Here is a 71170-nt window from a genome sequence, read left to right on the forward strand (position 1 = left end):
CCCTCAACATCAGAAAACACCCACCTATAGTCACAGTTCTTTCTGCTGCCCTCTGGTAAGGGGATTTACAGCATCTGGAAATATTTGATTGCAAATTTCAATTCTACCACAAGCTTTTTCATAGCATTTTTATTTATTTTTTTCATGCTTATTTGATACAGTAGTGAAGTCTAAGTAGTGAAGTCTAAGTCTGAAACTACATAGAAAAATGTTAAGAAAAAACTTTACCAGCCTTCGCCCACTGTTTCACGTCCTCTACCCAATGTTGCACCATGTCCTCAGGGCAGTCAAGGTCACTGCACAAATCACTTAATTTCTGAGACGCAGCCTCAGCCTTTTGCAGTGTCTAAAGTCAAAGAAAGACGACAAAAAAAAATTCACATTGACTTTTTCGACAACACCCTCACTGTCAACTTTGAAATATCATAAAATGTTACGTGTGATTAAGAGCCCATTCTGGAAATTTGTTGTTTGTTAATATGGTCAGCAAACCAGATCTTGTTCATGTACCGTAATTTTCGGACTATAAGCCGCGCCTTTTTTCCCATTTTGCGATTCTGCGGCTTATATAACGGTGCGGCTAATCTTTGAATTTTATAGCTAACGGCCACTAGGGGACCTCCTAACTAATGGATTTTTAAGCGCCGGGCTCCAGTGCGGCTTATATATGTAAACATCATTCAATTTAGCTGCTGCGGCTTATACTCCGGTGAGCCTTATAGTGCGGAAAATATGGCAATTTGGTACATACCTTGACATATCTGCAAGACAAAGCAAGATGTAGACCATCTTGCTCCCGCTTGATCCACCCAATGGCATGTATGGTCAGCATGTCATTCCTGGCTTTTTAGCAAAACAAAGCATGCCATGTCACTTGTCTGTGCTTAGCTTGACATAACTCCTATTAATGATGAATGTTATGGGCTGTGGCTCAGGTGAAAAATAAATGGTTTGATATTAAAGTCAAAGCAAGAGAAAAATGTAAACTGGTGGATTACAGGAGTTTATGTCAGCACAAGATTAAAGACTGTTTTATTAGAAAAACCTCTAACAGTGTCCATTATGAAATTTGAAGATTCTTTTTATCATTGCCTTGTTTTTGTAAAAATAATTAATGACTACAATGAAATTAGCACTTACAATTTTTTAAAAAACTTTTTCAAACACAATATATATGTAAAAATACAAGCAAAGCTTACCAGATTTGGTCATGTACTTGGTTGTGAGGCCACAACGAGAAAGGTAGCTGTTCACCATTTCAACCTCTTCTCCTGCAGTTGTGCCAGCACCCTCTTGATTTCTGCCACTCCAGATTATCTGTCCAGTTTTAAACACAAACACACGCATTGTCAAAGGCGCTAAAATATAATACATATCGATACAGAATATTTAAAATGGTTTAAACTCTATCTTTCGTTTTTTTTCAGTATCAATACACCAGTATTGGCTGCGTTTTTTTCGCCCTCCTCTTAAACAAAGGTTGTCAAATTGCACCACTGTAAAGCCTACTTAGTACCACCTCCAACATTAAATTAACTTACATACTATTGTTCTTCACACAATAAACAAGCCTTGTTCCATACTTACAATTCCTGATAATTACAATTCCAGTATCATGACAACAATACCTCACACTTTTTTGAGTGGGCTTTGGCATGCATGACTGAGAGGAATGGTCTCATCTGCAATAAAGGGGTCAGTTCCAGCATGGAGACTGCCAATCTCTCAAGGTAGGGCCAGTACTTGCAGGCAATATCCGTGATCTGACATACTCTAAAATTAGTACAATAAATCAGAACCATTGAGTCAAGGCCTAACTGGCATTTTTTGCATCAATTGGAGACAGAAAAGTTCTACTTTCTTACTACTCAAACTACTAGTACTGAGGAGGAAGCAGCTTCAGAAAAATGATTCTTCTTCTTTTCCTAATCCAGGTAAACTGAAAATAATAAAGGCAGGGCAACAAGCTGCATTAATTCCAACCATCTATTACAATAATTATAAAATGTAGCTAATAAACTGGATGCCAACATATTACATTTCATCAGCACATATTGCTTTGAAGAGATGCTCCATGCTGCTCCAATGGCTTCTTGAAAGGGAAGATAATAGTTTGTTATACTTAAATAGGGACATAATAATTTATATGGTGACACTCACAAAAATTTGACCAACACTTTTCTGTTTGCTCATGATGTCCTCAACAAAACTGTGCACGTCGGCATCTTTCGCAATGAAGGCACCATCAAAATGCGGTTGTTCAGACCTTAATAAAACAAGAAAGAATATTATTTTAAGTAAAGTTAATTTCACATAACAAAAAACAACTCACCCTTTAGACTGCCGAAATCGGTAAACCTTTCTGTTGCCATCTGCACACAGCGCCAGCATGTTTGGGGTACATGCTGCGCAGGTAAATTGCTCCACACTTGACATCTTCTCACACTGGTAGTTACAGAATGTGTACTCCAAAAAGCTCCTTTGGAGGATTGTCTCCATGTATTTTTCCAGTCTGTACATTTTACAATTGATAACGAAAGAAGGAAGGATAGAAGGAAAGAACAGCAAGAAGTGGTAAATTAAAACAACTATAGTTATATCATTGTCACTACTTTAGGCAACTTTGGTCAAAACCAATCTTACTCTTCCAAAGTGAGAAGTCCTCCCGTCCAACATCCGCAAAAAAACCTTTCTTGATAGATGGGTGCTGTGGTTTTCATTCCTTCAAATGTTGTAAGCAGATCAGCTGCAAACAATGTGTCGCTCTTGACAGACGCTGGCCAATACCCACTTCTTATTAAATCCTTTCGGTCAGGTGTCACCTGGGCTGGAAATGACTTGCATGCCAACTTCGGCAAGTGTAGATCATACCGACCTAAAAACATTGTTAAAAAAATGTAGAACAGTAGATGCATTGTTATTTATAACACAATTAAACATGAAAATATTTAAAAATCATTACATGAACATAAATGAAAAGCAATAGATTATACCATTCATGGTAGCCAAAATGATTGATCTGCCAGCTGACTCCACGAAGTTTGATGGATCACAGGAGCACAACTCCGGTCTGACAGTAGGCAACAGACGTACTGAAAAAAATATGCTCAATTATCAGTGAGATGGCTGAAAAGGAACCAATTAAGGTTGTGATCAAAGGAAATAATGACACAAAAGACAAAACAAAATGTATAAACTTTTAAATATTACAGAAGTGCTACCTTGACAAGTTCATATTTGCCATCTTCATGCACAAGGCAAAGCCCTGGCTCAATGGGCATGAACATTCCATTGACGCAGGACTCACGATTGTGGAGTGCAAGGGACTGATGTTTAGTCACATCACAATCCATGCAGAGCCACACGAATGTATGAGGGGCCGTCTGGGACAGAATTCATACTTGGTCTTACACACACTATTATACTCTCTCACATACACTATTATACTCTCTTACATACACTACTATACTCTCTTACATACACTACTATTCTCTCTCACATACACGACTATACACTCTCATACTTACATGTAAAAGGTGTTTAATAGTTTGAATGAAACGGAAGTGAGTTTGAATGAAACGGAAATGAGTTTGAATGAAACGGAAGTGAGTTTGAAATGTTCATAAGAGTCCGCAGAAATCGAATATCAATATTATTTTAATGTAATTACATTGTGTATATGCACAAGCCATCTTATACAAAGCAGCCGAAAAATAGAAAACCGAAATGATACTATGTTTTTTTTTAGAAAACTGCCATTCAGGGTTTGAATTCTGCTATTGTCGTCTGATTCATTGAATCCGCTGTGTTTGCCAGGGTCACAGGGTCTTCCGACTCTGGGGAAGAACCTGCTAGTTTACGCACACCCCTTGCGCATTTGTTTTCTCAACCACACGTGAGACGTTGTTTGACATGCTGGATATCGTCAGAAAGGTATTTTCATTGGCTATTAGGATATCTAAGGCCCGTCCCCGACCCTTGCTGTCTGCTGGTGTAGCTGTCAATCAAATATACACGCACCGTTTTGATAGTGATCGCCTCATTGGCTTGTAAGGCTTGTAAACAAGGAAGTATTGGTCTTACAGACATGTGGGAGGGCTCTATGTCACCGTGAGACCCTGGCAAACACAGCGGATTCAATGAATCAGACGGCAATAGCAGAATTCAAACCCTGAATCGCAGTTTTCTAAAAAAAAACATAGTAGCATTTCGGTTTTCTATTTTTCGGCTGCTTTGTATAAGATGGCTTGTGCATATACACAATGTAATTACACTAAAATAATATTGATATTCGATTTCTGCGGACTCTTATGAACATTTCAAACTCACTTCCGTTTCATTCAAACTCACTTCCGTTTCATTCAAACTCACTTCCGTTTCATTCAAACTCTCTTACACATACTACTATACTCTCTTACATACACTACTATACTCTCTTACATACACTACTATTCTCTCTCACATACACTACTATACTCTCTCACATACACGACTATACACTCTCATACTTACATGTAAAAGGAGTTTAATAGTTTGAATGAAACGGAAGTGAGTTTGAATGTATGTAAGAGAGTATAGTAGTGTATGTAAGAGAGTATAATAGTGTATGTGAGAGAGTATAATAGTGTGTGTAAGACCAAGTATGAATTCTGTCCCAGACGGCCCCTCATACATTCGTGTGGCTCTGCATGGATTGTGATGTGACTAAACATCAGTCCCTTGCACTCCACAATCGTGAGTCCTGCGTCAATGGAATGTTCATGCCCATTGAGCCAGGGCTTTGCCTTGTGCATGAAGATGGCAAATATGAACTTGTCAGTCAAGGTAGCACTTCTGTAATATTTAAAAGTTTATACATTTTGTTTTGTCTTTTGTGTCATTATTTCCTTTGATCACAACCTTAATTGGTTCCTTTTCAGCCATCTCACTGATAATTGAGCATATTTTTTTCAGTACGTCTGTTGCCTACTGTCAGACCGGAGTTCTGCTGCTGTGATCCATCAAACTTCGTGGAGTCAGCTGGCAGATCAATCATTTTGGCTACCATGAATGGTATAATCTATTGCTTTTCATTTATGTTCATGTAATGATTTTTAAATATTTTCATGTTTAATTGTGTTATAAATAACAATGCATCTACTGTTCTACATTTTTTTAACAATGTTTTTAGGTCGGTATGATCTACACTTGCCGAAGTTGGCATGCAAGTCATTTCCAGCCCAGGTGACACCTGACCGAAAGGATTTAATAAGAAGTGGGTATTGGCCAGCGTCTGTCAAGAGCGACACATTGTTTGCAGCTGATCTGCTTACAACATTTGAAGGAATGAAAACCACAGCACCCATCTATCAAGAAAGGGTTTTTTGCGGATGTTGGACGGGAGGACTTCTCACTTTGGAAGAGTTCACTTCCGTTTCATTCAAACTCACTTCCGTTTCATTCAAACTCTCTTACACATACTACTATACTCTCTTACATACACTACTATACTCTCTTACATACAGTACTATACTCTCTTACACATACTACTATACTCTCTTACATACACTACTATACTCTCTTACATACACTACTACACTCTCTTACATACACTACTATACTCTCTTACATACACTACTATACTCTCTTACATACACTACTATACTCTCTTATATACACTACCATACCCTCTTACACATACTACTATACCCTCTTACATACACTACTATACTCTCTCACATACATGACTATACACTATCATACTTACATGTAAAAGGAGTTTAATAGTGTGTGTGTATGAGTATAGTGGTGTATATGCGAGATTATAATAGTGTGTGTAAGACCAAGTATGAATTCTGTCCCAGGCGGCCCCTCATACGAATGACTGCTTGAGATGAGCAGTTGCAGCATGTTTTTTTGGGAACCTCATTGCATGACAGCAAACTGTTCAATTGATACGGCCTTGCTTTACGCCACTCATCGTGGGCTGCAGATTGACGCAATGACCATGATTCTGACGTCGACGGATGGTCCTTTGTCCTAATGTCTGTTGTTAGAATTTCCAGAAGTTTCTGCATCTCATTTTCTGTTTTTATTTTTCTTTATACATAAAATCCTTTTTTTGCTAACTTGCTTAATTAGAGTAAGTTGTCATCCTACCAAGTAACTGTTGAGGACACTCTGACACTGCATGATCCTCCCCAGCTGACTCAAAAGGGGCAGAGTCCTCGCGAACATCCTGAGAAACAACTGAAAGAATGTACAGACAGAAAAGTAGAGATGAGTTTAATTTGTTAAAAATTAAATGTTATTATAGCGACTAAAAAACAGTCACATTAAATTGCAAAGAAAACAAGTTCTCACAATGAATAATCAACCTATTAACCACCATATTAATCTTGAAAGACATAAAATACCTGTAGCTGAGGCTCGCATCCGTGTTTCTCCACTTCTGCTCCTTTTGGGAATTGGACGACCATCCGAATCCCTCTCCACCCATTTCAACTTCTCCTTTACTAGATGCTTCTTTGCCCTTTGCGTCATTTTTCTGCTTGAGAGTAAGTGATCATTGTATGATGACAATTGGTAATTTAGCCATTTATCAAAAGCAGTATAAAGAAAAATATTATACAAAAACATTGGCATAAACAATATTAATGCAAGATAACTATCTCAATAAACACTGACACTCACTTTTTCTCGAGCAAGAAGCATATCAGCAAGGAATATAGCCTGCTCTGCCCTGCCTCTGTCTTGCTGATTAGCCATTTCAACAGCACTAAATAACAAAAGCATAAACAGCTTGATTAGAAAAATAAGAACACAGTGTGGGAGGATTAGGCACAATCCAGTAAAAGTAAAAGGGCATGCATGTTTTGTCAGTGAGTTGGCTTAAGGATAGAATATATATAAGTTTGAGAACAAAGTACCAATACTTACTTGGAGACAGTGGCTTCTGGAGTTAGAGACACAGACAGACAGACAGACAATGATTGGGGGTGAGTGAGTGAGTGAGTGAGTGAGTGAGTGAGTGAGTGAGTGAGTGAGTGAGTGAGTGAGTGAGTGAGTGAGTGAGTGAGTGAGTGAGTGAGTGAGTGAGTGAGTGAGTGAGTGAGTGAGTGAGTGAGTGAGTGAGTGAGTGAGTGAGTGAGTGATATGCCTGTGTGTTTATGTAGTACAGAAAATAGTTTTTTTGCTTTAAATAAAAAGCAAGGCAGGGCAGGAAAAGACTGGATCTGTAAGACAGAGGAAAATAAAAACACTATAATTTATCTTGCAACAGGACTTAAAGGATTTATTATGTTAGAAATGCAGAACAGTTAGAAGAGACAAAATAATGTAAAAGGATGCTTGATGGACATTGTCTTCAACCATCAATGTTTAGTCACATTCATAATGACATCTACTACTCTACTAGTTGATATCTACTACTAAACCTAGCTGAATTATTGACATAAAATCAATACATTGTTAACCTTTGTGTCGTGTTCGTTTCTCCCCTCTTACTTTGGTGTTCCCGGTCAAATTTGACCGGCCTGTTTTAACTGCCCTTACATTAAAGGCCCACTATGCAACTTTTTTAGCCAAGTGAATGTATGCAGGATGAGAGTTATGCTGATGGTTCTGCATCCATTTCTGGGTCGATTGGTGGGTGTGTCATTTACCCATGTCGCCTCTCCAGTGAAAAAGCGCATATACAACTTGCTCTGTTCGGACCGACACAATCCGGATGTGACGCAGCGGAAGTATCCTCGAAAATTTAGTCAGATTGTAGTTTCGAAAATGCTTTACGGCACAGACACACACCCAAACATGGCACCGGCTAGATATAAACAGCCAGTTGCGAGGCAATTGTTGCAATCATCATGAATCAATCGACTGATTAGGGACCCAAGAGGCGACCGTCGGTGGAACAAAAGAAGAATGGACCAGAAAAGAGTTCCGACACGAGTGAAAGGGGAACTATACAACTTTTTTGGCTTGATTTACCTTAATATAACAGGCTAAGAGTCATTGCGATGGTTCTATTATGTACATTTTTGTCCGATTGTTCGTTGTTTCGACTCACCCTTGCGCATCTTGGCGGAGAAAAGGAATATGTTTCTGCCGGTGACCCGCCGCCCACTCTCGCGGGAGTCTCGGGTCTCGCGAAGTAACGAATTGCTTTGCGGCACAGACCCCCAAACACGGAACCGGCTCGATATAAACACAAGTCACTAAGGGATTGTTATATTCATCATAGATCAGCCGACTAAAAAGAGACAGAGAAACCCAATGTCGGAGGAACAGAAGAAGAGAAAAGGGAGACTGACCGGCAGAGAGGCCAGACACGAGTAAACGTTGGGCAAGCTTTTCAGGAATAGCGTGAACTGAAAGAAAAAGAAGACTGCAAATCAGACGCCGACTCGGCCGTGTTGCTTTTGAAATTGAAAGTACCCTTGGGTGGCCTTTGTCTTCGTGGTATTCTTGATGTTGATAGTCTCTGTAGAAATGTGTTTGCTCAACCATTTTGTTGTGAGCCCTGTAAAAATTGTTTTCTCGACCGTTTTGTTGTGAGCCCTGTATGTTTCTAGCTTGCTTGGTTGCAACCATATAAACACCTTTGTTTCCATGGGTGTTTTGCTGTTCGTCTGTCTCGTCCCCCAGATACAGACTGAATCCCTGAATCCAGGTTCTTGTTTATTTAGATTATTACGTTGGCCAAACCTCTTACACTGATTGTTCTGTTCAACCTAAAATAAACAATTATAATCTAGGATATAAATTCTCCCCGTCAACTATAAAAAAGGATGGATTTATGTTTATTGCAATACAAATACACCCTTTTAAAAATGTATAACCTTGCCTACACTTTATGAACATCTACATCTACGGACATGGCTCCACGCATTCGCCGGCTTCTTTGAAAACAAATGCACATGGCTTGCGTAGAAGTGCATGGGGAAGGGTCGTCAACGAGTTGTTACGACAGTGTGGTGAAATATCTACTACGAAGCTGTAGGGGGCGCTGTGTAGAGAAATGTGCGTGCCAAAACCAAGAAAACAGCGAAGAAATGCCCGAAGTTGCATAGTGGGCCTTTAACACAAAAACCATTGATCATCACCAACTTTTATTTAACTCCCTTTTAAACAATGTCTCAAGACTACTTGTTTACATTAATAACTGCAGTGAATAGACACAGAAATTCAAAATTCTATTCCAAAATGAACATTTATATTTAAAAAAAAGACAGAAAAATCCAAACAGAGACCAAATTCACAGAAGGTCAGAACATCAACATGAACACATCGTGTGTGTGTGTGTGTGTGTGTGTGTGTGTGTGTGTGTGTGTGTGTGTGTGTGTGTGTGTGTGTGTGTGTGTGTGTGTGTGTGTGTGTGTGTGTGTGTGTGTGTGTGTGTGTGTGTGTGCGAGCAGGAGTGGCATTTTGCAATCAGGTCGAAGTGTGCCTTGCAAACGTAGGTATCACATTTGAAACATGTAAGGCGTGTCTTATTGTCTCTAGGGGCACAGAGCTTGCATCGCTTCCGTTTCTGCCCCTGTTTTGGGGGGAGATCGGCCAGGGCAGTGGCGAGGGCTTGCAGACTCCTCACCAGACTGCCAGAGGCTGGTGTGCGGGGAAGGTGCTGGCGTTGTTGAATTAGAGGAGTCACTAAAGCTTTCCCAAGCTCTGCCAGGAAGAGCCTCCTCCTGAAACATTTCCCCTGATTCCAGGCTGGGTCGATCACTGTCCACACCACATATACATTACATGCAGGCGCTCGTCCACTGTCATCTCAGAGCCTGGATTGTACATCAGTTGTAGGCGCTCCACCCACCTGTCCCAAACGTTCCTGATGGCAGCCAGTTTGTCGTCTTGCCAGCGGAAAGGTTGTGTAGCTCTTTCATCAAATCTGAAAACTCTTGAGAGGACATGAAACTGCTGCAGGGACATAGTTGACAGGAAAATAGGACTCCCGGACTCTCCATCCCACAGACTTTTTGTAGCCTCATGGTTGGACAGATTTTCTCCTGCTAGAATCAACAGACCCATGTAGGCTTGGAGGTCTACCTGGTCCAATGCCTTCCATGTGTCTGCAAACACACGCCCCCCTTCCAGGTTTGTCATCGCCAGTATGATTTCCACAATGGACTCTGGTAAAAAAGAGTTGGAAGCTGGACTTGATGTCATCCACACGAGATGTTGCATACCGTGTTGGCCCTGGCGTCGTGCTAATGATATTTTCCACTCTTGTTCTGCCTCCTCTGTCCTGGGGGGGATGAATACCAGAGGAAGTTGCTATCCTTGGACTTGAATGTCACCTCAGGTGTGTCTTCCCCAGGTGCCTCTTCCTCCGGTGCCTCTTCCTCAGGGGCCTCTTCCTCAGGGGCCTCTTCCTCGCCATCTGTTGACTGTTCGGTCTCATGATGGTCTGGATCGAAATCAGGATCATTGTCTTCTATTTCTGAGACATCCTCCTCTATTTCCGGTTCAACTTCAATCTCCTCTTCGTCAGTTTGAAAAAAAAGATCAAGAGCCTCAAATCATCTGATCGGCCGCCGACTCATTGTGTTCAGAGTAAAATAAAAGCAATGCACAAGCAAGATATATATAGGGGATCTTTGAGAAGATATCATACATTTTGTATCGAAAGTGTGTCGTTCACGTGGGGGGATGGGCACATAAGCCCGGGGTAGAGCCGGGTTCCCATATCAAAAACCTAATTGGCAACTTTGAAATGTGGATGTTATACGTTTAGTCTGGAAGGTGTGGTTCACGTAGGGGAATCGGCACATGGGACGGGAAGGAGAGGACACCTAATTGTTCAGTCTGAAAGGGGTTCACGTTGGTTGGAGTGTGCGTGCGTGCGTGCATGTGTGTATGTGTGTGCGTGTCTCACAGCATTCAACAGGGCGCCATCTGGTGGCGGAGATCCGGCAGCACATTCTCGAACGTCAATACAGCACAGCACAATGACTTAAGGCCGATTTATGCTCAGTTACGTAAGCGTAAGCGCAAGCGCAAGAGGCCCTTGCGCGCCCTTGCGCACCCCTTGCGCGACTTCTCACGTCTTGCGTGCGTCGGGCGATTTTTCTAGACTTGCGTAATTTTTTACGTAAGCTTTTACGCGAGCCGCCCAGCCTGCAAGGCTGTGATTGGTCTGCTGGTCTGGTTACTACTTCCAGTCTGGAGTATCACCCGGCAGGCTCATATACAAAAGCATTAACGTGAAGTGAAGTTAACTTTGCTGCCAACACATTATGTTGTTTTAAAATGTAGAGAGATATGCACATTTATACAACCCCAATGATCAACAACTTCATCACCCCTGTTCCTCTGTCTGTTGCCATCATTCACTGTGTATGGATGACTCGCGAAAGGAGATCAAACTTTGGATGTGGTGGCAATCGAAAGGCAACATCCCGCTCCTTTGAGCAAAGTCAGCATTCAAACGACACTGGTCGACCTCACAGATGATCTTCTGTGCTGGCCCCCACATATTTTTGATTACATGTATGGGTGTTGAAGGACCACTAAAAGATTTTTCAACTGCAAACACACCATGTGTACCATCGATACACTGACAAAAATATGTCCTTCGTTATCGTCTCAAGGAGGTTCGTGTGTTTCTCCTGCAGTGTGTTTTGAAGTTTCTTTTGTTTAAAATGAACTTGCAATGAGGACAACAGAATTTATTTTGCTCACTTGATGCTTTAGTGGCCGTGGAACATTCTGCAGGAGCCAATGGGAGCTGAGTGGGGGCCAAAGGGAGCTGAGAGGGGGCCACAGGGAGCTGAGTGGGGCCCACAGGGAGCTGAGCGGAGGCCACAAAGTGCTATGAAGGGGCTGCAGCTTGCACCTCCTCCTGGTGTATTTGTAGGTGCCTTACCAATTGCAATCGATTTCTAAGTGTCGCTGCACAATAGCAACAATGGAAATGTGTAGCCGTCCGACAACTTAATCCACACTTGATTATTGTGAACTCTTTAAGGGAGGAATAAAGGAAGTAAGATTCATACTTATAGTAAAATACAAATTAATTCATTTGTGTAATATTTTAGATAAGCACCTTTGTGTTTCACTGACGAATGGCCTTTTACATGGTTGTCAACCTTATATTTTGCACCCACGTATTTACAGAAGGGACAGTGGAACAGTTCACTGTTGGTGATGTTATTAATGTTTGGTGTATCACCATCCAAAATAATACTAATGTGTCTATATATCAGAGGGGAAAAGAATAAACATTAAAAGGCACAGCATCACTTAAAACCCTGCTAAAACATAACTTTTACCATCTGAAATTGACACTGCCATTTTGATATTTTTTACCACATTGACGTCTTCAGGGATAGCCTCAGGAAGAGGAAGTATATCAGCCTGAGCTTGGAGAGCATGAGAGGCCTACAGCCCAGGATGTGGGGCTCCATGTAGCGGGGGGTACCGCAGTGGGACACCTGTCACGCACATACACACACACACGCGCACATGTACGAAGGCAACACAAGGTCAATCAAAGTAGCTGTGGGTAACAAACGGACACAAAGAATGAATAAATGAATGTATTTCTTTACATTTATTTTGATCATTGTCAACGCAGAATTCCAATATCAAAATGTAATGCACTATGCAAAGAGTAAGGCCATGCATTAAATGTTGATATCCTGTTATTATGCCTTATCATACTCTAATTCAAGTGAATGATTCATTGATTACCTTCTTTATTTCTCTCAGACATACTCGAGGGTAGAAACACACACAAATATAGCTCATTAGTTACTGTTTTTATAAACCTGGATATGAAATATGATTTTATTTTAAGCATTGCAGTGAACCTACCTGACCAGAGAAAATCAGGACACAGACAGACAGACAGACAGACAGACAGACAGACAGACAGACAGACAGACAGACAGACAGACAGACAGGAGTTCTTAAAAGAACTGTTGGTTTTGTAATGTGTGTGTTACGTGGTGCAATGTCGTGGTGCAGTGTGCGTGTGCGAGCTGTGATAGGATGTAGATAAAATAAACAGCCAAATCTGGAGGGGAAAAGCAAAATTTAAATCTGAAACATCACGAAACATATTTTACCAATGTGGTTTAGAGAACATTACCATAAGCCCAAAATATTGGAGTTTATTTAATCGTCTTCATATGTTGACGCCATGCACGAAAGGGTTAAAACAGCTGAAAAACACTGCCTAAATGCTATTATTCAAACGACCTCATGACATAAACATGAGGCCTATGCATGTTACTTGCAAGAATATTTTAATGATCAACTTGTTGGTCTGTCCATACATTAGTTTATAATGTACACGAACAGAGAGCGGCAACTTACCTCTAGGCAGAAAAGCGCGCAGTATTATGGACTCAGTATTATGGACTCAGACGCAAATACGTTCTCCCGCTTCCTGCTTAAACGTTTAAGCAAACCCACATTTAGGGAAAATGTAAGCCCCTCCTCGATCTGCGAGCTGCAGTCAGGGATTACTGTCTATGGCAGGCCTATTCAACTAGCGGCCCGTGGGCCAAATGCGGCCCCTCTTCATTTTTTTCTGGCCCACAAGAGGTTGCATGCAAAAAATAAATAAAATAAAGGAGAAACATACTTGCATGCAAATCAGGTTTCTGTGTGTAGCCGGTGATACTAACCGGTATCAGTACCCCACAATCAGGAACTTGCATCACTTATTCTGACAATGTTTGGCTCAACCGATACGTGTGAGTCTAGCTTTTCTCATATGAATGCCATCAGAACAAGGGCACGTTGCTCCCTGACCTATGAGAAGCTGCATGAGTGTCTCAGGATGAGCCAAACTAGGCAAACAAGGCAGTGCAATCTTTCTCACTGACTCACTGGCTCAAAATGTCTCATATGTACAGTAGTTCTGTTTTGTGATGATTCAAACAACATTGTTGAATTCTAAATACGTGTCCAAAATATGTGAAAACAAAATCTTTTATAATGATACGATTAAAAGTGAAGAATTAAGGAATGCTTCTGACAAGTTTATTCTATGTAGTAGTACTATATTAAGTTAACACTACATTAAGTATGATTGATTTGCAGTGATTCAATCAAGTAGTTTTACTCTGTGTGGCCCATGAACCCCCAGTGGTTTTCCTTTTCGGCCCACTTGTTAAGGAGGTTGAATAGCCCTGGTCTATGGTTACTCCCTTGGCCGTTGCAACCAGGTTGCAACGGCTGTCCGTAAATAAATTAATGTCCTTACCTAAAACACTAGCGACCCCTTCCGTAAATTTACGGAAGCACGGATACGAAAAATATACGTATGTGGAAACGAGGCGTTAAGCGTCATCATGTTTGTCGTCCATTAATTTCTTCATGTTAAGAAGAGCAGTTCCAGCTGTCATTATAGAAAATATCAGGATGGAATCAGTTGGTTTTAATGATTGAACAAATATTGCTTTTCCCTGAAGTAACTTTTCAAGCTTTGCCTTGAAATGCTGACCATTATATACCATCTTTCTACAAGTATATTACACCTCTGCCAAGTCCTGCTTTAAGCTCATCTGCCACATTGTGTAAGCAAATGGAATATGGATCACCTGCTCTTGATTAAGTACTCTGATACTTCCCAAGAAACTGCAGATAAGATGATACTTTCCTTCTGCGACAATCAAGTCATTGACTCCTGCAAGCCTCAGTCACAATTCTGTGTCTTGTTGAGCTAGATCAAGAATCCTTTTAGATGTAGTCAAGACTTGGATGTCCCCAGGCTTATCTTTCTGAAAGAATTTTTTTTTCAGGACACTGAAGGCATCAAACTTTTAGTTTTGAACGACCGGCAGTTGCTTGCAAGATTTAGTGACTTCTTTTCACTTTCAAAGCACCGCATAGCTTATGTGTCATTTTATCTTTTCAGTTTCTGTGTCCAGAAACTGCTAAATTCTCTCTAGAGTATCAGCATACTCCACGTCTTGGTATTTCGACCGTTCATTTGCTCTCAATCTAATACACTTTAGCCCACTCTCAGAAGGATTTCTTAGGCCTTTATCTTGGCTGTTTTTTCCATATTTGTCTTGACAAATGCATTTTTTTCCCCAATCAATATCTCTTGCTATTTGTTTTTCTTTTGACGCTAGGCTTAAAGCTCCCTCTGGATCCTTGTTAGATCATCTGAAGGGGAAAGAAATGTTTCATTAAACTGGTCTGATTGGTTTCTGCGTGGATCAATACAATGTTATCTGACATAAACTGGGTGCTTTCCTATCGAACAAACTAGTTAACACTTTTAAATAGCAGACAAATAAATTATAAACATAACATTTTCCGTTACACATCTGCACAAAACTTAATTTACCTAGAAATCTAGAAAGTAAGCTAGTAATTATGAAAGTACATTATTTGGCTATCTGTCTGGGAAGTATAGCTAGTTGGAAAACAGGGACGAGTAGTCAGGCAGGCGGGGGTCAGGTACTGTAGTAGGCTGAATATATTTTCATTTTATAATAATATTGATTGATGCAAAAAAACGGTTTACAAGCTATTATTTTGAGTCAAAGGTATTTATTTAATGTGTTTATTTTGGTCATAAGCCATTCTCATTATTTCCCTATTTTGTGTATCATTGTGACTTTGTTTTCTAACAGTTTACAGGATTCTATGGTCTAAAACAGTACATGATTAATCTATCATCCTGTGATCAGTGTATTTTGGTGAGCCGGCGACCAATTGTTCTGGGCCCCGTTTCCCGAAAGCGTCGTTAGCCTCAGGCCCCGTCCACACGAAGCCGATTTCATGGCGAAACCGCAAAGGTCTTGTACGGTTCGGCCTTCCGTCCACACGAAGCCGGCGAATCCGCTGACCGAAACCGCAAACTTCTGAAACCACCCTCGGAGGTGGTTTCAAATCTACCCGGTTTCGTTTTGGATTCGTGTGGACGCCTGAAACTGACTGAAACCGCAAACCATGACGTCATCGCCCCCCCCTTCGATCCTCTAGCCAATGACTGTTAAGCCCGCGGAGTCTCACCCTTTATGCGCATGCTCGCCTCTTTTCTTATTTATTTTCCTTCTGGATTTCTGTAGCAGAAGCAGCGCCCCTTATGGGCCTGGCTTGTGTACTACAGCGTTTATACAGGTCTACCCGGTTTCGCTTGGCTTCGTCTTTACGGAGATACTTCGAAACCGGATAGATCGAAACCGTAACGGTTTCGCCCGTTTCGGCTTCGTGTGGACGGGGCCTAACGCCTCGTGCCCACTGCACCGTCAGTCAACGGACGTCAGAAGGCGTGGCTGACGGATGGGGGAGTAGTCTTTGCAGATGCATCCGTCAGCCAATCAAATCGGTTCGCCGGGTTCTTCCCGCTTCTTCCTGCTTGTTGCGAGGCAAAATTACCCGCTTTCCCACTTTCCAGTATCGTCAGAGCCCGAGTCGCGTCACAGTGCTTAAATTTGCATACGCGATCTGATTGGATGACGGATCCGTCGCTGCCGAAAAAGTTGAACATTTTTCAACTTTTTGACGGTGGCGAACGCTCCAAGTCAACTGACGGATCCACAATGCATTGCGCGACCGTCCCCATTCAAAGTCAATGGGCAACGGACAACTGACGGAGGTAGTGGGCACGGGGCGTAAGTGGATCGTGAAGTGCGTCGAAAGGGCATCGTAGAGTTTTCACCGCGTTTCCCGAAAGCATCGTGGGGAACGAACGTCTTGAAAACGCTCGTAGCTAACGAGTACTCCAGGGGTGCTCGTAGGTACTCGTAGGACGCTAAGAGCATCGTCAGCTATAGCCTCAGTGGCGACACCATCGGACATTCCGTCTATTGGATGCGTTTTATTAAAACGCATTGCGCCTTTATGTTCTTAGTTTGGTAATTAATAAAGATTATTAATTAATTTATTAATAAAGATGTTAAAATGGCCAAAATAAAACGGGACAGTCCAGAAAATGTTTGCGCAGGCAGGGCACTCAAAATGTGTGAGAGAAAGTGGGGGGATTTGTGCAGACTGACATAGGCTACTCATAAAACGTAGCATAAAATAATGTAAAAAAATAAATAAATTAAACAAATTAAAAAAAATAAAACATAAAGAAATAAAAAAATTATAAAAAACAAGCAAAGGAGCAGGCAAAAGGCTGGGATATGGTGGGGATTGGTCACGTTGACGGGAATGTTTAGTGACATGAGGGAGGGTGGAGGGGGTTAAAAAAAAGTCTCAATCACTCTTCGACGCGCATGAAAACCAGCCGCGTAGTTATGAGGGAGGCCGTCCTCACACCGATCTTCCTCATCGTCATCGTCCTCAACGTCCTCCGGTTCAAGCAATGCCACCCCAGCCTTAGCTGCAATGTTGTGCAACATAGCCGTCACACATATCACGGCGCATGACTTGGCCGGCGAAAACTGGAGCCCTCCGCCTGACTTGTGAGGCATCTAAGCGCAACTTCCACCTCCCGATCGTGCGCTCAACGATGCACCGGGCCAGACGGTGGGCTTCGTTGTATTCCTCATCATGGACGTCTCCCGGGTTATTCACAGGTGTGAAGAGGAATTATTTCAGGGGGGAAAATGCCGTGAAACGCACAGTGCATACAGGATTAGGACTGATATATGTCGGTTTAAGCCTAATCAATTGTGTTTTAATGTCTTTAGCATTCATATAATTGCAGTCTATTTTTTTTGTAGGCTACACTGCTGTTGTCCTTGATGGGGATATATTTTAACCCTTTTTAACACAATTTTCCTGCGACATTCCTGCGTCTCCCCCTCCTACGGAGCCCATTTCAGCACCGTGTCAGTAGACAGTTACAATCCTACGACGTCGTGAGTGCAGCGAATGCGCGTTCACGTTAAGAGGAGTTTCGGGAAACGCTCCAAAGAAATTGACGATGGATCGCAAGATCCATCGTGAGAATGATCGTACGAGCGTGGATCCATCGTTATCGGGAAACGGGGCCCTGGTCTGCATCAGGTCTGTAGGGGGCGCAGTGTGTTTGCTCTTCAGATCAACTCATGTTATGAAGAAGAGACACAGCGTCGGCTGATTATTAATTCATTTAATGATAATGTCAACCCTTTTACAGGTAAATACTGATAACAGATGGCTCCCGGTCGATTATATATGTGTTGGGCATAATGGGGAATGTATTAAAGTGCATCAGCATGTTGAAATGGTCATGTTAGAGGGTTTATTCAGCTCAAAAGATGATTGTTTGAGAACCACATGGTGGCCGGAGCCATCTTTCACAATACGGTCCATGGTCGCTGCATGGCGTGTAGGCCTGGGCCCCGTTTCCCGATAACGATGGATCCACGCTCGTACGATCATTCTCACGATGGATCTTGCGATCCATCGTCAATTTCTTTGGAGCGTTTCCCGAAACTCCTCTTAACGTGAACGCGCATTCGCTGCACTCACGACGTCGTAGGATTGTAACTGTCTACTGACACGGTGCTGAAATGGGCTCCGTAGGAGGGGGAGACGCAGGAATGTCGCAGGAAAATTGTGTTAAAAATGGTTAAAATATATCCCCATCAAGGACAACAGCAGAGTAGCCTACGAAAAAAATAGACTGCAATTATATGAATGCTAAAGACATTAAAACACAATTGATTAGGCTTAAACCGACATATATCAGTCCTAATCCTGAATGCACTTTGCGTTTCACGGCATTTTCCCCCCTTAAATAATTCCTCTTCACACCTGTGAATAACCCGGGAGACGTCCATGATGAGGAATACAACGAAGCCCACCGTCTGGCCCGGTGCATCGTTGAGCGCACGATCGGGAGGTGGAAGTTGCTCTTTAGATGCCTTCACAAGTCAGGCGGAGGGCTCCAGTTTTCTCCGGCCAAGTCATGCGCCGTGATATGTGTGACGGCTATGTTGCACAACATTGCAGCTAAGGCTGGGGTGGCATTGCTTGAACCGGAGGACGTTGAGGACGATGACGATGAGGAAGATCGGTGTGAGGACGGCCTCCCTCATAACTACGCGGCTGGTTTTCATGCGCGTCGAATAGTGATTGAGACTTTTTTTTAACCCCCTCCACCCTCCCTCATGTCACTAAACATTCCCGTCAACGTGACCAATCCCCACCATATCCCAGCCTTTTGCCTGCTCCTTTGCTTGTTTTTTATAATTTTTTTATTTCTTTATTTTCTTATTTTTTTAATTTCTTTTATTTCGTTATTTTTTATTTTTTTTAATTTGTTTAATTTAATTTATTTTTTTACATTATTTTATGCTACGTTTTATGAGTAGCCATGTCAGTCTGCACAAATCCCCCCACTTTCTCTCACACATTTTGAGTGCCCTGCCTGCGCAAACATTTTCTGGACTGTCCCGTTTTATTTTGGCCATTTGAACATCTTTATTAATAAATTAATTAATAATCTTTATTAATTACCAAACTAAGAACATAAAGGCGCAATGCGTTTTAATAAAACGCATCCAATAGACGGAATGTCCGATGGTGTCGCCACTGAGGCTATAGCTGACGATGCTCTTAGCGTCCTACGAGTACCTACGAGCACCCCTGGAGTACTCGTTAGCTACGAGCGTTTTCAAGACGTTCGTTCCCCACGATGCTTTCGGGAAACGCGGTGAAAACTCTACGATGCCCTTTCGACGCACTTCACGATCCACTTAGGCTAACGACGCTTTCGGGAAACGGGGCCCAGGTTTACATGCATTTAATCCATTTTGGTTGTGTATAAGTACAATGTGAAGGTCATAGGCTACAAGCTAAATACATTTGTCAAGTGGAAGCTAAAAGCACTGTTGCATTTAAAAGGGAATGAGCAATTCTTTAAAGAACAAAAGGGTCATGTAAAATATAAATAGAATAAGTTAAGGTTAAAAGGGATGAAAACAGTTTGATGAGTAATGCATTTATAATAGTACAGTTAAAATGGAACAATACATGATGTTGACAGATGCCATTTCATTTAAGAACATCTGCTGCACTTAATTATTTTGTTCTGGTATTGTAACACTTGCGGTGTTGAACCTATACATAAGTGCCTTCTTTAATGGGCTAGTGCCTTTATTAATGTTCATGAGTATGATGCCAGAGTTATAGAATCAATGGTACTTTGTACAGTTGATTTAATTGAGGCTACGGATATTTTCTGATGAATGTTATTTTGGAATAGTTATTACAGTAGTGTTGTTGACATGATGCTGATTGTGAATGTGTTATTGCCATGGTGAATTTGTTATATAAAAAGATCAACTCATGTTATGAAGAAGAGACACAGCGTCGGCTGACTATTAATTCATTTAATGATAATTTCAACCCTTTAACAGGGGTGCTACAGTACCAGGAGGGCAATCGTGCAGATGGGGGCTTGGCGAGGGACGAGTAGTCAGGCAGGCGGAGCGGAGGTCCGGTAGCGGGTAGTCAGGCAGGTAGAGGGAGAACTATGGGGAGGGGAAAAGGGCTTCCCAGAGGGACAGGGAATTCAAGCAGGACTTGGCAATAGAGCTGGTTTGACGATACGAACTTGCTAGTAGTGAACGACGAACTGGTGCCGGCTGATTGGGGATCCCCGGCTGAAGTAGGGAACGTAGATTGGAGATTGCCAACAGGTGGGTTGAGGGAAGGGGGACCAGTTACGACCTGCAGCCACTAGAGGTAGGTGTTGGACGGTGTAGCGGGACGTGGCGTAACACAAATACTATGTTTACTTGTTGGTAAAACACCATAATATGTCTCCTTTAAGCTGAAAATCAGGGTACAACACATAATATTAAAGGGGACATATTATGAAAATAACACTTTTCCTGGGATTTAGTGTTGCTTTGGGTCTCTGGTGCTCATACAAACTTTTGAAAAAAGACTACATGATTTTTTGAGTGAGATATGCATTTCTGAAAGTATCCCGCCTACAGTTACCGAACGATATACGAATATTACCTCCCACTTCCCAAATCAGAGCATAGCTAAGATTTTGTGGACCAGCGGACGAGCAGCTCCGGCGGGGGGACTCTGCGGCAGCCCTGCGGCTAAGCTCCGGGAGTACAATTTCGAAGCTTCGGCGGCAGTCCGGTAGCCTGGCTCCGCCCGCCTAAGTACTTCCGCTCAATTTGAATTTCCCTTCAGTACTAGGTCTGGACCTGCTGTATGTAATTTGGTTTTCTGGTGCCGCTGTCACACTAAATTTGTACCGGCTGCCAAATTTGTACCGGGCGCGTCCGTTATCTGTATTGTGCTATTTCGTCCTTATAAAGTAAAAACAAGTGTTATCTGTAATGATATCAACATCAGTTATTAGACCGTCACACGGAGCATGCGCAGTTGGATTGGCGCGCTGCATGTTGATGTCTGTTCCAAGATACATTGTGTGTTTATTAAGGAACCCAACAAATTACATTATCTAGCGATCCGTTAACTGTATTATGTTATTTCGTCTTTGGCAACATGAGCGCAAATGTTTTTTGAAACCTGCCCGGCAACGGACGACGCGATCATCTGCTGACAGGCAGGTTTGGAATGGATTACGTATGGATGACGCGCCCGGTACAAATTTGGCAGCCGGTACAAATTTAGTGTGACACCGCCACAGCGGCCACCAATCAGCGAACAGAGGGCGTGTCTGAGAACAATGACGATAAAGTCGTACGCCAGTTTGAGTTGTTGTTGTAGGTCGGTAGTTGATTTACAATGTGCAATTTTTCCTTGATAAATGAAATTCGACGAACAAAACCTGCAGCTGTCGTTGACGGACATTTTCGTGCAGACGCGCAAAGTGTTTGGTTTGTGTACAACCTGCGCGTGATTCCCGGCGCATGACATACGTCACAACCAAACGTTAGCGATTGGTTATGGCAGATCCAGAGTGGCACTGGGCAGATCCAATCATTTTAAACTTCAACAGACACCCGCCTTCAAGTGAGTTAACGTTTGTCAATTGATTAGGTCCAGACTCTGTACAAATGAAATGAAGTGAAGTACGAGAGTCTGGTAGAACCAGGGTAGCAGTCCGGCACTCCGGGAGCTGTACTGCCGCCGAAGTTGGCGGGTCCGGTGGGGGGTAGGTCTCGGCGGCAGTCCGGCAGGTCCGGCGCGGGGAGCACGGCGGCAAGTCAGGCAGCTCAGCTCCCGGAGTACAATCCCTTTCGCCTCCATGTCGCAGTTCATGGACTTCAGAGAGTCAAGGCCAAAGTTCCTTTCCCCCAATTCCTCTCAACCATGGCCGAGATATCCCCCACTACGAGTCTTTTACTTGTTGTGGAAGTGCCACAGATGTCATATGCAGTCTTTATCAGTGGCGATTTCTCTAAGACTGCAAGGGAAGCTCAGCTTCCCCTAAAATTTCGAACATTAAATTGTCAAATATGTATTGTTGTGTTAACATTTCATTGACTACAAATTCGTTAAAATACGTTCATGTCGAAGACAAGTTCGATAAGAATGTTATCCAAGACTGACTCGATTTTGTTAACTTCTCATACATTCCCGTAATGTCAATGCATTAGACCGTAGAAGCCGAGCGTCCATTCACTTCAATGAGACTGCATGGAACAGTTTTTTTCATTGCCTCGAAACTCGACGGTCATTGGATAAATGCCCAGATTTGTCCCGCCCCCGGACGCTCAGCGTCTCTGGGGGTGGATGGAGCAGTGGGCTGGCCTGGGCTAGCATGGACGCTGGGCTTCCGCATTATGATTGGAGGATCAGTCGAAAGTCTGAATCACTTTTTGATTGACAGCTATTTTGAGATATACACAGTCACTTCACTATCTGAGTTCAGTGACAGTCCCATCGCGGATTTTGCAAGTGAAGTCTCATGACAAACTGCAACACATTTCTTGGTATTTGCTTGGCGAAATTGCTTCCATTATTAATTTAACAGGTCACAGACCATTTTCTTGAAAAGGAACGGAGGGCCGAATAGAGGTATAAATAAATTGACAACAATTTGATGTAGGCCAAAAATGAGCTTCCCCTCTTTAAAAGACCAGCAGCCGCCACTGGTCTTTATGATTCATAATATCATCCGGGGCGCACATCGCTTCTGGCCATGATATTAGATATAATATTATATAAATAACCATATATAATATCATTATTATTATTATTATTATATTATATAGATATAAAGCTCCAGGAGTCAAACGGCAGCAATCCCTTCTCCTCCATGCTGTGGTTCAGTCTGACAGCTCATTGGGTCAATGGGCAGCAGCTCCGAGGCGCCGCTATAGAGGGGAATAGCGGTAGGCAAGATTTTTCTTTCCTAAAAGCTATTTCCAGCAAACAGCTTCAAAAACATGTTTTGTGGAACTCAAATACTATGTTTACTTGTTGGGAAAACACCATAATATGTCTCCTTTAATTGTCGAATAGTGTTCGACAAAGTTTTAATATTAGTTTTGGCCTCCTGACTATAAAGAGGGCTTCGCAAAGGCAAAAGTGTACGGTAACACGCTACCTCTCTGTGATTTTCCAAAAGCACCACTAGAGAGCGACACAAGCACGCGTGTTGGGATGCATTAACAACTCCTTTGGTACACAAATCAAATAAACACTTATCCTGGTCTGATGAATGAGGAAAAGGGTCCAAGTCAGTAGATAAATTGGTATATAATATTATATCTAATATCATGTATCATGAATTTTATGTTAAAACCAATCAATCTATTCACATTCAGATACATAATTAGTAATTATGTATCTGAATGTGAATAGATTGATTGGTTTTTAGAGCTGTCAAGCGGTTAAAATATTTAATCGTGATTAATCGCATTAATGTCATAGTTAACTCACGATTAATCGCAAATAATTTTTCTATGCTAAATATCCCTTGATTTTTTTGTCCCATAATTCTTCTCATTTTAATTATCTTATCAACATGGAGAAGTGCATCGGCTTGCCTTGTGCAAATGATTTTTTATTGATAACAACATTGGCATAATACTGATCAAAACAGGACGATACAAAAAAAGAGCCTATAGTGCAATTAAACGACTGCTTTGAACAAATGTCATTTGAACAAAGCAGACAGGCTACTGCTTCTTTGTTTTGAGCCAAAGAAAAAAAAAAAAAAAAAAGTATTTTAAATAAAATAATTGCGTTAATCGCGCGATAATTTTCTTAACGCCGTTAAAATTGGTTTGCGTTAACGCCGTTAATAACGCGTTTAACTGAAAGCTCTAGTTTTAACATAAAATTCATAGACAGATAATTGCAAAATCAAGGAAAAGGATTTGATTACCTTTCTACCTGTAACACTTATCTTTTCTCATTGTCTTTAATCAAATGACCTAGCCTGGCCTCGAGCTAAGGTGATAAGATATCCCTCTGATTATGTGAAACTCCAGGGGATTCAAACCTGTTTCCCTCGAACTGTCAGACCTGCTAATCTGAATTGGCTGTCCTAACTTGTCCAATGACAAGAAAAAAAAACGTAAACAAATATATGTGTGTGTGTGTGTGTGTGTGTGTGTGTGTGTGTGTGTGTGTGTGTGTGTGTGTGTGTGTGTGTGTGTGTGTGTGTGTGTGTGTGTGTGTGTGTGTGTGTGTGTGTGTGTTTGTGTGGTTCTTAAAAGGGGTCTTGTGGTTTCCCCTCGTATGTCTCATGGCATGGGACCCGGAAGTTAGACCGAAAAAATGTACATGACACTGAACTATTCGTCGATCAGCCTCTCAAGCCCATTACCGAACTATATAACATCACCTTTTATTTATGCGCTATTTTGGGGTCAAATTTGGGACGGACGTAGCTCGTTGGTTAATGTCACATTATCACATTGGATTGACGTTTGATTTAGAATTACTCTATACAATTTCCGGTACGTTTCCCTGTGATTTGCATTGCGGAATCATTGAGGTCCAGATATTAGGCCTAGTTTACAACAAACGACACACGATGCTGTGGAACATGATTGTTTTACAACTGTGTAAGATCCTCTTAGAATTAAATGTTGTAGCATCTAATTCTAGGAGACTTGAGGGTGGGCGGAGTCTGGCTGAGTGGGCGGAGTCTGGCTGCCCTGTTTGGGAAGGATTAGATGACGTCAGGCAGCAGCCAGCGCCCCTGAGCAGCGCTCCAGTCTGACACACGCGCTCACGGACCACCCGCTGACGTCTCGGGGAACACGGCCATCTGACAGACAGCTGTCACCAGTACGGAACCAGTATAAGTGTCAAAGTAGCGTTATACCAGTGATCCACGGGTCGTTACCTCTATCTGTCGATTGATTTCTGCAAATCATTTTGATATTTCCGTTGACGCACCTGGCAACTTGAACCTCCGTGGGGCTAAAGGTAGAAGGACTGGAGCTGGTGAGGTTGGATTGCACTGTTTATCCATGAGACCTGGGATCGATACATAACAGGGCTGTTATCAGCATTGACTCGCGTCCACCTGCACCGGCATAGATCTGTGCGGCTGCAGATCGCTGTGTTTTCATCTGGACTGCCATGCCAACACTTCCAGGAGCACTCGGAAATAGTCTTGACCTTACTTCATGGGACTATATTTTGTTTACATTCTCAAACGACTCCCAACACTGAAGGCCGTATGACCAGGGGCTCGACCGCCGTATACCACTCCCAGTTCACCCACTAGTCGACCAGTGAATTCCTTCAGTTATGTCAGACAACCAGAGCTGGAGCTCTTCTGGCTCTGAAGAGGACCTGGAGTTGGACTCGGGGAACCCGGTCGGGGTGGTGGAGTTCAGTGGGATTCTCAGTAAGGTAAGTTTAGATTGTGACCCAGAAACCATCGTGGTCCATTTATGAAGCAAAGGGAGCATAGTAGGACGGAGTGGGCAAGGACGGTCCCTTCACTTGTTTCACTATATGGAACGTTATGCATTGCACTCCTTGATTATTGAGGATATATTTCATGTTTCTGTCCAATGTATGCATAACAACTGTGTATGTAGGCTATATCTGTCACATGCATACATACCGACCCTATAGCTGTCCAATGTATAGGCCTACATAAAGTCTATGCGGTTTAAATATTATTCTAGCATCCTATCCCAGCTCGTTGCATCGGCATGTGACACCTTTACATCTACAGTCAGCCAGATGGCCTCCCCACCCTTCGGTAGTGCGGAACCAGTTCATCTCACAAGTGAAATGAACGCAGTTTGCTCACCCAGCATATTGTGAAATATCTCCCAGGAACCCCACCTGCTCCATTATACTGATTAAGGGAAGAAGGGTGACTGTTTAACAAAGCCAGTTTCACCCTGTGAGTCAGGGCTGTTTATGGCTGTAACGGTGATTTCATTTACACGCCGTCATACAAACATGCTAAGCAGGAGATGTGATCTCTGTCTTTCAAGTGGACCAACTACATCCACGGCTGGCAGGACCGGTGGGTGTCGCTGAAGAACAACACGTTGAGTTACTACAAGTCCCAAGATGAGAGAGAGTACGGATGCCGCGGGTCGCTCTGCCTCAGCAAGGCTGTCATCGTGGTAAGCCGGCCAGCGCTGTCATCATCAAATATCGCGATATCACGATATCCTCTCGGGATTGTTGGTGAACATTTGTGGTCAATGTAGACTAGAGGGACAAACCTCCTTTGTTTTCATGACGTCATCAATCTATAATTTTTTTTATATCCACAGAGTATTGATATTTTCTTTTTGCTGATGTTGAGTGAATCATTCTCATTATTCATGTTGAGGTTAAAAAGGTTCTCGCATCACAATAAAGCTCCGAAATCCAAACTCTCTAAATTAAACTTGACCATTTTAAGTATTATTACAAAGTGAACCACAAAATTATCAGTTCAGTTACTGAATATGACTGCTCTTTGACAATAGCCTACACCAAATATATCTTGGAAACCAGGACTGAATCAGTTGGTTTGAAGAGTGTGGTGGAGACTGCAGTTTATTAGTCACTTCAACACTGTTGTAGTGGTTTTCTCTTCTTTTGACCCAAGATCTCTTCAATGCTTATTTTTTAATGCTACTGTTACCTCATCATATTATATTGAGGCTAAATGCAGTGCATTTGGCCATGCCGCAAGTTGACATGTTTCCAACTAAAATTGAATTATCTTTCTTTCAAATATTTTTGAAAAGTTGCAACCAGAACCACATTTTATTATCTAGTAAAATGCATGATAAAAATGACTTAATAGAGCAATTCTTTGAATGGAGCATTTTGTTTGCACTACTTTAGCAATTTGAATGACTGTTCCTGGAAAGCAGTCAGCCAAGCAGTCTGTTGTTTGTTCAGCTTTATCTTAGCCTCTGTAAATATTTATTTTAATTCTGTGCACCCAAAGGCTTCAGACACTTGTTTAATTACTTAGCCAGTGAAAACCCTTATCTGAATACACTATTGGTCTTGCATTTTGAATGTCAAGGATGTTCTGACATTCAGCTTTTGTTTTTGGTTATTTGTTGGAGCTACATGCCACAAAACATAAAAAGTACACAAAACACAAAAACCACCTTCTCCAGCCATCTGCACAAACTGCTTCACTGGCAAGTAATTTGTAATCAGGCTATTACTATTAGCAACGCTCAGCAGTTCATTCTCCACCCCAAAACCTAATCTCACTGTCAGGTCTGATTCAGAAACAGTGAATCCGTTCACGCTGATTATCCATCCATCTCACTCGTGGTGTATACCTACAAAGATTGAGTCAATTGAGTCTTGCCGCATTTAAGATCTAAAAATGCCACAAACCAAACCAAAACCCTCTAGCCTGCTCTAAGAACTGTCCCTCTACGATTGTGTTTGCTTTAAAACGGTTGATGTTTAAACCTCATCCCAGCATATGCATCATATAAGAATGACATAAGTGTGTGTGTGTGTGTGTCTGTGTGTGTGTGTGTGTGTCTGTGTGTGTGTGTGTGTGTGTGTGTGTGTGTGTGTGTGTGTGTGTGTGTGTGTGTGTGTGTGTGTGTGTGTGTGTGTGTGTGTGTGTGTGTGTGTGTGTGTGTGTGTGTGTGTGTGTTACTAAGTGCTTGCTAATGAGGCTTGGGGCACTTGTGTTCATTATTTGGTTAACCATGACATGGTTCCGCACATTTTTAAACAACAACTTGGAAGTGACCTGTTTATTTTGGTTGCTTGGCAACAATCGTGGGTACACAGTTATTGCATATGCTCTGTTAAACACTCTATGACACACTCTATGAACTACAAACTATCAAAGTGTTTGTATTCAACATGTGCACAAAAAAAGTGTCCAAAACTGAAGTTACACAGATAAGAGGTGTTGTCTCACTACGAATGGTGATGCAGAAACGGAGGTTGTGAGGGGAGAAACCAATCAGGAGAACCAATCAGGAGGAAGTAGTGGCCTTCCCCTTTGTGTGTCACTTCCTGTGAAATGTGTCCATGAAAAAGGAAGGGCCCGATAGAGCTGCGTGTCCTGGGCTCTGGGTGCATGTTGGTCACGTGACCAACCCCTCTTCTCTTTCCCTTTGTTTTCCTTTTTCTTCCTGCACTTTACTCTAGTTTCATCATGAACCCTCAAACCGGTTTAGCATCAGCCGTGAGCTGTCAGCCGTTGGTGATGAAAGCCTGGCATCGTGTTCCTCAATTCCTAGAGCTGCTTTCCGCGAAGCCGGTGCGCTACCTCTTACTGAAAGATCACATTCTAGTTTTCCTAAACTCCCCAGGCCTTGAGTCACACAGATTGTGCGGAAGAATGGAAAGGGATGGATTGATGGATGGTTGTAAAGATGAAAGGTGTTCTGTTTTTTCTGGTGGTTCTACGTGTGGTTCAATGCTGCTGCAGGACAGAATGGCTGGCAAGCCAATTATTTAAGTTTGAGTGAAAGTGGTTCTCTTACTTGGCTTAGGGACCTGGTTAGGCCTTAGTGACCAGTTTACATTTACAAGACATCAATAATGTTTGATGACAATGCTTTTATATCCATTAATTATCTTGCAGATGAAATTACTTTCATAAGAATGAAGCCTATACTATAGTTACTAAATGACCTCTACAAATTTTTACTCATACAGCACATGAGCCAAAATAAAGTTATAATCAGCATACCGTATTGTGTGTACCTGAGTCCACCTGTTTTTACTGTAATCTGGGGATGGAAAACAGGGAGGTATTCAATACAGGCTTAGTGTACGCCTTTGTGTGTGTGTGTGTGTGTGTGTGTGTGGGTGTGGGTGTGGGTGTGGGTGTGTTTGTGTGTGTGCGTGTGTGTGTCACATGATTATCCGAGCTGGGTCATTTGCTCCGTGTTCGCAGGGTTGTTGATCGTGTCCCTTTGAATACTACCTTACTTAATCTTTTTCTCTCATCTCTTTTTCTCTCGCTGTCTCTCTCTCTCTCTGTCTCTCTTTCTCTCTCTGTCTCTCTGTCTTTCTCTGTCTCTCTGTCTTTCTCTCTCTCATCTCTGTCTCTCGCTGTCTCTTTCTCTCATCTCTCTTCCTCTGGCTGTCTCTCTCTCTTTTTCAGTCTCTGTCTTTCTCATCTCTCTTTCTCTTGCTGCCTCTCTCTCTCTTTCTCTCTCTGTGTCTGTCTCTCATCTCTCTTTTTCTCTCTTATCTCTGGGCTTTTAAACAAAGGTTTGTTACATAGAAAGCAGATGACACACACACATGCTCACACACACACATACACAAAGAAATACACACACACACACGGACACACACACACACACACACACACACACACACACACACACACACACACACACACACACACACACACACACACAGGTTTTATTACTGTTTATGCTCGGTCACCATGAAGTGCCCTTAAAAGGGTAAGAATCATATGGAGTTTATTTGGGCCCCACTACTCGGAAGAGGCTTTGGTTCATCTCTTTAACTTATGGCTGTCATTAGCAGACAGCTTTACCACATTGAAGGGTACCTACCGCATTTGTTTCATTTTAATTTTTACTTTTCAGAGATGAACCAACAGCTGATTCCATATATTACACACACACACGTCTGTGTGAGCCCCTAACTCTGAATGCTTGAGTGCAAAGAGCTCAGCATGGAGCACTGCACCAACTCTGAGTCTGGCTGGCCTTTGTGTGCTGCATCAACTAAATCGTGTGTGTGTGTGTGTGTGTGTGTGTGTGTGTGTGTGTGTGTGTGTGTGTGTGTGTGTGTGTGTGTGTGTGTGTGTGTGTGTGTGTGTGTGTGTGTGTGTGTGTGTGTGTGTGTGTGTGTGTTTGATGCATTCTATGTTGCAGGCCCATGAGTTTGACGAGTGCCGTCTGGACATCAGCGTGAACGACAGCTTGTGGTACCTGAGGGCCCAGGACCCTGAGCACAGAAACAAATGGATCGACTCCATCGAGGTGCACAGGGTGAGGCCTGCACACACACACACACACACACACACACACACACACACACACACACACACACACACACACACACACACACACACACACACACACACACACACACACACACACACACAGATGCTCATCATGGTCCTGCCTTCTTATTCATGCTATAAATCTTCCTTTGGTAATTTGGTTTGTTTGTGTTTGTCGGCATGCAGGTGAGTTTAACGTGTGTGTGTGTGTGTGTGTGTCTTCTCGTCCCAGAGTATCCGAGACGGAAGGAGGGAGAAGGCCGGCCAGGGGACAGTGGCCCTCGTCCCCCCCATCATGGTAGGGTTGCTCTAGTCTCTTGGACTTTAGACCCCGGAGACCCCCTTTAGATAGGGGAGCCAACATCAAGCCTTGTGTGTGTGTCCCTCCGAGTGTGAGTGTTGTGTATGTGTGTGTGTTCCTCAGTGTGTGTGTTTGAATTCCCCTAGGTGTACGCGTGTATGTTCCTCTGGGGTTGTGTTTGTGGTGGTGTTCCTCTGGTTGGGTGTGTATTCCTCTGGGTGTCTATGTGTGTTTCTCTTGGTGTGTGTATTCCTCTCCTCTGGTTGTGTTTGGTGTGTTCCTCTTTGTTTGTGTGTGTGTGTGTGTGTGTGTGTGTGTGTCTCTGGTCGTGTGTTTTTGGTGTTTGTTCTTTGGGTTGGGTGTGTGCTCCTCTGTGTATGTGTGTGTTTGTGTTCCTCTGATTGACAGTAGAGGGGTCTATCATAAGTCCCTCATTTGTCTTATTATTTATACAAACGTACAGAATAGTGCATTAGACAAGAGGTGTCAACATAGACATAGACAAAGGTGACATTTCTTTTGTGGCCTGCCCTGCGGCCCAGAGACGACGTACGCAGGACATGGTAGCTTAGCTCTTTTAGGCTAAGCGCGTCTCGCAAGCTCAGGACTGCTCATCCAATTATGGTTCCTGTCCATTGATCACCTGACCCATCTGTAATACGCAGGCAGCAATATATCATCTAGAACAAGGTTCTGCTTTAGCAGAACAATGATCTTGCATTCAAATATATATTGTTATATTACTACAGCGTACTAAAGCTTAGCAACACCATAGTCATATAATAATACTTAAAAAATAAAAGTGGAATACACCCACAGCACTTGCACAGGTCTCAAATGTTGTGCGACTGAGGCTGATTTTACACTGTGATGTACCAGGCGAGTTTAACAGCATTACAAATCCTGTAAATGAGTCAGATGGGGAGATCAGGAGGGACTGAGTCATTTCAGTAGAACCTCCCTCCGTTCCCATCTGCACCGTGCCCAGCGGTGACTCACACACACACACACACACACACACACACACACCCGACTCCCCTCTAACCTGGACTATTACTCAACTACAGACCGCTGTGGAAATCTCCAGGAAAAAATGCAAAACACTCGGTAGTGGCTGTTGTCCAGGCTCTTTAGCATGCTAATGCTGAAGCTATTATGACTGCTGTGATGGCAAGCCATGCTTATGTTGTTAAGGCCAATAATCAAACGTGGAAGATGTTTAGCTGTGAGTGTCCAGACCGCAGTAACAACTCTGTTCAACTGGTTGTGTCAGTAACCATTTACTGTTAATCAAATATGGAACTTAAAGACTTTTTCAATCTCCTTCTTTTCACTTCATTGCTTGGAGCAGCATTATTAAAAGTTCCCCTTTCTCTAGCTATAGCTGCAGTCCCTGCTTGTGTCTTCATCTGTAGGGAGTCCCCTCCCTTGGTATAAATTGGGAATATGCTCTTCTTTTGGTTGTCAAACAGCCGCTTGATTAATTGTTTGCTTTTTGCAAAAGCCTACATGCAAGTATTGCCAGAAGTCTCATTATTAAACACTATTAGCCTTGTTGGTGTGTTCATTGTGTGGGTTTGAATAACTATAGATTCAGTTTGAAACATTAACATAAGGGCTAGTATAAAACGTTTTCAATCGGTCGAATATTACCATGAAAATGGGCTCTGTTTGTTTTGGTTGAGCCCTGTTGAAGGCCTTACCGATGGTTATCGGTTTGGGTGACACGGTTTGTTTGGGTATAAGCAGGTTGGCTGAAGGGCAGCAGTAATTAGAACAGGCGCAGTGTTGACTGTTGACCGATAGTTACCCCTGACTGTATCACAAACACCGTGCGATGGGGATTAAGCGGCCTCTATCGGTTGATACAGGGCATAGCTGTTTGGTTTCTCTACTCTCTGACCCCTCCCCTCGACAGCTATTTTCAAAGCAGTCTGTGACGCAAGAGACGGAAAAGGAGACTAGTTTAACAGGAAGTCACCTGATCTCCCCTGCGGTGAAGTCATCTTCCAGTCACGTTATCCATTCTGTCCTGAAGAACATAACATGACAGTGAATCATTCATAGAGGAGTGGCTACACGCAACTATTTGCCTTTTTATTGCAAACAAAACAATGTGTGGTTTAAACGAGGCCACAGATGCCTGAAGCAATGAATACATTCTAATTCTTAAGCAGGGAAACAATCATTGGGTTATTCAATGGTCACTAACTCATTGAACACTATTGTTGTATTAAAAACAAGACCGTCAGACACGTTATGTCTCTCTGGGAACAATTGTAGCAAGCAGACAACAACCTCATTGGGATATGGGTTGGTGGGTCAACAGTCGAAGGAATAGAAAAGGCGGGACAAGAGGGGGCTTTAGACTGCTTCATCATGTTCACGCATCTGTTGTACAGATAATAATGTGTGTGTCTTTGCTGCCCCCTGCAGGCCGAGTCCGGCTACGGCTCCGAGTCCAGCCTCCGGCGCCACGGCTCCATGATGTCACTCACCTCCGCCAACAGTGGCGTCTCCTCCACCTCCTCCTCCTCCTTCAAAGTACGCTACCCCCCACCACCCCCATCACCTCCAACTCCAGGGCTGGGTTTAGAGGGAGCTTGGGTTGGGCAATAACAGAGCCATTTCCCCCAATGGAAGCTTATCTTAGAGCAGGAAATCTCTTTAGTTTAACTTTAAGTGTTTTCAATTGTCAAAGCATGGCTCACAAGCAATTCAACCCAGACGCTCACACGCCACACTTCGTATTTCTCACGCAGAGAAATTACGAGGATAGTGCCCACCAATTTGCGCCGCTATTTAACAGTGGAACAGGTAAGAATCAAATGGGTGTCCCATTCGTAGGGTAACAAGACGTCCTCTTTTGCCCGGACATGCCCTCTTTCGAGACACTTTGAAAAAAATGTGTGGCGGAATTTCAAAATCGTCCGGGATTTTATTATAGCGTCATACATGGTCACTTTGAATTTGCGTTGCGTTTCTCTGGGTTGTTCACAAACTAGTTAGGCTACGCCCTCCCCTTCTCATTTCTTTTCGCTTTGCATTTGTGGAAGTGAGTAGGGGGAGTGGTTAAGTAGAGCCTTCAGATTGGATGGTTTGACTTACTTAGCTACCGTCATGTTTAGTTTTAGTTTTTTTTACCATTATTGTTTTGTAGGGACAAACATTAGCAAATTTCTCCTACAGGGGATTGATAAAGTTCTGTCCATTGAACAGAAAGAAACACTTGGTCATACTTTACACACTTTACCACAGCATTGGCCTACTGAATGGCACAGATATATTTTAAGCATTACACTGAATGCCACATAAATATATAATTATGTTTTTGCACGTTTGCAACGTTTAAAAGTTCAGGGAAATGTATATGCCTCTACTGGTGTTGCTTAAGGCTTAGCCAATAGCCTTTTGAGGCAGTGTTGTTTCTGAATATTAGTGTTAAGGGCCAACAATGCTTACTATCATACGTTAGCCACCATGTCTGTGGACACATTTGTATGCAGTCTCACTCTGAACTCAGTTCAAAACTTGAGAGCCCTGGTCAAAGTGCTGTCCTTACATTGGTTAAAGGCACCCAGTGCAACTTTATGTAAACATTCAATGAAAAATAAACATTCAATTTCTAGTCTTTTTTACACGTAGTGGCTTCTCCCCACCGGCGATTGTTGTTGTTTACGATTTTCTATCAGTTCTCACCACACAGCGACGTCTCATCTTTGCTCCTTGAATGTCGAGATGTAATGGTATGGAGTTATTGAAACTTACTACGTGTAAAAAAGACTAGAAATTGAATGTTTATTTTTAAGCCTCGAAAGTTGCACTGCCTTTAACAACATAAAAAAAACAACTAACCAGACTCGCAGCAGAGACCTCCTCATACGATGTAATGTCTTTGAGCGCCGATATGATAAGTATCACTTTTCTGTTAATGCTGCCATTAAGTAAATATTAGGATTTTTTGTGTTGTTTAGTGTTAGGGCTGGGGTTCTACAGGTCCACCATTTAAACAGGGTTGCCAACTTTGGGAGTTTGGCTGGAGTGAGACTCTACTAAAAAAAATATTTTTTGGTAACCCTAACCCGATAAAAAAAAATAGCTGTTACAGCTGTTGGCCTTAAACTCCTCCTGGTCTATCTATTCATCAAAATAAATTGAGGGGGGACAAAAAATGGATTTTGGCGTGACATTTCTTGCGTGTGCGTGAGCGCGTGAGATTGATGCTGAAAGCGTGAGTGACACGACAGAGAGTTGGCAACCCTAAATGAATGTGTGTTCTGACCTAAACGGTGTGACGGGCTCCCAGGGCCTGGGGTCGGAGGGGCGTCTGGGCTAATGTCCGGGTGATAATGTCGGTGGCTCCCACCCCCGCTCTGCTCTGGTTCCTCAGAAGGGCCACAGCCTCCGGGAGAAGCTGTCTGAGATGGAGACCTTCAGGGACATCCTCTGCAGGCAGGTGGACACACTGCAGCGATACTTCGATGGCTGTGCCGACGTGTCCAGAGACGTCCTGGAGAGGGACAGAGGTAAGGATCACTAGAGGAGGTGTCCTATTGATTAGGTCCTCAGTTATTGATTGGATGATTGGTTATTCCCATGTTGCTGCTCCTTCGGCCCCTTTTGGGGGTCAGAATAGAATCAGGCAGGATGGATAGGTATTGTGGATTGGTTGATTTGTAGAGAACAACAGTTAGTGTCTACACAGCAGGAGCACTGACCTGAGGTCAGGTCGGGGTCACATGTAACATTTCAACAGTGTTTAGTGTTTAGCTTGAGAGTGGTGGAATGGAGTTGGAAGCCATGTTTTTTTTAATCTGTTGAATGGCTTTCATAATTCACAAAAACTGTAATACATAATAAATAATCATACATTTATAAAATAAAAACAGAAAGGAATAAAAAAGCCAACCAATAAAAATCTTTGAAGTGAGGCCATGTTTTTATGTCTTGCATGCCCACCCATATTCACCTAGTGTGCTCTCAGTGTGTAGAGCATCACATGGTCTCTGTCAGCAGGGGCATGTGTGTGTCTTTAGGGTGAACACTATGAGGAGGCTGTGTGTGTGTGTGTGTGTGTGTGTGTGTGTGTGTGTGTGTGTGTGTGTGTGTGTGGGTGTGGGTGTGTGTGTGTGTGTGGGACTTTAGGGTTAACACTGTGAGGAGGCTATTTGTGTGTGTGTGTGTCTTTAGGGTAATGCTGAGAGGAGGCTATGTGTGTGTGTGTGTGTGTGTGTGTGTGTGTGTGTGTGTGTGTGTGTGTGTGTGTGTGTGTGTGTGTGTGTGTGTGTGTGTGTGTGTGTGTGTGTGTGTGTGTGTGTGTGTTTTTTAGAGTAAAGCTATGTGTGTGTGTGTCCTTAGGGAAAATATGTGTACGTCTTTAGGGTGTACACTTAGGAGGCTAAGCCATAACAGCCCTCCGCATTTTCCTCTGCTATGCGTTTATGTGTCTTTACGTTAAATATGTTGGCGACAGGACTGGCATGCCACACAAAATGCCTTCCCTTCTCTTCAGCAGCAGTGCTCGTCTCATCGCTCATATAAAGACTGAATTAAACAGGATTTAACAGGCTTGTTTTAAGGGTGCTGCGTTCATTTACCTGGGTACTACCGCCCTGTCAGAATAGAAAATGTGTCGCCTCCACCATGGTGCAACGCAACAACACGGGTCGTGCATGTCAGTGGAAGCTAGTGAAGGAAACACGTACTGACAACAGACACTGACAGTCAGTAGCCCTGTGTCATTAGGACGGCCCAAACGTTTCTCACCCGATGCCGAGCAGAATCAGGACACATGTCTGTTGTAGCGTGTTGTGCGTTTAGGACAAACACATCTACACAGCCTTGTTTGGAATGTATGTTTGTGGCCTCTTGACAGTTGACTAAGAAAGCAGTCATTCTGACCCCTCTCTTTCTCGGTCGCTCTAGCTCTCCCACTCTCTCTCGCTCTCGCTCTCTCACTCTCTCTCTCTCTCTCTCTCGCTCGCTCTCCTGTTCATTCTTGGCCTGCCCACAGCTTGTTGTTTTGTCGCTTTACTGGCCTGCTGGCATATGAGCAGCGAGAATGAAGCCATGCCTTTGTTTCTTACATGCAACCCCCCCCAACCACACACACACACACACAGACCAACCTCTCCTCCATATCCCCTGCTCTCTCTCGCCCTCCCTCTCTTTCACTCTTCCTCTCCCGTGTTACAGCTCTCTCCCCCCCTTTCTCTCTCTCTCTCTCTCTCTCTCTCTCTCTCTCTCTCTCTCTCTCTCTCTCTCTCTCTCTCTCTCTCTCTCTCTCTCTCTCTCTCTCTCTCTCTCTCTCTCTCTCTCTCTCTCTCTCTCTCTCTCTCTCTGTCCTGGAGATGACACTGGTCTATTGTTGTGTGGGTCATTCTGTCCGTCGCTCTGGGTCCTGCGGTCGAGTCTCTTGCAGTGGTCGCTACATGCCACCTACACCGAGCGGCCCCCGGCAACAGGCCCTCGGCAACCGGCCCTTGCCGTAACAACAGACCGGCCTGACTGGCGCTCTTCTTCCTGCTAACCTTTCCCTCTGTTCATCTCTCAGTGGTGGAGGAGGATGAGGATGACTTCCCAAGCCCTCGGACGAGTGGAGAGTTAGTGCACAACAACAATGGCAGCAAGGAAAAGTGTGAGTATTTGAGCTGGGAAGGAGATAAGGTTTTTTTAAATGTGAAAAATGCCGTACAAAAGTTATTTTATTTTAACTAGGGCTGCATATAATCTCTGATTTTCTTTGTATGGCGGATATTCAATCGCTTATATTTCTTCTCGATTCAACGGTCATAAAGAATAAAAAGAAAGTGAACTTTATTTATGATTTACATTTCTGAAGATACAGGGAGCAGGTTTTTCTACTAATGCTAAAAGTTATTTCACAAGCAAAATATTGATTATCAAATGAAAAACTATGACTTTCTGTAAGTAAATGATCAATCATCTGAGAGTCTGAGAGTAAGTTAGTTAGATTTTCTCCTCACTCTCTTCTGTTGGGGACCCTATCCCTCAGTGTTCCAGCCTGTGAGTCCCAAGGGGGTGAATGGCATAGACTTCAAAGGCGAAGCCATCACATTCAAAGCCACCACGGCTGGTATCCTGGCCACCCTGTCCCACTGCATCGAGCTCATGGTCAAGAGGGAGGACAGCTGGCAGAAGAGACTTGACAAGGTAGGGACACACTGAACAGCCTCACATCGCTGTAGTTACTCTGCAATCTTACTGAAATATTGATTATAAGCTTTGGATAAAAAACTATTGAGGACACAGAGAAGTTGTTGTTGTTGGAGATGTTTTCAGTTGGTCCACGTTGTCCATACTGTTGTATTAAGGGCAGCATGGGGTCCATGCTTCCTTAAAGCCTCCTGCACCTTGCTGGAGGCATGACCTCCACTCTTTGGGATAGCAGCAACCTCCATGAAGTTCAAGTGGATCGCAGTTCATTAGACCTTTTTCTTTTTGTTTCCAAGTTTCAAGTTTCCAAGTTTTATTGGTCACATGTTTGCAAAAATAACGTTTTACATACAGTGAAATTAAAAGGGGTCACCACTCTGTCATTCATTGTGCATATTACCTGAATAAATAATAGATAATAGTAATTTACAAACCGACATCCCTTGTCGTTTAAAAAAAAAAAAAAAACTGACAGAAAGTGCAAGAGTGCACTCCGTTCCAACGGAGTTAAGCAGTCTAACTGCCTGCAGAAAGAAACTCCTCCTCAGTCTCTCTGTCCGAGCTGGCAGCGTAGACGTCTGCCTGACTGCAGCAGGGTGAAGAGGCCAGCATCTGGGTGAGAGGCGCCTTGCCTGATTTTCCTGGCTCTTGCCCTCACCCTCTTGCTGTATGTATATTCCAGGGAGGGGAGGGGTAATCTAGAAGGTCCTCAGGATGGAGGGGGAGACCTTGAAATTCCTCAGCCGCCGAAAGGAGTATAGCCGCTGCCTTGACTTGGAAACCAGGTGTGTGTGGAAAGACCATGAGAGATCCTGAGTGAGGTGCACCCCAGATACCTGTGGAGACCCTCTCCACAGGTTCCCCACTAATGATGAGTGGGGTGAGCCCACTGCCCTGCTTCCTCTGGAAATCGACCACCATTTCCTTAGTTTTGTTGATATTTAGGGCCAGGTTGTTGGTCTGACACCACAGTACCAGGTCTGCCACTTGGTTCAGATAGCCCTGCTCGTTGTTGCCAGTGATGAGACCCAGCACCACGGTGTCATCAGCAAACTTGATGATGGAGGTTGAGCTGCTGGAGGCTATGCAGTCATGCGTGTAGATGTTGTAGAGCAGTAGACTCAGAACGCACCCCTGGGGGGTACCCGTGTTGAGGATCAGGGGTCCTGACATTACACTTCCCCCTACTCTGACCACCTGGGGGCGATCAGTGAGGAAGTTGAGCACCCAGTTACATATTTGGGTGTTGATTCCCAGCGACCTCATCTTCTGGATCAGGCGAGAGGGAATTATGGTATTGAATGCCGAGCTGTAATCTATAAACAGCATTCTCACATAATTCCCGCTCCCCTCATCATGGTGGGTCAGAGAGGTGAGTAAGAGATTGCAAATGGCATCATCCCTGCTCCTGTTTTCCCTGTACGCAAACTGGAAGGTGTCAAATGAGCTGGGCAGGGAGGAACTGATGCAATTCTTTATCAGCTTCTCAAAACATTTCACCACTGCTGATGTCAGGGCCACAGGACGATAATCATTCATGCACAATGGGGTATTTTTCTTTGGCACAGGGATAATGACAGACTGTTTGAAGCAAGATGGAACGAAAGCTTGGGCCAGGGATGTGTAAAAGATTTTAGAAAACACTGGAGCTAGTTGGTTTGCACAGGATTTTAAGACCTTCCCATGAATCTGGTCCGGCCCTGCAGCCTTTTTTCCCATTCACGCACTTGAAGACCCTCCTCACATCACTCTCAGTGACAATGAATGGGGTCTCCCTTCCTTGCAGGAGATGGAGAAGAGACGTCGCATCGAAGGCGGCTACAAGTCGACGCTCAATGACCTGAAGAAATCCCACTACAGAGGTCCCGACTACGAGGTGAGGCAGGGGTGCTCATGTCTTCTTCTTCATCATCATCATCATCATCATCATCATCCTCCTCCTCATCATCATCATCATCATCACTGTCACCATCCCTGTGCTAATGACCCCCCCCCCCCTCTGACAGGAGGGTCCCAACAGCCTCATCAATGATGATGAGTTTTTTGATGCAGTCGAAGCGGCACTGGACAGGCAGGACCTGATGGAGGAGCAGGTGAATGGAGACACGGCGAGATCACTCTCACTTTATACTCATTATACCCTGCACACACGAGGTACAGAGCAGAACGTGACTGTGTTTACTGTTGACAGTCTCATTGTGAGAAGACCAGGCTACATAGGTCCATCCCAGTTCCCTCTGAGGACCTCTACTCATCCACTGGTTCCCATCGCTACTCTGACAAGGTATTCCCAGTTCCTGATGGTTTAAGTTAACGCCGTGGTCCATTTCTGTCCTCCTGTTCCTTGTTATGAGTTCATCCATTTGCTTTCACAACTGTTCTAACCTCTGCCGATCTCTCCTGTCTCCCCCGTTCTCTCTTGTCTCGGTGGTCTCGTCTTCCAGGTGGAGGAGATGGTGCAGAACCACATGACCTACTCCCTCCAGGACATGGGCGGGGACGCCAACTGGCAGCTGGTGGTGGAGGAGGGGGAGATGAAGGTGTGTAGAAAAGTCTTGTCAGTATTTGTGGGATAGTGTCACGGCGAGGCCTGTGTCCCAGCCCAAAGGCTCCGGGTTCGATGCCCAAGTCTGCAGTCTAGCCGTAGGCCTCATGTAGCAGGATGACCTCTAACCCCAATATGCTCCTAATGACGTGTGTCTGAACTTAGTTCAAGTTGCTTTGGATAAAATAATATGATAAACTAATGAAAACAGACCGCAATGGTACATTTTTAATATTACAATATATTTTTAAGAACACGCATTTCATCGACAAAAAACATTGTAGAATCGTATGAATTGACTAATTTGTGTGCGTGTCTGGTTGTGCGTGTTTGCGTGTTTCAGGTGTACAGGAGGGAGGTTGAGGAGAACGGTATTGTGCTGGACCCTCTGAAGGCAACTCACTCCGTCAAGGGTGTGACCGGCCACGAAGTCTGCAACTACTTCTGGGACACAGCCTACCGCAACGACTGGGAGAGTATGTATGCCCACCTCTGTTACGATGACCGCGCTTTGTAATGCCCCAAAAAGGATTTCTGATGACTTTGCTGACGCTTGGGGTGTCTCCATTGCTACGACCCATTTGGGATTATTATTGAGTAGCGTTGTCGTGTATGAGACGGTGCGGGGGACATTTGGATCTCTGTCTGGCCAGTGGTGGATTCGGATGTCTGTGTCACGATAGAGGGTTCCGCTTCTAACTCTGAGGGGCGAGGTTATCGAAACAAACCGACGGCTCGATGGAATCTGGCCTCTGTCCAAAATCGGCCTTGGTGTGATTCAAATTAATGAATTTTGCCAAAAGAAAATAACTACAGACTCCTGATACAATAAAATACAGGCCACCGTAGTGGTTGGAAAGGGAGGGGAAGCTATTCAGGTGGTGGCCATCGGCAACCTCACCGCTAGTTGGTACTAAACTACATACTGTACCTTCAGCCAGGGCCGTCGATAAGGGGTGAAAGGTGATGACGATTCAGGGGGCCCACAGCCCAGGGGGGGCCCACAAAAAAAAAAACAAAAAAAAAAAAAATGTATTCTAAATTATCATTATATCACCAGCCCATAGTACTACCATAGTACCCCCCCCCCCCCCCCCCCCCCCCGTCAACAATTGCGCGCAGGGGGGCCCATCAGTAAATCTTGTCTAGGGGCCCAGGAATTGTAGCAACGGCCCTGCCTTCAGCAAAGATTATGGTGTTCATGTTAACTAAGGTATTAATTGATACATGACTAAACCTAATCTTAACCCTAACCCCTAAGCTAATACCATATTATAATGGTTCATTAATGTTTTCTTATCGTTAATGTTACCATTGCGTTTATTACCTTTTAGCAACCATCGAGAACTTCAACGTGGTGGAGACCTTATCCGAGAACGCCATCATCGTCTTCCAAGCCCACAAGGTAAGACTTACGCGTTCACGATCCAGATGTGTCCCAGATAATCGCTAAACGCTGACTGATAACCTCATGGCCTCGTTGTAGCGCGTGTGGCCCGCCTCCCAGCGCGACGTCCTGTATCTGTCCGCCATGAGGAAGATTCCGGCGCACAACGAGAACGACCCCGACACCTGGCTGGTGTGTAACTTCTCGGTGGACCACGAGAACGCGCAGGTAGGTCTTGAAAATACACACACTTACACATCGGGAGGTAGAGCGGGTTGGCTGGTAACCGGAAGGTTGCTAGTTTGATCCCCGGCTCCTCCTAGCTGAATGGCGAGTTGTCCCTGAGCAAGACAACTCACCCTGAATGACCCTGACGACCAGGCTGTCTGCCTGCAAGGCTGACACCGCCGTCGGTGTGTGGTTTGTGCATGAATGGGTGAATGTTAGGCAATTTAAAGCCTTTTGAGTGGCCACTGGTTAAAGAAGCGCGGTACAAATGCAGTCCATTTACCATCTAACATGCATACACAGGAGACTCAGAGACAAATTCAGAGATTCACAAATTTTAAAAAGTGTGCTGCAGCATCAGGCTCTGACCCGGCCCTCTCTCTCGGCCCTCCGCAGCCGTCCAGCAGGTGTGTCCGGGCCAAGATCAACATCGGCCTGATCTGCCAGACCCTGGTGAGCCCACCAGAGGGAGACAAGGAGATCAGCAGAGACAACCTGGTGTGTAAGATCACATACGTCGCCAATGGTAAGGATCAATCCATCTGATTATAGATATATCTGTATTATATCCCCATTAGTGCGATATCATACTCTGATTATTGACCACCACTACGAGTTTGTTTACTTGTTGTGGAAGTAACAGAGACGTCAACGCAGATTCATAAGTTATCTACAATATATATTATATATTATATTATATAGATATAGAGCTCTGGGGGTTCGCAAACGGCAACAATAACTTTCTCTTTCACGCTGATTGGCCTCACAACTAAGTATCACGCAAAATTATTATTAAATTCAAATATTTTAACTCGAGGGAAGTGTTTGCACGGGTAGAAACATGCGAAAACCTGCGTGATCCAAGATTTATTTATTTTTTTCTCTAAACGCGTGTTTGCATTGACTTTTCTTGGATTCACGCTGCCCCTTGAGGCGACGCGTTGGCCCGATGCATTAGCGTGCTGTCTGACGTCCATCTTGTCTCCCTGTGTAGTGAACCCCGGGGGCTGGGCTCCGGCCTCGGTCCTGAGGGCGGTGGCCAAGAGGGAGTACCCCAAGTTCCTCAAGCGCTTCACCTCCTACGTGCAGGAGAAAACCGCTGGAAAGCCCATACTTTTTTAAGGATAAAGGTACAAATATGAAATAAAAATATAAAAACAGAAAGCCCAACCTCATACAATATTAAATTGTACACAGATGGTCTACATTAGCGGACATTCAAACTTTACATGCCATTTTGTGTATTCACACATTTCAAATCGCTTATCGGAGTTATTGTGTGTCCTCTCTGCAGTGTACCTCACCCTGCAGGGAAACTGAAGTGGAACCCAAGCTCCGAGCTGAGATAAATGAAGCCACGCTCCCGCCATGCTACCTCGCTAGGTAGTTTCTACTCCCTTTAGCTTTGGCGTAGCATCCTTGCTACTTGTTAGAGGTTCTTGTTATTCTCCGTGGCTACAGTGAACGTCCTTTGGGAGGAAGGCTGCACCTCAGTCACGCTCTGATGGGTACTTTTGCACAGGAAATGACTTGTCTTCCCCCATTGCTACTTTTTTCTAAATGAGTCATCATATGGGAATAATTAGTCTTGGATTACGTGTTTGTTTATGCATTTAGGCTTGATGGCTTCGCATTGTTTCTTGGTGGGGAGAAATTAGTTTGGATAAATTATAGTATGAGCAGTGGAGGTTAGAAGACACTTTAGACATTCAAGGCAATACTATGCAAGCTGCCATGGAGTTGCAAAAGACTGCTCTTTAATAGCTGCCTACACACTATCTCCTTTGAATTGTCCCACAAATCCCCCATCATTCTCTACTGAATGATGGATAAAGCATTTCATTTGAGCATCTCGTTATTTCATCGTTATTTCAAGACACATGGTCTCTATGGGGTGTCCGATTATATATTTTTTATCAATAGCTTTTTATATAATGCTGCTAATTTTAGCCTACAACTAAATGTAAAAGGGGGTGAAATAGTATTTTTAATTCAAAGGAACAAGTGGAGAGGGAGGTCGTCAGTGGATGGCCTCCGATGACACCAGGCTTGAGCTTTAACCCTTTTTAGTCCTTCTGGTGAAAACACCGCTTATATGGTACTGATGGAAGGAGGTTATGTTTTATAAGATATTTAATGTACAATAGATATATCTTGTATTTACTGCTTGGCTTGTTTATTTTATTGCTGATGTTGCGACAACATGGCATGGCTATGATCATGTTATTTTTTGTGTTTCTAATAGTTTGTGGTCACTCGCAGTCTACGTTCGCTTTGTGTCAGAATTGACAAGAAATGCCTTAGAATTACAAAACGCTTTAGGATGAGAAAGCTTTAGAAAGTGCCTAATGGCCATTTACTCAACACTGGCTAGTCGAGATATACTGTCAACAAATCTAAAACTTACCATACACACAAACACGGATGACGTTTACGTTCAGTCAGTCCGTGGTTCAGAGCTCCCCACAGTTCGTGTTCTCCAGGACTATGGTGTCCTTCAGTTTTTTGGGTAGTCTTTGTTTTTACAAAAACGCTACATTGTAGTATCCTAGAGACCTCAAATGAATTTCAAATTTGGCATGAAGTCATGAAAAAAGAATGTGGTCAAACTGTAGTCATGTAATGCCCGGGTTAATTTATATTTAAGAAGCAATATGTCAACATACTTAGGAGTCATGGTGCTCAACAGTGGATATTTTCTTCCACTCCTCTCTTGCGTTTCAAAAGCATTCTTAACAATTAGCTTCTGAATCTGGTTTGTAATGCACGTTAACACTGAATGAGGCCACTACTTCGCTCATTAGCGTTCTGCAAGTGTTAATTAGCAAGTTTGAGCTTGATGGGAACCACTGTTACCGGGGCTTTTACCATGATTTAATCTTTAAAAGGCCCCATTTGGATACTCGTTATGTTGAGCATTGTCCCTAAACAATGCTATGATACAACTTCAATCAAAACAGTTCAATAACCTTTCAGAGGGATTCTATTTTTCAGCTGGTACTTTTTATGCTTTACTGAATTTAGCCACTTTTTTTCCGCACTACCATGTTGTAGTCAATGTAAATTAATTTAGTGATGCATTTCAGAAATTTTCCAATTCATGATCTTGATTTGTGTCCATGTCCTTCGATCTGCTGAACAGCTTTTTTTCCCATTGATTTTAAACCCTAAGATCCTGGTAGAGGATCCTTGGGTCGGGGGGGGGGGGGGGTCAGGGTGGGGCCGCGCGGGGGTGTATGATACCCGGCTGTACGCCAGGAGGACGCCCCAGCACTGAACCGATACACGACTCCTCTGGAGCTTAAACCCTGAATGTAATAATAGGGGAGAAATCCTGTAAGTGGACGGTTACACTAACGCTGTTGGGAAAACACAGCTGAGAAAATGCGGCACAGCCCTGTGTTTAGAAGGCGCAATGAATGTAAGGACGGCAATAAAGATTCATTTCAACACTTTGGCCTAGTGCTTTGACAACAAAATCACAAAACGCATCAAATAACTGGCACAATGAAACCCAATTTAGGAACGGAATAAAAGCTTAACATTACATTTTAATCGGCAATTGTATTGTAGCATGCTTGTTTTACAATTAAGGCCCCTTTAGATATGTACAGATTCTATTCATGAAATCAGAATACACTCAATAAATAAAAAATACCCTTCCAACATTTTTACATTACTCTGTACAGCTGTTCATTAAGTTAATATGGCTCTATGTGTTTTGACTCTGGGTTGACAGAGTAGTGAAATTAGTTGAGATATCACAAAAAAAGTCAGAAAATGTTGGCTTGGCTCATTGGGCATTTTCAATAGACACACTAATTACATACATACTCCATTAGGTAACACTCAACGGGGTTGTGTGCTGAACCTACAATGCATCAACATGATTTAAAAACAGACAGAACAAATGAAGGCAATACAGTGGTAGTGTAAAAAGAATTGCTATGTTAAACAATATATATCTTTTCACATTAATAGCAGCATAAACAATCATATCGGTCTGGCATGAACAATAGAATATTATTTTCTGCACATATTTTCCATTAGTAACATCGATTGCTTAGTGCCGTTCTATCAATGATCCCGAGTTAAATTCAAGGTATTTGGTGGAAAAGGCCAACGCCTTTCCGAACACACAATCCCACACAACCACTGTGTTCATATGCAGATAAAGTGGCACATGCAGTTCATATGCAGATTAGTGGTTTTTGTTTACAATTCAAACAAAAATAAACCAAGAAGTTAAGATGAATTGGATGGTGAGCAGCATCCAGTGAAGTCTGCACACAGCTTTAGATTGTTTGGCGAGCGCTGAGCAGTGCTCAGTCCGGACGTGTTCACTGCCACTCCAGTGAGATGTGGTCTCCACTTCCTGTTTCCTTGACCCGGGACATTCTGCTACTCCCTTAAAAGAACAGGTAGGGATCTTTTTTCCGAAGTCACTTTAAGATTCTTTGTTTCCTTCACCGGGATTCAGTTCAGCACTCACAACTCCATGGCAATAAAAAAGGGAAAAGCGCCGTATTAGTGTTTTCTTCATCACGCTCTCGACTCCAACTCTGCCTCAAGACTGCGCTGGCGTCTCCGACAAGTTGGCTTTAGATCTAACGGATGGAAGAGACGACAAAATGATAAATAAATAAGCAACCCTGCTTATGATGCATCAGGTATTCACAACAACACGTTTAAAACCAAACGTACCTGTTGTGGGTCATGTGACTTTTGACCAGGTGACCGGCGGCCAGGGCGGCCATCAGCGACAGCTCCCCCGCCAGCACGGCACCGCAGACCACACGGGCCAGCTGGCGGGCGTTCTCCCCCGGGTGGCCCGGGCTAGAGCCCTGCACCCCCAGCATCTGACCAGGAACACATCGTTAGTCTGACCAGGGACACATCGTTAGTCTGACCAGGGACACATCGTTAGTCTGACCAGGGACACATTGTTAGTCTCCTCTCCTGTTCCTACACAGCGCTGTGAGCTGCAGTCTCATGTCCGCAGCTCTAAGGTTCTCCATTTATAATGCTGTCAGAAATGTTATTTAATGATTTGGATATTGCACTTGGGTGACATTGAGATTTTGATCATATTTTCATGAATCCTCCATCACTGGGTTTCATGTCTCCACTCCAGCGGCCGCGTTAATGACTGTCCACTAGCGCCCCCTCCCAGAGGACCGTTTCCTCCCCCCTGAGGCTCAGTACCTGCAGACAGGCTTGCTGTGGGGGCAGGTTGGTGCCTCCGCCCACGGTGCCCAGCTCGATGGAGGGCATGGTGCAGCTGATGTAGAGGTCCTCTCCCCCGGGGCCCGACGCCTCCATCTGGGTGATGCAGTTGGAGCTGCCCACTGTCTGGGCCGGGTCCTGGGCAGAGGGGGGGGTCAGAGAGGTTAGGAGGGTTTACCAGCACCCTGCACTACGGGGCCTTCAGGGGGCGCTCAGCCCTCTGGCCTGGCTGAGGGACCGAGACTCAGTCTTGTACAAGAGCAAACTCTTCATATGAGACGGTAACCAGGGCCCTGACTCCCTGTGGTCACTAAAGATACTATAGCACTCATCACTAGAGTAGGGGGCTAACCCCGGTGTCTCACTCATCACTAGAGTAGGGGGCTAACCCCGGTGTCTACTCATCAATAGAGTAGGGGGCTAACCCCGGTGTCTGACTCATCACTAGAGTAGGGGGCTAACCCCGGTGTCTCACTCATCACTAGAGTAGGGGGCTAACCCCGGTGTCTCACTCATCACTAGAGTAGGGGGCTAACCCCGGTGTCTCACTCATCACTAGAGTAGGGGGCTAACCCCGGTGTCTCACTCATCACTAGAGTAGGGGGCTAACCCCTGTGTCCAGTTCAAAGCCCAAACAGGCTTCTGTACCAACATTGGCCTCCTAATCATCCCCTGGTCTCTCATTGGACCTTGTTACCCATGATGGCGTGGCAAGCCTTCTGGTGCAGCCTTGCTGCAATGCAACACCAAGGCGGTTGCTAAGCCCTGGCAGTGGATGAGGTGTCATACACCCACACCCTATGTTAAGCGACTTAGTGTCCGAATTACTCTGGTGCTCACCTGTCCGCAGGCGATGTAGATGGCGGCCACGATGTTGGCGGCATGGGCGTTGAAGCCCCCGATGCTGCCCGCCATCACAGAGCCCACCAGGTTCTTGTTGATATTCAGGTCAACCAGGGCAGCCGTGCTGGTCTTCAACACCTGTAGCAGGTCATGTCAGTTCAATTTTATTTGTTTATCCCTTTATCACAGTTAGTCTCAAAGGGCTCAACAGGCCGTATTAACTACCATTCAACAATTTGGGGTCACTTAGAATTGTCACTAAGAATTAAGAAATTAAGATACCATTAAATTAATCAGAAATACAGTCTAGACCTTGTTAATGGGGTAAATTACTATTCGAGCTGGAAACTGCAGATTTTTTATGTACAACCGTTTATTTTTATCTACATAGGTATAGCCCATTTCGAGCAACCATCACAACTGTGTTCTAATGGTACTTTGTTTAGCTCATCGTGTTAAAAGGCTTATTGATGATTAGTAAACCCTTATGCAATTATGTTAGGACCGCTAAAAACTGTTTAAAAGTGTGACTTTTCATGGCAAACATGAAATTGTCTGGGTGACCCCCAGATTAGGGTTATCAGGTTATTACGGCGCACCTATTAAAATGGGATATAGAAAACCGGGACCAGAGCATTTGCAGTTGAATGAACATTGGATCACAGAACAACGTCCAGGTACCTCTCGCACCACCCTGGCCGGGATGGTGGCCTCGCACACGGCCGCCTTGCCCCGGCCCAGGATCCAGTTGATGGCGGCGGGCTTCTTGTCCGTGCAGTAGTTCCCGCTGACGGACAGGACCTCCACGTCAGGGTACTGCTGCTGGAGGCTTTGCAGTGCCTGCTCTGTACCCTGGAGGGGGACGGAGGGGAGACATGACACACAGAAGGGGTCCAATAATAGACAAAGAGAAGAATAAGGGATTCCACCATTGCTACAGCACCATTTAAAGACATATAGTTCATTGGTTCTAACCAACAAACCGCAGCAGTGTGCGAGAGCCTGTGGAACATGCATTGATGTTATGGACTGATTTTTGAGTATCGCCACTGATTTTCCCGAATTGATTCGATTCCGATTCAAAAGGTCCGGAATCGATTAATGCCGATTCGATCCAATTCAGTCAGATATATTTTAGTTGCAATACGTATTTTGCTTGGATATGAAATATATTCTCATAGAATTAATGCTGTAAATTGTACAAAGAACCCTCTGATCTGGTGCATTATTAAAAATTGTAATATATAAACTAAGAATTTACCCAAAAGCAGTAACATGAATGTACTTTTTTATCAAACATGACCAACAGCCTTTCCAAAAAGATAGGCTGACCAAGGCACTCTTCTTAAATTTAAAAAAGCTTTAATAAATAGGCTAATTCATAATGGAATTCTTAAGTTGCCAACCACCTGTCAGGCTTACATTATATCTTATTTGCATCAGATTCTGTACAGAAGTCAAGGAAGTGCTCTAACAAAGAATGTAATGAAAGGACAAAATCTGGACAGATCTGAGCAGCACACTGGGATAGAGAGAACCTTGAATGGGTAACATAAGGTTTTTCAAACTGTGGGGCACACCTCCCCTAGGAGGCGCCAGAACTCTTCAGGGGGGGTGTAATGTGAGAAAATGAATAAATAAATAAATAAATAAATAAAAGCCTGTGCTCATCAAAGAAACAAACTCATTGCGCCCACTAAAGTAGAGATGAGCGAAAATTTGGCTAAACTGGCAGTTTACAGATAGATTTTTTAAAGGGACAAGGATTTTATAATGTGTTAAAGAATAAAAATATCTTTAAAAAATGGACAAAGATGTTTAAAAATATGTTTAAAATGTGTAAAAGATTTTTAATATCACACAGATGTCTTTGAAATGTTTCAATGATGTGGAAAAGAACGAAAATATATTTTCCACATTTCCACAAAAAGTTTGCATTCGGTTATTTGAATCCAGCGCTACAGACCTTGGAGAGCATGTTCATGCCCATGGCGTCCCCGGTCTGCGACTGGAAGCGGATGTACAGGTTCCTCCCAGCCAGGCCCACATGCAGCTTCTCCAGGCGGGCAAACCTAAACGGAAACACAATGAGGATTTAGCCCCCACACATCCTACAAGGTGGATCAGCGTTTAGGCCTGCAGGAACACATCTCTATTATTATTAATCATATATTATTATAATACAGAATATTTCCTTCATGCTTTTCCTTTATGCTTAGTTAGTATAGCATTTTACATGTGGGATTCAAATAACAAAGGAGTGCTGACCTCAGGTCTGCTCTAAGGCCTCCTCCACCAGTGCTACAGTAACCCTGCGTTCACACCAAAAGATGCAAAAAGATGCCGCGCAGCATGATCCCATTTGATTTGCAGCGCACGGCAAGATTTGATTTGCAGCGCAGCACGCCCGTTCAGGTATTTTGCGGCGCGACAAATGCTGCTCGAGTTGAAATATTTCTTTTTTATAACTTTTCGGCAGCAAACGCGTGATGACAGCCAATCAGCGTTCAACAGCGTTGCCAAAGCTGTGTTTTGTGTTCCCCTCAAAGCTGCATCCATATATGCATGGCATGCCGAGCAGGCGATTTGTTACGATGGCCCATTGTTAACAGTAGGTAACGTGTTTACGTGGGTGAATAATTTAACTGTTTTGCACCACTTTACTATCTCTCTTGTAAAACCAATCCTTGCAGACATTTGGAAATAAACATGTCCTCTGCCGTCCCATGTCCATTGAGACAACATTGGGCAATGTTGCCGTGTCATGTTTTTGCTGGTTTTGATGTGTCTGAGCTGAGCCAAATGCCTGGCCAGGGGAGGAGAAACTTTTGCGGCGCAGCAGAAGTTTTGCTGCGCCGCAAAACTTTGGCGACAACGCGTTCGGGCAGCAAATGCATCTTTTGGTGCGAACGCAGGGTAAGAGTGCTGACCTCAGGTCTGCTCTGAGGCCTCCTCCACCAGTACTACAGTGAGAGTGCTGACCTCAGGTCTGCTCTGAGGCCTCCTCCACCAGTACTACAGTAAGGGTGCTGACCTGCTAGTCTGGTCGAAGGCCTCCTTCATCCCACAGAAGCCGTCGGTGGTCTCCAGCCAGGCTTTGACCTCTGCGGCCCTGCAGGCGGAGGCCAGCCTCACCACGGGGCCCCTGGTCATCCCGTCAGAGAGCACCCTGCTGCTGCACCCGCCACTCAGCTGCACCGAGGACACCGTAAGATTAGGGAACAGGTTAGAATGGTACATACCGGAGGATGAATGGGCGTACTGTGATTGAGGTCATCTTTCTGTCTATTCATCTATCAATTATTTGATGGGTTAGACGAGGCTGAAACATGCATACTATTCATTCAAATGGCTTTACCTTTGATTGAGAGCAAGAGCTAATGAAAATATAATTATTATTTAAGATATAGTACCATTCCCTATACTGGTCACATTTTACATCCATCCATCCATCCATCCATCCATCAATCCTGTTGGGAAGGATACTTTTAAAATGCATTTATACAACAGGTGGCTTAAATCCAGCGATCTGATTGGTTCATAACTGTTGTATAATGAGCGTATACATAACTGCTATGACGCCCAATCATTTTGTGAAAGTTTGCATATCACTCCGCGCCTGGAAGTAGAAACAGTTCCAAAGTAAAAAATATGTTGAATGATGGAGAGGGTGTAAATGTTGTTACTCCGGGAGTGAGCGAGGCGATGGAGAGAATAACGAAAGCTTAGGCACACGGCGAGTGAACTGCTCCATAGGATAAATTGCCGGCGAACCGCTCTAGCCGAGCCTTCTCTCGGAGGGACGCTAAAGTGTGTTGCATAGCGACAGTCGTGCATTTTGAAGGCAGCCAGGAGGGACTACCTTTTTGTATTCTTTAATAAAACAGCTACTTTGACTTTCTTGGTTTCTTTTTAAATGTAGTGTGTCTATGACTTTAGTTTTGCCATAATAGTAACCGTGCGCGTCGGGCCGAACAACGCCCCTTAACAGTGGTATAATGAGCACATACCACAGCCTGTCGTGATCTATTGCTTAATTATACAGTAGGTATGGGACGGTCCCAATAAGCGCCACGCCCGCACCCATTCAATCAAGTTGGAATAAAGCCAGAGTATAGCCTGTGTATAATCAACACTCATTCATTCATTGAAGACTCGTGCAAAAAAAAATCTCAATTGAAATTCCTATTTTTGGAATTCTTGTTAAAATATTTCACCCATTCTTAATTCTGATTAATGTCTAGCTTTTCCTTTCCATGTGACATCCTTATTTCCATCTGGGATTAATCTAGTGAGGAGATCTTATCTTTTAACATCACAATGACGTGGCTCTCCATCACCTACACATAGAGTCCTGCATCCCCTGTTGGTGCTGGCCACCAGACAGCCCTCGGTGGTCGCCATGGGGACGTGGAACTGTGCTCCGTCCATTAAGAGTGGCCCGGCCACACCCACTGGTACCGGCATGTAGCCAATGACGTTCTCACAGCAGTTACCCATCACCTGCAGCAGGACACACGATGAGACATGAGGAGAGGTAGAATTTGATTGGCCCTCCATGTTCAGGGTGGACGAGTTAATGTTAACTTTTGATTCCCTTTATTGGAAACCCTTGGAACACAACATTTAAGCTATCCACCTCTCTAATTGTATTGAATAACAATTTTAAAAGGATTACAATTTTCTTTAAAAACATTCCTTACACATCTTTGATGAGGTCTTGGCCACCACTTGACTTTTACATTTACGTTTCAACCTGGTCTCTCAGGAATCCGTGAAATGACCACGGACGCTCAACTCAAAATCCGTTGAGCGTCCGAGAAAATTCCGTTGGCACGTCAGACAATTTAAGTGATTCCGTGAGGCCACCACGGATTTTGAGTTAAGTGTCCGTGGTCATTTCACGGATTCCTGTGAGACCAGGTCGTTACGGTTACATTAAGGGTATTTAGCAGATGCCCTAAATCCTATCCAAAGCGACTTACAATAAGTACATTTGTCAGAAGAAGGAGAAACAACAATATATGGCGGTCGGTAGAGCAGTACAGTAGTGCCATTCACCACCAATCACTAGATTAACCCATTCCCCGTACACAACAAAGATAGCTAGGATAAGATGCTACACAACTGAGTACATTTTTTGAGTGCCAGGATGTACAACATACAGTAAGTTGAATCTTGAAGCATGCAGTGCGCCAGCAGGCTCACCTTGGAGTAGTCGTAGTGCCTGAAGGGCAGCCGGTCCAGGGCGTTTGGGACTGGCAGTCTGGAGGACAGCATGTCCCTCCTGATGGCCACGCCCCGCTCTGCGTCCTGCAGCACCGCCTCCAGCCTGTAGGCCAGGATATCGCGGGAGGTCACCAGCTTCTGCACCTCTGCGTCGCTGAGATGTCCGGCCCCTCTCTGTCAGGGTCATGGCAGTGGAATAACCACAACAATTAGGATGAAAACAAAACACAACCGCAAATATCTGGTTTGCGTGTGGACACCTATGCATTCATTGTTCACAAATGACTAACTTTTGCTGGTAATAGTTTATTGTCTCAATGTCACATTATAATAAAATAATTATACAATTACAAATGTTGTTAAACATTGAGACAGACTTAATTACTCAAATTGTACGGCTGAATGATGGCTCAATGCACAAAAATTGAAATCATTGTGAGGCGCAGCCCCTAAGCCAGAATTCCCAAAACATATTTTCTCTGCTTTCTACCTCACCTGGGGATCAGCCAGGATGTCTAGACACTCGTCAAGGCTGCGGGGGTCTTCGTCCTCAGAGGAGGACGGGGTCGATGCAGGAGTCCCTGCTGGAGAGTCCACTGGGACTGATCCACAGTGGTGGGAGGTGGAGGAGGAGGGGGGGGAGGGGGAGGAGGAGGAGGGGGAGGGGGAGGGGGTCTGTGCAGGAGTCCCTGCTGGAGAGTCCACTGGGACTGATCCACAGCAGCCGTTCTGCTCTGCGAACACTTTGGCCTCAGTCGCCTTTCCTCTGGAAACTGAAAACCAAAAAAGTTTACACTGTAATCTCCCATAGCAACCAGGCAAAACATTCCATAATAAATTATAGGCATAATATGTATTACGGCCACTATTCGCTCAATCTGTTTGAATTAGCCCAAGTAACATAGCGATGTATTTGCTAACTTACCATTATATGAGTGACTTCCCAAACAGCTGTTGAAAATGTTATGTGGGGAAGCCCAGCGCTGTTATCCGTAGTCAAAACAAATCATAGAAATAACTAAAAATAACTTGGTGAGCGCTTTGTACCTTGTTGTATCTAAACTGTACCCATTAGCTCTGTGGCTGGCATGTCAAAGCAGCACGTCGTAGTGAGATGGGTCAATCTAAAATATCACATCAATACATGGGATCTCTACGGTTTCGCATATTTTCCTCGACGGTAGAGGAATACGACGCCATTGATTGGTTTTGAACATTGTTGGAATAATGTGAGAACACTACTCGACAACATATAAAACACAAGTTAGGTCGCTCGGGATATCCCACTCCGGAAACATCAGACATCGCACCTATCATCATACTCTGTGAGCGTGATGTTCTGAGGGCCAAACTCACGTTTCTCTGTGAGGCCACTCCCAGGCTGGCAGCTCGGGGTCTCCCAGGGCCAGGCCGGCCAGGCGGGGCCGCTAGTGGCCAGTGGCTTAGCCCCCCCGGGGATCCGGGGAGTTATGAGGGCCGCGGGGTCCTGCCTGCAGCAACTCTCTGGGGCCCCTCTGTGGGGGCCCATGATGGGGCTTGTGATGGACAGGGAGGACTCGGCATCGCTCGGCTCAAAGAAGACGTACTTGAGGGCCAGCAGCAGGGCGAGCAGCAGGCTGACCGCCTGCTCCAGGAGGTCCATGCTGAGGGACATGAAGGGTTGGGAGCTCTTAGTTCTGAGAAAATACTAACACAATAAAAACTATAAATACATAAAGGTTTCTTTTTTTATGGTTATCCATAGAAAGGAACCGAAGTCTAATTTAACACAACATAAAAAAGGTTTTTAATGTGTTCAGATCGTCTTTCCAAGAATCCATAGGCGTCAACTAGGGCTGCACGGACCGGTATTAGGAAAACATGCAATATTCAATAGCATTATTCTATATTAAGATAACGATTAGGGGTGTAAATCTCTGGTTTCATCACGATACGATATTATATCGATTCATTGGACAACGATACGATATTTGCCGATATCAAAAGTCTGCCGCGATACGATACGATACGATTTGATTCAGGGGCATGCGATCGATATGAGACGATATCATATGCCCATTTAACACAACCTCTTACAATCACATCAACTTAATTATAATTTCATCATTTTATTTCTTTGCTCTTCCGGATATTTAAAACAAAAACAATCCATTTTTAATACAAATAATAAAGTGCCACATAATTGCATTTAAGTGCCAAAGGTTTTTTATGGCTTAAATTAAAGAGCCTGTAATGATCTTTCATTTTGAACGTAGACCATTCCCAACCGATCTGTGTGGATAGTTTTCTTCTAAAAACAAAACATCCCTCGGAATCATCTTGGCTGTAAAGATAAGCCGTCTGTGTTGCCAGATTGGGCACATTTTTCAGCCCGATTTGGCTCCTATTAATCACGTTAGGCTGGAAAAACGGGACGTATGCCCAATCTGGCAACACAAAACGAAACTAGACATCCTCGCGCTCACACATGTGCTCGCTGTTGCTTAACCGGTGAATGGATACGAGCGGCTTGGCGCTTTGCGCAGAAATAGTTTCACAAACACCCGCGAAAGGAGATATATAATAATAAAAGCGTGTAATACAGCGATATGCATCGATGTTTGGGCGTTGCATCGATGCAGCTGGATCGTTCGCCAATCAATCGATGTATCGATCTACATCGATGTATCGTTACACCCCTAATAACGATATCACTTGTGATATTTAATGTTATGGTTCACTCTACTTAAAAATAAATGTTTAAAAAAATAAATGCATTGTTTCCATTCCAACATTATTTCTTTGGGAAAAATACAGCTACATCTGCAATGCTGGCCATAAGTCACCTTGGCCCCTTTAACCTTTTCTGATATTGTTACAAAATGAAATTGTCATTGACATATCACTCCAACTGCCATGTCTCAACTTAAACTGCAGTGCTTCCCCCAGCATTGTATGGTTTGAACTGAAACCGTCACCAAAGACCGCAGGGCCATGAGACAACTTGTGTGTTAATTATCGCAGGCATCGGTCGGGTAACGGGCCAAATATTAACAGGTCCGGGCGAGTGTGGATTTAATTTGGACATTATCACAGGTGACAGGTCGGATCCGGTGCTGAATTTTGCGGGTGAGTCTCAAATTAACCTGTGCACCCTGGCGTAGACTACATTTTATCGAATTTGAACTAATCTTTGTGGCACGTCTATCGCAAGCGTTGATAGCGCGATAACGATACATTTTCGATATAGCATGCAGACGTAGTGTCAACAGTCCCAGTCTGTATTTCAACTCAGACATATTAAAAATGCATTTCCTAGATGGGGTCGCGAGTACACAAATGTTTGTAGCAGTTGTGTGAATGAAACATCTTATAAATCAAAAACAAACGCACGCTGAATAGTTGGCGCTTACCAACACAGAACCAGATGGCCTGAACTCACCTGCCCAGCTCCCCGGGCCACATTCGATCTCCGGAGCCCATCCTGCTGGCGAGGGGCCCTTCCTCCGAGGTACGGTTGTGCCCCAGCTGGTTGGTAGCTAATCGAGAGTGGGCGTGGACCAGCACCAGGCCCAGGGACTGGGGAGACACAGCCACGGTCTCACTTGTAGTCAGTGGCAGGTAACAAGCATAGGAACAACCACTGCTTTTGAACATGCTTAGAAAAATACATGATTCTAGTTCTGCCACTAACCATCATTTTCACATTCAAAACAAATGTTTTTTTTTTTTTTATCAAATCATTTAATCTGAAAAAATGTGAAGGACATCACAAGTTACCATAGTCCAAAGTCACGTCTTACATTTGTTTGCTTAAAGCAGCCAAGAAGAAAATAGGTATTTCTTTTACAGGTTGGGCATTAACCATGAACAAATAAGAATTTCTGTAGCATCAAGTCGCAAAATCTTTGAAATTCTACTTTGTAATGATATTAGACTAATGTTCTGTCCATCAACTCATGGTTGCAGCCCTATATGTCCTAGCAATAATCAGACTCACCATGATAATCTTCACCCTCTGAGTGACTGGGTTCGGCTTGTTGACCTCCTCTTCCTCCAACACACGAGCGAAGTGGCTCAGCTGCCAGACAGGGCGGCCCTCACGACATTCCCTGGACAACTACAAAACAAACTGAGAACCTTCCTCAGAAGTACCACCACTTTGACTGGGCTCTTCAGCCACTTGTTTTCCTACTCTGTAGCTGTTGTTTGGACATGGTTACCTCCAGGACCAGGGAGACGCAAGCAGGGAAGAAGGTCATGAAGACCAGGTAGTTGGCCAGGACGGACATGCAGCCAAAACAGCACATTATCTCCAGCTGAGGAACGCCTGCAAGATGAAAAGATAACATTAATACGACATTCACCCTTAACAAGATTACCACAGAAAGGTCAAACATGGGCATGTCCAAGGCTATAGCCTTTCCTTCTAGAACACCAATGGCCCAAGTGTCCAAGTTTAAGTTTTAAAACATGGAACATATGGTTTATTTGTTTGTTACATCATAAAATTTTTTATAGCTGTAGGGATTGCTAAAGCGTGTGTTTATAATGGTTGGTCACAAAGCTTTGTGCATACAAATAAGAGTTCAGTTATGTTGTTATAAAAGCTCAAATTGCAGTAGACCCTGGTCTAAACCCTTCACTCATCATATGAAACAGCATAAGGAATTGCTAAACTGGGTGTTTTTTTACAGGGTGACTCCCTTGAAGTGCACTTCTTCTCAAAACATATTGAGAGAACTTCTGAAAGGCCACACAGAATACCTGACATGGTCCCCACTCCGATGACCAGGCACTCCACAAGAGCGTCCAGGGTGAAGGTGGGGCCCAGGATGGACATGCCATGGGCAATATTCTCCCTAACCTCCTCCTAAGGGGGAAGGTCACACTGTGTTACAGCATTTAGAGAACAATTCAGACAAAATCAGGTCAAAACAAGCAGGATTTCTTACCTGAGAATTTGAGCTGAGGGCAAATTTGGCCAAAGCACAAGCTTTGGACAGGTCGATGAGCAGGAGAAAGAATGGAAGGGCTTCACTGCAGGACAAGATGGATAATATTATGTACACATTTAGCAGTGCTCAAATTACCACCAAGTCAATTATATCATCTTTCAGTTTTCCTCGCTCTATGCTTACTGCATAGACAAACTAAAGCGGATGAACGTTTTCTGAACAAGGGATGGATTATTTCAATATATTAATCTAACCTTAATGGAATCATAAAACAGTTCTAAATTAACAGATATTCCCCATTCTAACTTAGAGCATCAAGCATGGTAGCCTGGCTCCGCCCGCCTACGTACTTCCGCTCAATTGAAATTTCCCTTAAGTACTAGGTCTGGGTCTGCGGTATGTTAGTGGGTTTTCTCCGTCCAATCAGCGAACAGAGCTAGTGGCTGAGAGCAATGGCGTTAAAGTCAGCTCTCTTTGATGGACATCTTCACGCACGGTGTTTGGTTTGTTTACAGCCTGCGCGCAACGTGATTCCCGGCCAAACGTTTGCGATTGGTTATGGCAGATCCAGAGTGGCACTGGTCAGATTCAATAGTTTTAAACTGCATCAGACCCGCCTTCAAGTGAGTTAACATTTGTCAATTGAGTAGGTCCAGACTCTCTGTGTAAATTAAATGAAGTACGAAAGTTTGGTAGGACCAGGCTACAAGCATGGCACTCAACTTTTAGAAACAAGTTGTTACGTTCGTGATTTACAACTTGTTAATATTTATACTCACTTGAGACCCGTCAGCTCTTTCCCGGAGAAGTGAAAGACCACTGTACTAAACACAAAGCTGGAGAATACAGTGAATAACCCTGCAATACCTAAAGAGATCCAGAAAGAGAAACTTAATGATCATCAATGTGGAACAATTAAAAGGATCACATTGAGGGCAACATATTCATTAGATCAAGAAGGTAAGCAGGTCTCCCTCACACTTACCAAGGATGTATTTGGAGCCCAGTTGACGGAGGTTCTTGAACTGAAAGTATATGTAGACGATGGCCATGCAGCGCGTGACGGTCAACATGATGACATCGCTGCTCGCAATCTTCTGGAAGATTAGGAACAAATGAGGACATGAGCCATCATCTTACTTTAACGTTAACATCATCCTATAAAGAAGCTCGACCTTAACGCCTCACCTCCTGACGCTTTGGGCACTCATCCCAGCGGCACACCTGGCTACTGGCCACGAAGCTGTTCAAGGACATGAGACACACTGTGATAGCGATGGTTCCCACTATCACTTCCAGTGGGTGGGATGCGACCAGCAGGCCGTGCAGCCTGAAGAGCCGGCTCAGCATTCTTCTGACTGCCTTTCCACCAACTCCTGGTTCTCGAACCAAACTGTATAGACAGAGACAACTTGTTTTATCCAATAGTGGCGACCCCTTCCTCTGGTGTGGAATCACCGCATACATATGGTTATATGAGGTCTTCCAACAATATGACCTGCTGATTAGTAATGGTGTATAACATTATTATCTCCCGACCACTCCGACACGATGTCTGACGTCCATTATTAGACATCTGCCACTTCACTTCTCTGTGTTTAAAACATCCACACTTTCAAATAATTTCTCTACTTTTAACTATCGCGTTAAATGTCTCCACGTCTCACTGGTTGACTGAGTGACAGTGTCTAAAGGTTGCAAGTCAGAGCCCGCTCAGCTCATCACACCAGCCCTGTCAGAAGGCTGTCAGCTCCACACAGAGCGTTAGCATCATCGTTAGCATCGTGCTAGCGGTTTAGTATGAACTTAGTCCAGAGTTTACACAAGGTCATCTCGTGACAGAGTCTATGTATATACAGTATTGTCTTCATCGGACCGATTGTTAACAGTGGGCTTACCTTAATGGTGACTTTCCGCGTTCATCTGGCGTTGATTTGACAGTAACACGCCATGACCCGTCCAACTCTCAGGAGCACTGATGTAATCCTCCCCGCATCAACATGGCGACCCGGAAGCGACCAGGAAGCTCAGTGGTGACGTCTTCGACTTCTTCTTCTTCTTCTTCTTCTTCTTCTTCTTCTTCTTCTTCTTCTTCTTCTTCTTCTTCTTCTGCTACTACTTCTTCTTTTTCTTTTTGTTTATTGGCGGGTAGTAACCATAGCTTTCTTGTTGCATACCGCCACCAGCTGTATCGGAGTATGTAACAACAGCATTTATGTATTTTTCTAGGATTAGTTATTATAAGAAAAAAAAAAAGGAAACAGATAAATAAATAAGTAAGTGGGTACATAGACAGTACCCACTTACTGGGGGGGGGGTTAGGCTATATAAATTCTAAATTATTTCAATTAATCCTGTCCCCTATAACTATAAGTATTTGATCGCTGCCTTCTAAGTGATACACCCTTACACCCTCTCCTGCTGTATGCCACCTAGACTCCACATTCTTCCTGCTCTCTGCAATTTATCAGCCAACATCATTCTCTGCTCCATGTATCTCTCACACTCCATCAATACACGTTCCACAGTTTCTGTTTTCCATATTCACACCCATCGGTTCCCCTTTTCCCTATTAATAATAAAGTTGTATTTAGTCTTGTATGTCCTATTCTCATTATTGTAAGCACTGCTCCCTCCCTTCTATTTTTCCCTTTAACACCATGCACACCTACATTTCTTTGTATATTATAATAATTTCTCTGTCCCATCTATCTTGCCACTTTTTTATTACTTTTTTTTTTATATTGCTTTAGCTTCAATGCTGCTTTACCAGAAGGATTATCGATTATATTATTCATTTTTGTTGCTATTTTGGCAGTTTTGTCTGCTCCCTCATTCCCTTTGATTCCTACATGGGCAGGAACCCAGCAAAATTTGACAGTTATTCCTGTTCTTGTTGTATTTCTAAAAGAAGGTCCTCTATTACAGGAAAAAAAACAATTGGAACATTACTTAAAGGAGTAGAAGTCACTCTTCTATTACTTACCCTATATTACTCTGATATAGCTTTTGTTACCCATCCAAATCCATTACCTTGGTAAATTCCATAATCCAAACATTCCTGGATTACAGTTTTGTCAGGGTTTTCATAGTCCCTGTAGTCAGCTCCAGTATTCAAGCAACATTGTATCTCTTCTGAGTTATATCGGCACTTCTCCATCTACGTATATTCCATTAATGGGTGAAGACCATTACCGTGGTGACGTCACGTGCAACGTCACCTTAGAGGAAGTTGTCTCGTTTGTTTGTTTTCTTTGTTATGCTGTTCTGTGTGGCATTTTATATTTTTATGGGAACCAATAAAGGCTTATACAGATTGGCCTTGTGAAGTTCCATAATAATTTCAATTAGATTAATTACAATGAGAATATTTGTTTTTTGTATATAAATAATGATATTCTACCAAAGACGAGAGGAAAACAATAAATTTACTCAAGCAAGAACAACAAAATAAAGTGAAGCTGCACGTGATAAGGTTGTATGTTTGAGGTGTAGGATCAACTGAACCAACCTGTCCAATAAGCAATATGGCAGTAGCTGAACCCTTTTAGCTTGACATACTAGAATAGATACCTGCCATGATGAAATTAGCAGCCAGCCATGTTTCTCACTACCAGAACCGGGTCCTTTGAACTAACCCAATAATTTGATTTTCTTGAGTGTCATCAAAACGCACTTACATGAAAATCGATTATTGGGTTAGTCCGACTATAATTGGATTATTGGTGCATGTATACACCATAGTCGGGCTAAAATCGAAAATTTTAGGGTTTCTCATAGTCGGATTAAGACCCCGGATTATTATTCAATTGATAGTAGCATTAAGCGTGCATGTTTACGGTCAATCAAGTTGGAATTGGATTTAGCGTTAAAGTTACTACTTTATAACAGCGTTGATGACTGAACGTTTAGAAAAACATGTATTCAGCCTAGAGGGAAATCGAAGCGTAGTGTGTACTGAATGCGTGTTGATGATGATACACTTCTTATTGGGGGTAACTACATTGGCACGACACTGGCTTCCTCCATCTTCTACGCCACCTTTTAAATAAATCGCCGTTTCTCGTTTTCCGATGGCGACAACAACTCGACTACAGTCTCCTTCTAGTTCCGGCTCACGGCCCCCAGAACATATCTCGAGGATGCGCTGAACGCAAAATCCAATTCCAATTCGATTGACCGTAAACATGCACGCTTAATGCGACTATCAATCGAATACTCTAGGGTTCTTAATCTGCGTATGAGAAATCCGATTCGATTTTAATCAGATTTTTAATCCGATTAAGGTGTATAGATGCATCTTAATAATCTAATCATAGTTAGACTAACCCTATAATTCGATTTTCTTGAGTGTCATGTAAACACACTGACTGGTTAAGTTTTTTTTGTATCAATGTGTGGTGGACGTATTTGAGAGTTGCTCAAGTTGGGTCCAGATCTCCATTGTGACCCTTTGTCCTCCACATGAGACACAAGACAGGGGTATCAGGTATACTCCTTAGAGTGCCAAACTGTCAATGAAAGTATCATAACTCTAGTCAAAGAAAACCCCTGACAAAGATAAATAAACACATATATAATAAACAATATACAAAAGCTTTATGTTGATATTGCTTTTACCAACTAGTTTATCTAGTTTATTTATAAACATTATTTATTTATATATTCATTCCATTTTATCTCTGATGTATTTATTTGTTGTTTCTATATTACTGTGTTGACAACAAGCTGATCAAACAAATTGCCCATAGTGGGATTAATACATTTGTTTGTATTGTATTGTATTGTATTTACATTTACATTTACATTTAGGGCATTTAGCAAACGCTTTTATCCAAAGCGACTTACAATAAGTACATTTGTCATAAGAAGTGCAACAATATATCGCTGTCGGTACAGTAAGGATGTTCATAGAAACAAGTGTAAGTACAACAATCACTAGGCTAACCAATTCCCCGTGTTACAGCAATGATAGCAGCTACTGCAGTTGCTACACAGTTAAGTACTATAATACAATACAACACAATACAATACTATGTACAATGGTGGCCAGAAGGGGGAGGGTGGCTATGCAGAGTCGAGGTGGACTCTGAACAGGTGAGTCTTGAGTCTTTTTCGGAAGGTAGTGAGCGACTCTGCGGTCCTGAGAACGGCAGGGAGCTCGTTCCACCACTGAGGTCCCAAAACTGAGAAAAGTTGTGACTTTGCTGATCGACCTTTGCTAGCTCTTAGCGATGGAGGTACCAGACGTCAAGCTGAGATAGTTGAGCGGAGGGATCGAGCTGGGGTGTGTGGAATTTGATGCGAGCTGCTACAGGGAGCCAGTGGAGGTCCCGGAAGAGGGGGGTCACATGGGAGAACTTCGGTAGGTTGAACACGAGGCGCGCTGCCGCATTCTGGATGCGCTGCAAGGGTTTAATCGCAGAGGCAGGAAGTCCAGCCAGGAGTGAGTTGCAGTAGTCGAGGCCGGAGATGACCAGTGATTGGAATAGAAGCTGAGCTGCTTCCCTTGTGAGGAAGGGCCGGATTCTGCGGTTGTTGTAAAGCACAAATCTGCAGGATCGGGCCACCGCAGTGATGTTTGCGGTGCAGCATAACTGATGGTTCAATACCCCACCGAGGTTTCTGGCAGTTGGAGAAGGAGGAGGAGAAGGAGATACAGTGATGTTCTCAACGGTGACCAGTAAGTCCATGTGTGGGCAATTTTTCCCTGGGATTAGGAGGAGGTCGGTTTTGTTGAGGTTAAGCCTCAGGTGATGGGCAGTTGTCCAGGTGCTGACGTCCGCCAGACATTACGATATGCGTGTTGCAATCAGGGCTTTATCAGATGAGGGGAAAGAGAGAAAAAGCTGAGTGTCGTCCGCATAGCAGTGATAGGAAAAGCTGTGCGATGTAATTACAGAGCCCAGAGATCTGGTATAGAGGGAGAACAGAAGAGGCCCCAGTACAGAGCCTTGAGGGACGCCAGTTTCAAGCGTGCAAGGTTTGGAGAAGGAGCCATTTCATGTCACTTGATAGGTGTGGTTCATCAGGTAGGATGTGAACCAGGAAAGAGCAGATTCAGCGATGCCAAGGTCGGCAAGAGTGGCAAGGAGGATCTGGTGGTTCACCGGGTCAAATGCTGCGGACAGGTCGAGGAGAATGAGAACCGATGAAAGGGACGAGGCTCTGGCAGCACGGAGGGACTCAGTCACCGCGAGGAGATCCGTCTCAGTGGAGTGTGCCTTCTTGAAGCCTGACTGGTGAGGGTCAAGCAGGTTGTTAGATGAGAGATAGGAGGACAGTTGGTTAGCAATGGCACGTTCCAGTGTTTTAGAGAGGAATGAAAGAAGAGATACCGGTCTGTAGTTCTGTATGTCGGTGGTATTCAGAGTTGGATTTTTGAGGAGAGGCTTTATTCTGGCAGTCTTGAAAGATGCTGGAACAATGCCTGAAGTGAGGGAGGAGTTCATAAGCAGTGTTGGGGGTAACGCGTTAGAACTAACGCGTTAGAGTACTCTTATTCGTTTTTTTCAGTAACGAGTAACCTAACGCGTTAGTTTTGCGAATTCAGTAAACAGTAACTTGTTAATTTCCAAAATAACCACTCGTTACTCCGTTACTTTAAGATTTTCCCTCGATAAGGAAAGTAAAGTCCCGGGTTTTCTGCATTTAGTCAGATGCTGCTGCCCTGCTCCTTGCATCTCTCTCTCTCGCTCTCTGTGTGTGTGTGTGTGTGTGTGTGTGTGCGCGCGCACCTGTGTGTGTAAGCTACGTGTGTCACCGCGGCAAGATGGACGAGAAGATAGCCTTATGCCGCTTTTCCACTGCATGGTACCAGCTCGACACGACTCGACTCGACTCGACTCAGCTCGCCTTTTTTGCGTTTCCACCGCGATCTAGTACCTCAAGTGGCTGCTTTTTCTAGTACCGCCTCGCTCTAGGTTCCAAGCGGCTGAGCCGATGCTAAAATGTGACGTCGGCAGACGGCCGGCCACTGATTGGCCAGAGAGTGTGACGAAGTCACGAGAGCGACATGGCAACCATGCTGGTAACGATAGAACAGCCATAGTAGCGCCGCAGCCAACATATTCCACTTCTTCAACATGCCAGCGAATAATACGAACACGAATACCATCGCATCGATGTTCTCCATTGTTGTTATGTGGGTTCTGTCCATGTGTGGGTTACGTAGGTGTTGTTTGCGTCGCGTACAAAAATACGTCACGGCCCTTTCGCGCAGACGACCCCGCCCACGTCCCGGAGGTACTATTTGCGGTGGAAAAGCACCCGCGCTGCTACCGTGTCGAGTCGTGTCGAGTCGTGTTGTGTCGAGTCGAGCTACATGTGCGGTGGAAAAGCGGCATTAGATTCCTGGAGGTACGCTCATTATTTTGAGTTACAGAGCGAAAAGGACAAGAAGAACATAGTGGTCGTTTTGAGCACCTTCTTCTCCTACGTTTCAACCATTACTTTGGTGATAAATAGGCTAAAGGTAGCCTACGTGATTGTTATGAATGTAGGGCTATAGGGTCACACGAACTTTTTCAGTTCTTCAATGTTTTTTAGTGCCATGCACTGTTCTTTTGTGCAACGCATACGGTTAAATTGAGTTAAATTTCCAATTCTAAAAGGTTGCGTGCCTACCTGTTAAGCACTTTGTTAGGCGCCTGCACTTGTAAAGTGGATAAGCTATGTGTGACGCACTGTTCTTTTGTGCGCAGCCAATACGGTAAGCTACATTCTGTTAAAATAACTGCCTGTTACCGGAGTATGTTATTCATGGGAGCTGTTCAAATGATCAAAGGATGAATGCCTGTTAAATAAAACGTGCAATATGATGACTGTCTTTCCTGTCCTTATGCTATAGGTTCATGATTGATTCATAAACAGTCAGCACTGTTGGTGCATCTAAAGGAGGATGTGTGTTGTTGTTGCGCTAGGCGGACACGCACGCACCCCAAACGCATTTTAATTGTTGGTAACGCACGAGTACTCTTAACGCGTTTCTTTTATTTATAGGTAACGTAGTAACGTAACGGATTACTTTTAATTGATAGTAACGAAGTAACCCAACTGATTACTTTCAAAAGTAACGATACCCAACACTGTTGATAAGTGAGGTGAGAAATTACAGGATGTCGCTTGAGACATGGGGGATGGGAGGAGGGAGGATGGAGGCAGGGATAAAAGAGGAGCTAATGTCCTTTACTTTCTGGGTACAATAGGTAACAAAGTCATCAGCAGTGAGGCAGGAAGGAGGTCGGGGTGAGGGAGGGTTTGAGGGACAAGAACAGGGAAAACAGTTTCCTGGGGTTTCAGGCGGAGGAGTGGATTTTGGTCCGGTAGAAGGCAGATTTGGTTGTTGACACAGTGGAGGTGAAATCAGAAAGAAGGAAAAGATAGTGAGATAGATCATTAGGACAGTCTGATCTCTTCCATTTCCTCTCAGCTGCCCGCAACTTTGTTCTACAAGTCTGCAGAGGTCCGGACAGCCAAGGAGGGGGGGGGGGGGGGTGAGGATTGCGCTGGTCTGGAGTGGAAGGGACAGAGGGAATCCGAGAGGGAGGATAGCAGAGTGTCTGAAGATTCCTCTGTAGATAGTTGAGAGAATCGTTCGATAGAAGGTAGTGAAGACAGAACAGTAGAGGGAGAGGGGGGGGGACTGGGGACTAGTGGGGACTAGAGAGGAGGGGGGGAGAGGATTTCAAGGGGAGAGAAAAATCAACAAAGTGATGGTCAGACACGCGGAGCGGGGTAACGGAGAGAACAGAGGTGCCGCAGGACCTAGTGAATATTAGGTCAAGCTGGTTCCCGACCCTGTGTGTGGGAGGAGAAGGGGATAGTGTTAAATCGAAGGTGGCAAAATAATTGGTTAGTTCAGGTGAGTGCAACTTCTCTGGCAGGATGTTGAAGTCGCCGAGGATAACGAGTGGTGTGCCATCCTCAGGAAAGCAGCTGAGGAGGGCATCCATCTCGTCGTAGAAGTCACGGAGGGGACCAGGAGGACGGTAGATCACCACAATGGAGAGCTTGATAGGAAGGGTGACAGTGACAGCGTGGAGTTCAAACGCAGATCTGGCCAAGTGTTCTAGTGGAAGAACCTGGTAGGACCACATGGGCGTGATGAGCAGTCCGGTCCCTCCTCCTCGCCCAGATGGTCTAGGGGTGTGCGAGAATGAGTAGACGGTGGAGAGGGCAGCAGGAGTAGCAGAGTTCTCTGGGGTGATCCAAGTCTCTGTCAGGGCCAGGAAGTGAAGGGTCATGAGGGACGCGTAGGCTGAAATCGAGTCCGCCTTCTTGACCGCCGATTGGCAGTTCCAGAGTCCTTCCCTCACCTCAAGGTCAGTGTAAGCAAGGGGAGGTTGATGGCACAGATTAGACGGGTTACTGCGCAGAGTAGAGGAGCTATGGTAACGCCGTCTACGGGTGGAAATCCTGACAATGAGTGAAGTACGACACATAGCTGCAATAGGGCAGGTGGCCTCCCCGGGCTTCCTCGCGGGACTCCCACAGAGAGACTCCCTTAGTCTTTGTTTCCCGGGTCTTGACTCCCACAGAGAGACTCCCTTAGTCTTTGTTTCCCGGGTCTTGACTCCCACTGAGAGACTCCCTTAGTCTTTGTTTCCCGGGTCTTTCTTTGCTGGGTCCTGATGCTACAGCTGACGCTAATAACAGCTAGCCCTTAAATGCGCAAGGTAGCTCTGGCAGACTTAGCTCCGCCCAGCTATCAAGGCTTTTGTTCTCACCTTAAGTGACGGAAACTAGCCAGAGTGACCTCTTAACTGATCACAACAGCACAGGCCTAAATCACACAGCAGTAACAGACGGAAAGTTAGAACAAGCAATCGTAATTCTAAATGCTAGGAATCTTAGTTACCAAACTCACCTACAGCCAGATATGAGAAAACCTTCTTGCAAGGCAAAATGTATTACACTGCATGTATTTGAATGTTTCTAGCATCTTTTAGAGTCAGACAGGCCTTGATCTTCATATCGGCCTACCCAGATCCTTCAGGGTAGAGAGACAGAACACACAGTGCATTCCGTTCATGTCTCCAAATGTTTTAAATTCACATTCAAAATGTTGGCATTCCTCAGGTTCTTGAAGTAAAAAAATGTAATGAGTAAGAATCTTGGTTCACTGGTTCTGGGTAACATAGTTGTTCATCTGCATCATATAAAATGATGTATTAATAATATATTCTATTCATTCCATAGAAATATGTGTTCAATGGTATAATGTCTGCCACTTTATTGGATGTATCTGCTTGTTCATTGTATGCATTAGTCTTCACTTGCTTGGCTCTGTTTTTACAGTCAACTTAACACTTCAGGGTCTTCACCCCCCTGAGTTGATGATCTCACCAGGATGCTAATGCTAATTTGTGTCTCTCTTCAGCAGCGCTATTGTAGAGTTTCCTCCTTGAAGAAACTGTGAAGGACAATGTGGAGGTGGAGCTTTTCAACTGCTGATCAGAACAGTAAAATAGTTCATCTGGCCTTTTGGTACGATCAGCTTTCTGTCTACATTGTCAACGTCTGCTACTGCCCTTCACTGTTGAACTGTGTCAAATCTTTCATGGCAATTAACAAGGCTTGAGCAGGTACCTTGATGTAGAACTCTATTTCACACTCAGTTCCAGCTGTATGAAGACACACTAAACACACCGCTCCAACTATTGTCTCCCCTTGCTCTGCTCAGGTCCAAACGGAGGGTGATTTCATGGCAGTTGCAACCAATAAGGAATGCGATGATGTTCTCCTTGATGGCAGTTGGTCCATGAGCTGTTTATAGTGTTTATCTTCGTTCTTCATGACTTTCAACAAGTCTGCTCCACCCTTCATGATCTCACTTTAAACTAATCTAACTTAGTGTCTGTATGTTTAGAAGTCTTAACCAAGACCACACCACACACTTACTCTGTGAAACTGTGTATTAAATTAATATTGAGAATACATTCAAAACACCTCATCCTCATCCTCATCCTCATCCGCTTATCCGGGGTCGGGTCGCGGGGGGAGCAGCTCAAGCAGGGGGCCCCAGACTTCCCTTTCCCGGGCCACATTGACCAGCTCTGACGGGGCGATCCCGAGGCGTTCCCAGGCCAGTGTTGAGATATAATCTCTCCACCTAGTCCTGGGTCTTCCCCGAGGTCTCCTCCCCACTGGACGTGCCTGAAACACCTCCCAAGGAAGGCGCCCAGTGGGCATCCTTACCAGATGCCCGAACCACCTCAGCTGACTCCTTTCTAAGTAAAGGAGCAGCGGCTCTAATCCGAGTTCCTCACGGATGGCTGAGCTTCTCACCCTATCCCTAAGGGAGACGCCAGCCACCCTTCTGAGAAAACTCATCTCGGCCGCTTGTACCTGCGATCTCATCCTTTCGGTCATCACCCAGCCCTCATGACCATAGGTGAGGATAGGAACGAAGATCGACCGGTAGATCGAGAGCTTTGCCTTGCGGCTCAGCTCTCTTTTCGTTACAACGGTGCGGTAAAGCGAACGCAATACCGCCCCCGCTGCTCCGATTCTCCGGCCAATCTCACGCTCCAAAGTACCCTCACTCGCGAACAAGACCCCGAGGTACTTGAACTCCTTCACTTGGGCTAAGGACTCATTTCCTACCCGGAGTAAGCAATCCACCGGTTTCCTGCTAAGAGTCATGGCCTCAGATTTAGCGGTGCTGATCCTCATCCCAGCCGCTTCACACTCGGCCGCCAGCCGATCCAGTGAGTGCTGAAGGTCACAGGGGATGATCCAATGAGGACCACATCATCTGCAAAAAGCAGTGACGAGATCCTCAGACCACCGAACTGCAACCCCTCCCCACCACGACTACGCCTCGATATCCTGTCCATGTATATCGCAAACAGGATTGGTGACAAGGCGCAGCCCTGGCGGAGACCAGCACCCACTGAGAACGAAACTGACTGGCTGCCGAGAACACGAACACAGCTCTCGCTTTGGGAGTACAAAGATTGGATGGCCCTGAGGATAGACCCCCTTACCCCATACTCCCGCAGCACCTCCCACAGTTTCTCCTTCTCCAGATCCACAAAACACATGTAGACCGGATGGGCATACTCCCAGGCCCCCTCCAGGATCCTTGCGAGAGTGAAGAGCTGGTCCGTAGTTCCACGTCCGGGGCGAAAACCGCATTGTTCCTCTTCAATCTGAGGTTCGACGATCGGCCGAACCCTCCTTTCCAGCACCTTGGAGTAGACTTTACCAGGGAGGCTGAGAAGTGTGATACCCCGGTAATTGGCACACACTCTCTGGTCCCCCTTTTTGAACAGGGGAACCACCACCCCGGTTTGCCACTCCCTTGGCACTGTACCCGACTCCCACGCGATGTTGAATAGGCGTGTCAACCATGACAGCCCCTCAACACCCAGAGCCTTAAGCATTTCTGGCTGGATCTCATCAATCCCTGGGGCTTTGCCACTGCGGAGATGTTTGACTACCTCAGTGACCTCCACCAGGGAAATTGACGACATACAACTGAAATAAAAAAATACTTACTTTTTTTTAAAAAAGCATGACCACTTTGCATTTGAAAACACAATTTCACAGATTCTATATTTTACTTTTACATAAGAAGAATGTTGAATGTTACTTATCCTACACTCTGGGGATTTATTTACTTAAGTAGTCTATAACTATATGTACTGTATGTAGGGGTATGACTTAAAGTAGAATATGTTTAACAAACTATATAGGAATATCTCTATTCTCCAATACACTGTAACTATAGATCTACAACATAAAATCAATATTGGCAATGAGTTATCGTGGTTGGCCTCAACTGTGTTGTTGGAAGGATTTATATGAAACCATTTTCCACCATTTGCAAACTGTGACATAGCAGAGACAGAGAGAGAGAGAGAGGGAGAGGGAGTGAGTGAGAGAGAGAGAGAGAGAGAGAGAGAGAGAGAGAGAGAGAGAGAGAGAGAGAGAGAGAGAGAGAGAGAGAGAGAGAGAGAGAGAGATAAATAAGTTTTATGATCTAATGCATAATTTCAAAGTAGCCTGTATCTCCAGATGAATATCCAAATGGAACGTTACTAAAGAGGCTTATTTCAATCAACTTCTGAAA

At 44.1% G+C, this 71170-nt stretch overlaps 2 protein-coding genes across 3 annotated transcripts; one reads left to right on the plus strand and one right to left on the minus strand.

The window, feature by feature from the left end:
* The first annotated feature begins 24974 nt into the window (after positions 1–24974).
* On the plus strand, positions 24975–43707 carry LOC130381867 (ceramide transfer protein-like). The gene is made up of 18 exons (XM_056589682.1): positions 24975–25638; positions 26238–26372; positions 30090–30206; positions 30453–30518; positions 32958–33065; positions 34912–35047; positions 37075–37158; positions 37537–37694; positions 39484–39573; positions 39704–39790; positions 39889–39981; positions 40142–40237; positions 40586–40718; positions 41577–41647; positions 41729–41857; positions 42254–42383; positions 42852–42987; positions 43152–43707. Exons 1-17 carry the CDS (start codon positions 25534–25536, stop codon positions 42977–42979), a joined length of 1866 nt encoding a protein of 621 aa, XP_056445657.1. The 5' UTR covers positions 24975–25533; the 3' UTR covers positions 42980–42987; positions 43152–43707.
* Positions 43708–45496: 1789 nt separating this feature from the next.
* LOC130381866 (3-hydroxy-3-methylglutaryl-coenzyme A reductase-like) lies at positions 45497–60174 on the minus strand. Of its 2 annotated transcripts, none has more exons than XM_056589681.1 (20): positions 59991–60174; positions 59281–59485; positions 59078–59186; positions 58872–58959; positions 58090–58174; positions 57902–58007; positions 57358–57464; positions 57135–57254; positions 56577–56713; positions 54512–54798; positions 53651–53928; positions 53135–53329; positions 52271–52429; positions 50961–51118; positions 49893–49998; positions 48608–48778; positions 47924–48064; positions 47063–47221; positions 46562–46716; positions 45497–46464 (listed from the first exon to the last, which is right to left on the minus strand). In XM_056589681.1, exons 2-20 carry the CDS (start codon positions 59440–59442, stop codon positions 46425–46427), a joined length of 2763 nt encoding a protein of 920 aa, XP_056445656.1. In that variant the 5' UTR covers positions 59443–59485; positions 59991–60174; the 3' UTR covers positions 45497–46424. The 2 variants fall into 2 exon arrangements, with proteins under 2 accessions (XP_056445656.1, XP_056445655.1); XM_056589680.1 differs by having other exon boundaries at positions 59078–59189; positions 59991–60173.
* Positions 60175–71170: the final 10996 nt, after the last annotated feature.

Source organism: Gadus chalcogrammus, chromosome 4 (assembly GCF_026213295.1).
Source record: "Gadus chalcogrammus isolate NIFS_2021 chromosome 4, NIFS_Gcha_1.0, whole genome shotgun sequence".
Taxonomy (NCBI): Eukaryota; Metazoa; Chordata; class Actinopteri; order Gadiformes; family Gadidae; genus Gadus; species Gadus chalcogrammus.

Coding starts and splice junctions, on each gene's coding strand:
- LOC130381866 (XM_056589680.1), bottom strand. CDS start 59,442: ATGCTGAGCCGGCTCTTCAGGCTGCACGGCCTGCTGGTCGCATCCCAC. Junction 58,175..58,871: donor AAAGAGCTGACGGGTCTCAA/GTGAGTATAAAT, acceptor CTTGTCCTGCAG/TGAAGCCCTTCCATTCTTTC. Junction 53,929..54,511: donor GAGTGGCCTCACAGAGAAAC/GTGAGTTTGGCC, acceptor TTTGGTTTTCAG/TTTCCAGAGGAAAGGCGACT.
- LOC130381867 (XM_056589682.1), top strand. CDS start 25,534: ATGTCAGACAACCAGAGCTGGAGCTCTTCTGGCTCTGAAGAGGACCTG. Junction 37,159..37,536: donor CAATGGCAGCAAGGAAAAGT/GTGAGTATTTGA, acceptor CCTATCCCTCAG/TGTTCCAGCCTGTGAGTCCC. Junction 40,238..40,585: donor TGGAGGAGGGGGAGATGAAG/GTGTGTAGAAAA, acceptor TGCGTGTTTCAG/GTGTACAGGAGGGAGGTTGA.